Genomic DNA, 72,089 nt, shown 5'->3' on the forward strand with positions numbered 1-72,089 from the left:
GGTCTGGCTCTGTCACACTGTAGAGTATTTAAGTAAGAGTAATAGTAATGTGACCTTTTGTTTGAATTAACATGTCAATCATTAGCCGCCTCCCCCCCAATTCAGAATGAAAAATACTAATCAAGAGTAATTTCCCCCTCCCTTACTAAGTGCCAGCTTTGCAAAGCAATGAACTATTACCTTGCCATAGCTAATGAATATTTTAAAAAATGTGTTAAAAACAATTTGTCTAAAGCCAATATGCCCATGAAAGCTGAAATCCTATTTTTTATCCTCTTGGTGGAAAGCAGCCATGGTACTTAATGTTGTCTTCTAGTACGTTTGACTTCATATACCTTGGGAGGGATACATGTTTGTACAATCCATGTGGACAGCACTCTAACGACAGCATAAGAGAACTACAAAGAAGACTATTGAAAGAAGGTTCAGGAAGGCATCACTTTAAAGATTACATGCTGGTAAATAGTAATTTTCTCCAGTCTTTCCTTTTATTTGTAGTGAAGATACAGCGAAAACTTGATGGCCCTGAATGGGTAAAAATGGCTGCCCAATGCCTTTATAGCATTCTAAAAGTATAGTGTGCTACTTACTACATAATGAACAGATTCATGTTCCCAATTTTTGTCTGCTATATCTAGTTTCTGCCTTTTAAGCAAGAAGGAAGAGTGAGTTTGACGTGAGTGTATTACATGTCAGCAGCAATATGGACTGATGCTGAATTTATGAATGAAGAGTGCTGATTAAAATCCTGCCTGGCATTCAACAACAAAACCCAAAACCCAAAAAAACTGTACAGAATATTGCTTTCAATTAAGATTGCATTGGGGGCTTAGGAAATTCTATTAAAAACCCCACTACCATTTCCTAATTACTATGTTTGATAGTGATTTTGCTTTTTAGAAAAAAACAAAAAACAAAACATAAATCATATACTTGCAGAGGCTTTCCATTTTTTCCATTCCTCACCTTCAGCCATTATTCTGAGTCCTACATATGTTTGCTAGATGTACTTTATTTTTTGAAGAGCATCTTCACTTACATTATTGTGAAGTGGTTATTCCTCTTTCCCTCACCAAAGGCTCATAGGTAAATTAAGTTGTCATGGGATAAGAGGGAAGATCCTTTCATGGATTGAGAACTGGTTAAAAGACAGGGAACAAAGGGTAGGAATAAATGGTAAATTTTCAGAATGGAGAGGGGTAACTAATGGTGTTCCCCAAGGGTCAGTCCTAGGACCAGTCCTATTCAACTTATTCATAGATGATCTGGAGAAAGGGGTAAACAGTGAGGTGGCAAAGTTTGCAGATGATACTAAACTGCTCAAGATAGTTAAGACCAAAGCAGACTGTGAAGAACTTCAAAAAGATCTCACAAAACTAAGTGATTGGCAGGGCCGGCTCCAGGCACCAGCTGAGCAAGCTGGTGCTTGGGACGGCAGATTGTTGGAGGCGGCATTCTGCCTAATCCTAGGGCGGCACGGCCGCTTTTGTTGTTGTTGTTCTTGTTCCGCTCCGGCTGCCCTGTAGGGGGCGGCGGTGCGGAGAACCAGAGTGCCCTGCAGGGCACTCCTCTTCCTTCCCTCCCCGCCGACCGGAGCGGAGCCCTCGCGGCAGGCGGCAGGAGGTGGCGCAGCGGGAGGGGCCACGTGGCAGTGCCCCTGCTGTAGCCCTGGCCCCCCCCTTCTCTCTCTCTCCCACCTGTTCCCTTACCCTCCCCCCCCAAGCTGGTCCCCCTGCACCTGTGCTCCGGCCGTGCCACAGGTTTTTGTGGGGGGTTTTTTTTTTTTGCTTTGCGGTCCTGGCCCCCCCATTTTTTTTTTTGTTTTTTTTTTGCTTGGGGCGGCCAAAAAGCCAGAGCCGGCCCTGGTGATTGGGCAACAAAATGGCAAATGACATTTAATGTGGATAAATGTAAAGTAATGCACACTGGAAAAAATAACCCCAACTATACATACAATATGATGGGGGCTAATTTAGCTACAACTAATCAGGAAAGAGATCTTGGAGTCATCATGGATAGTTTGTCAGAGGGTGGAGATGTATGGCAGGAGAGAGATCACTTGATCATTACCTGTTAGGTTCACTCCCTCTGGGGCACCTGGCATTGGTCACTGTCAGTAGACAGGATACAGGGCTGGATGGACCTTTGGTCTGACCCAGTACGGCCATTCTTATGTTCTTATGTTCTTTGTGCACAAAAGAATTGTGAAGAGGTGTATGCTCAAAACAGCTCAGCTGTCAATTTGCTTTGTAGTCAAATGATCTTGCACAGATGCAAATCCATTTAAAGTCAACTTGGGTATGATTAAAGTCAATTCATGGGTACCATGAAACGAAGACCATGTCTACACTAGCAAGTTTACAGTGGCACAGCTATACTGATGCAACAGTGGCGCTGTAAGATCGCTCATGTAGCCACTTTATGCTGACGGGGAGAGCTCTCCCATCGACATAATTAAACCACTTCCAACGAGCGGCAGTAGCTATGTTGATGGGAGAGTGTCTCCCAATGATATAGCACTGTCCACACCAGCGCTTCTCTCAGTGTAACTTATGTTGCTCAGAGGGGTGTTTTTTCCACACCCCTGAGCAACATAAGTTATACCAACAAAAGTGCTAGTGTAGACATAGCCTAAAAGAAACATGTGGGTCCTGCCTTCCCTCTGTAGGTTTTTTTTGCCATGCACATTTTGGCCCTAACTCAGCAAGATACTTAAGTGTACGTCTAGTTTTAAGAACATGCATAGTCCTGTTGAAGTCCATAGGGACAGTCACTAGCTTTGGTATGTAATTAAGTTCCTTGCTGAACTGGAGCCTCTGAATAGTTAAACGCAAAACTAAAATCAGAAGCACTACTGATGAATCCAGATTCTACCATTGGTTATACATATGCAACTCAGATGTCAGTGGGAACTCAGTGTGTGAATACAGAGAACATAATATGATTCATAGTGCAGGTATAAAATAAGTTTTAACTTTGAAACACTTCATTTTCTGCATGACTTGTTGCATAAAATATGTATGGTGCTGATTCAGAAAAGTATTCCTATTAAGAACAGCATCTGAGCACATTCTGTTGTCCTACTGAAGTTATTTCCTGATCTAAGTCAGGGATAATACACAGTCATGCATCACATACTCATACATTTCTTTTGGCACACAATACAATTACAATATCTATGCAAGCTTGGGGTCTAGAGAAGCAGTGGGTTACAAATCCAGCTGTTACATTTAACATGAAAAAGTGTGAATCCTGCATTTGGTACTTGATATTACCTAATTAATTTTTGCATTTAGTGCTGGTACAGGATTCCACCATTTTGTAAATGGTAAGTGGTAGTGTTTATGTATTATTAAGTAACTGGCTGCAGTTTTCTTATCAGTCTCTGGATAGTATGCAGAAGCTAAAAAGAGAAGACCAAAAGGAAGGAATATAAAAAACATTTCCACTTTCCACCCCCTCCCCCAATCCCTGTCCTTCCCTCAGCCCCGCCAAACACATTTTTCTTAATTCAGCTAGAGAATGAAAAAGGTGAAAGCTGACAATGATCTCACTTGCCCCTCTGAATTTACCAGAACAAATTGCCAGTGATTAGTGTTAATATTAAATGTGCCTGCTGATGTGTATGTTTTCAATATTCCAGATCTCATTGGTGTGCATGGTATTTACTAATACTATTTTATATTTTACACATATTTTATATTGAGAAAGAAACCAGCGGTCCAGCATGGTTAGGGCCCCATTGAAAGCTGTACACACACACACAGGAGAACATACTCCCTGCTCAGAATTTGTAACTGAAGGTCCTGTCCCTGCTAATTGCAATTCACAGGAGGACTGCTGCCTCCACATGAAACACCATTGGTGCCAAATTACCAAATCATCTTGAGACTCGCACACTACATTGGGATCCTGGAAGATGATTTAAGTAAATCTCTTCAACATCCCACCTGCAATTCACACACATTTCCCCCCAACATTGTAAAGAGATAAAGCATATCATTCTGAACTGTTGACTTTCAATGCCCAGGCATATTGGGTGAAATTCACCACTTGATGCACATAGCCAGAGACTTCTGCACCCCTTTTGTCCTGAGAATTGTACAAAATTGGTTGCTACAAAATTGAATGTTTTAGTTTTTTTGAGGTATTACCAAAGTCTATCCTATGCTTCTGTGTGGTGTGGGACATAACTATGTATTTCTGATGTCTTACTCCTGAGGGCATTCTGCGCCAAAAAATTAAAAATTCTGTGCACAATATTTTAAAATTCTGCAAAATTCTGCAAATTTTGTTTGTCAAATAAATGTGGAGACTCCTGCATGGCATTGGGGATCACAGGTCACTGGCTGCACAAAGGTGGGAGATCACTGTTCAGCTCCCCCCCCCCACCTCCCAGGACACAGACTCAGTGGTGAGGCTGCACCCAACCCTGACACAACGCAAGGACCGGGCCAGCCCCAGAAACACCTCAGGGCCCTGCCCCTCTGTGCCAGGGACACCAGGTGTGGGTAGGCAGGCTCAGCAATGCACGATCCAAGTGTGGAGGGGCTTAGTGTCAGGGGATCCAGGTGTTGGTTGAGAGGGTTCTGTGTGGAGCAATGTGGGTGCGGGTGGCTCAGTGGGGGATCTGGGTGTGGGGGGGATTCAGATGCACAAGGTCTTGTTGAGGAGTTCTGGGTGCAATGGTAATGGGACTCTGCCGGGGGGTGGGAGGGGCAAGTGATAGAGCTCGGCAATGGGTCTGGGTGTGAGTGACTCAGTGGGAGGTTCCAGATGTTGGGGAGTGAGGCTCACTGGGATGGGGATACAGGTGCTTGTGGCTTGTCGAGATGATCCAGGTGCAGGGGGAGTGGGGCTCATCAGGGGGGTTCTGGGTGCAGGGTAGTAAGGCTCAGCGGGAGGGTCTGCGTATGAAAGGGTCTGGATGCATAGGGGTTGGGTGGATGGGGGAGCAGCTCCCTGAACAGTGATCTCTCCCCCTGAAGCTGAGGAATGATGGGTGCAGGAAGCACAGGGGGTGAGGAGAGTTTGCAGAGCTTCCTACAGCCGGGGGAGAAATCTGGGGGTGGGTCTGACACAGCCCCAGATGCTGTGCAGGGGAAGAGGAAGTCCCATCCTCCCCAACCCCTATGGGACTAGCAGCTGAGCTGAGAGTGATTTACCGCTCTGCTGGGTGTCCTGGGCATCCGAAACATATTGCTGGGGAGGGTCGTTTGACCGCTCTTGTGGCTTCCCTTTGCTTCCCCATCAGAAAGTCATTTTTCTATGGGGAAGCAACAAAATCTGTGGGGGACATAAATTCTGCATGTGGGCTGTGGTGCAGAATTCCCCAGGAGTGATGTCTGTGATTTAAAGCTCTAGATCGATTACACGTCCACCATGCATTACAGAAGACACGGACTGTGGGAGTATAAGCGCATTAAAGTAAGCAAAAATTAAAAGACCTAACATTCTGAATTTTCTACACCCTTCTTGAATAGGAAAAGAAAACTGATTATCTACCATAGGTGTTTTTAGTGCAACCTGTCTCGTGCATTTCTATTTAAAGAGCTATGGCGTGCCCAACATAAACCAAATCATATGATTTTTCCAGTTGCTTCCATTACTTTGATTGGAATTACTAATTTAGACTGCAAGCATCTTGGAGGGCTGAACCAACTCCCCCTGGTGTCAGTAGGGGTCTTTCCATTGTGTTCAGTGAGGGTTGGATTGGAGCCCAGGGTCAGGAGGCAGAGACCTTGGATGCAATCCTGGTCCCACCAAAGTCAATGTTCAAAAACCCCACTGACTTCAATGGGACCAGGATTTCTCCCTTGACTAAAATAATTTGTAAGTACCTCTATGGCATGTAGAAATAATTATGAACGGTAATTCATGCTGCAGATGTTGGGATTAAACAGTTTTTAAAGGAAACTCGCTGGAATACAGTGAAATATATAATTGTCACCTACTAATTTTGATCATCTTTCCTATTGGCTATTAATATCTTAACCCCAATAAAAGTACTGCTTTATTAATCACACTGTACTATTCATCCTCTTCTTCTGACAACCAGAAGAAGTACAGGCCCTTTGATTGCCATTGTTAACAGGTTTTATTGTGTAGATATAGATGTATATTACTCCTTCTTTGGAAAATCTGATCATCTGCTTAGAACTGAACTTGAACTTTTAGTTAAAGAACAAATAGCCAATAGATCTACTGAAGTGACCAGTGTTCCTGCTGTTTTATTATTAGTCAGGTAGCTCTTTATGGAAAATTCTTACTTGAAGTTTAGTTGTCCTGAGTATTTAGACATTCTAGGCTATAATATTTTGAATTCTGTTGCATTTTAGAAGCCATTTCTTCGTGTCCATTTTTGTTTTGTGACTGGCTGCCTCCAACCAGGTTTCAGCCAGCTTTGGTGGGAAACTTGTGAGGAATCCAGTAAGGGAAGGTTATATGAGCCTAACCTCAACTGGATCCCTTGTACTGCTACCAAATCCTGCTCTTGAAAAGATCCAGCTCATCATTAGCACCAGCTAGGTAGACAGTTGAAAAAGTGTTCAAAGTTGTTCCTACCCAAGTCCCACTAGGAATACAGATTCACAGATTTCATTGCTAAAATGCAGGTGCACACAAAGCAGAGTTTCATGTTTATAATTCACTTACTGTTTAGTGCTTATAAGAGAATTGGGACAAAAGGATTATTTGCACAGAGGTTGAACTGCTTTAAATCTCTTAGACAATATGAAAAATATATAGATATAAAACATAGGAGGCTGGATGTATTAGATTCCTCAGAAAGTAATAATACCTTTTTCAAACTGATTTTCATCTGTTCATGATGGCACACTTTTGTTGTGTGTTTGAGTTTGATAATGCAATTTCCCCATCTCCGATAGCTCATGAGTACTACACGAAGAGATGGGGAAAACAGAGACACAGAAGAGACTGAACAAAAACATTAATGAAGAGCTTGGACATTTTGTAAAATACCACTTGGAATGGGAAATATTTAGCTATAGGCACTATTCTGTGACTGTGACTCATTTCACAAAGTAGGACTGTACAGTGGATGTGCAACAATGGCCCATTACTATGATAATTATATATATATTGGTGTGCCATCGACTTGTAGGAACTAATGTCATATAATCCCACCATTGCTGTCTCCTGTTGTCTCTACAGATGGCAATGCTTCTAGCATATTGAAGTTGACTACGTAATTGTACAGTACATCAAGGAGCAAAACAGATGAACTTATAGCCTGAAAGGAATGAACATGGAGGAGGAAGAAAGACTGCACAGGGGTGGAAGAGACATAGAAAGAAGCGGGTTTGAGGAAACATAGAGAAGAAGTGTTTTAAACTCAGGCAAGGGTCACATACAATGGTCTCCTCTCCATACGAGAGACAGAGGACAGAGATAGAATATGATTTGTTTTGAAAGATCCACAATTAAAAAAAATCCAGAAGTCAAAGTAATGAATATAAATATCTCATTTACTGGGTTTCATACTGTTTTTTTTTTAGGATTCTATTTTAACCTGTTCATTTGTTTATATATATATATATACTGCACTCATCACTGGGAACTACGCATCTAACTCTAACTAGATAAAATGTATGACATGTGGGACCTCAATCTCTTAATCAAGCCTGCAGTTGTTTTTGCACTAAGGGCCACACTCTGCTTGCCTTGCTCAGTAGGGTAATCCTCTATAACTCAGTGAGGCTCCTGATTCTAGTCAGTATGGTGAACAAGCAGTTAGGCTAAATAAACTGTTTTGAAATAGTTATATCCCATCTGCACAATAAATAAATAGTGTCTGAGCCAGTAAAATGAGCAATGGCTCTATCTGCAACAAACCAGTACATAAAGATTTGTACTGCAACATTCTGATAATTTATCTGAGGCTGTCAGAAGTGTATGGAAACCTGAGTTCTAATTGTATTAATAAAGTATTGAATATTTGTAGTACACAATATTCATGAATATATCTATTTAAGTCATTCTTGAAAAGGTGAGCCTTAAGGCATTTTCTAGTTCCTTAAAGGGATTTCTATTTGCAAATACTGAAAAATAAACCAGTTTATTTGTTATTGAAATCATAAAAGAGCTAAGTACACCTCTACCCCGATATAACGCTACCCGATATAACACAAATTCGGATATAACGTGGTTAAGCAGCGCTCTGGGGGGGCGGGGCTGCGCACTCCAGCGGATCAAAGCAAGTTCGATATAACGCGGTTTCACCTATAACGCGGTACGATTTTTTGGCTCCCGAGGACAGCATTATATCGGGGTAGAGGTGTATTATATTCTTACATGTTTGACCAAGTACATGGCTAAAAAGTTCGCAGGTGAGACCCAAAGAGGAGGAAATTTTCAGTGAGTTCTGTTCTGTTCTGTTCTGTATGGAGATATGAAACATTATTTTCCCTATTTCTAACTAATAACTGAACCATTTATTTGCTTGTCAAAGGTGAAAAACAAACCATATTAATCATAATGTTGAGAAAGTGCTGAACACTCCCTTTGTGAGATCCCTTTAAGATGTCAACCAGGGCACCCCAAAGCAGAGATCACTCTTAAAAATCTTAGTCTGTTAAGAAGCCCCTGAGTCTACTGAAAAGTAGTGAAACAATGTTTTTTAATTAATAACAAGCATCCAAAAATAAATCCTTTTATTTTACATATTTTGAAAATTGACACTGTATTGGCTTCTTTTACCAGATAGAAAAAGATAATCTTCCCAGAATTAGTAAAAGGTGCCAGATCTTTAATTGTGCCCATTTCCACAATTTAATCACAAATTTCATGGTAGTGGGTGTTTTCCTTAAAATCCCGGCTTGTAAAGGTATGTGAATCTCAGTGTTCAGTTAATAAATAATGTTACCTGCATGCATAGTCAAGACTAAAAAAAAAAAAGGGGACCCCCCCCCCCAAAAAATTCCTTCAAATGTATTACTTTAAAATAATCTCATATTTTTAAGCCAGTCTTTTGGATCTTCTGGAGGCCTGGATCATGATTTTTGAATTCTTCAAGTTAGCAATACAGATTTCTGCTCCTGTTGCAGATACAGACAACTGTGGTTGACTTCAATGAGAGCTTTGTAAGAGCAAGTTGAGTAGAATTTGACTCTTTGCACATACCTTCTGATGACACTAAACAGAAAGTGATTTGAAGACTTTATTTCCAGAATCACATGATCTTTGGCTTGTTTGGGAGGTGATATTTATAGAAAAATATTTTCTTGTACATTCTCTCCTAAAAAATAACCTTTTGGATTATTTATTGCCATTTGGGTCTTTCAGAATACAAATGGAGTCCAGGTAACATTTATATTCAAGTTAGAAAAGAACTAAGTGTTCTGTGTTTTACAGACAGAATAGGTGTCTTGTACTTGTTGCTACCCATAAATATGGGTCTAGTTATTAGTTAAATATTTTAGGCATGGAACCCTCACCCTATGTCTGATATTTACTATGAGAGCGCACAGAGTGAAAGGAGAATTCACTGACTTTTACCATTTTGTTCACGCAAAGCAAATCAGAGAATCAGGGGCTATCTCTGTACACCTCCAGCCTAAAAAAGGGTTTCCAAATCAACCAAAATTTATACCTTAAATTCAGTTGATACTTATTTCTTCCTGGAATCATTAGAGAAGGGCCTGAATCAAAAACAAAAATGTAAACACTCTTGTATTTTTAACAAGTTCTGAATCCAACTACTGGTTCCTATGAAATATGCATCTACCTGGTCTTTTTTTTTTTTTTTTTTTATAATAGGAGTCAAAGCTTGTCCACATGCATAGCCAGACCATGTCTCACCCACAACCACAAAATCACAGGAATATCTGTCTGTCCTATCTTCAGTACCGAGAAACTTTATTTTTATGAATCACATCTCTCATCGTCACAACCATTTTCAAAGTGCAGGATCAGGTCCTGAATGCGGGTTATTTTTAATTTGCCCTCTAAAACTGCAGAGCCTAAATTCCTCTGGGGTTTTATGTCTGCAGAAGATGACAATGATGTCCAGGCCTAGTCATTACATGTATGGATAGATGGGAGTCCTTGAGGGCTTTTCTCCATTGCCTCTGGTAGTGAGCCTGCCAGCCCAGGTCCACCCACTTGTACTAGAAGGGCTCATGCTGGCACGCTAAAAATAGCCACATAGACATCGAAGCTCTGGTTCTGAAGCCTGTGGGGTGGGCTGGAGAGCCTGAGCTCCAGCCTGAATCACAATGTCAAAGCACCATCTTCACAGCTATTTGTAAAGCACACAGAGCTACTTGTAGGCTATCACAAGTCTGTGGGTCCAGGCTCAGACAGTCACTCCCAGATGTGGTGTAAACAAGCTCCAGATGACCTAGAGCTAAGTTGTTATGACTGTTCAACAGAAGAACATTTGGGGAAACAGACAGAAATGTAAATTCAATTAATTCAAGCGCTCACATTTTGTATGTTCTGTTACTTGAAACAATGAGCTAAATCCTATATTCATTTCTAAGATTTCACTCTGACCTCACTGAGTCAAAAGGTCATATCCTGAAAGATGCTGCACCCCAACTACTGCCATTGAAATTAATAGAAGCAACTAATCTTGGTCCCCATTGAAATCAATCGGAGTTTTGCCACTGATTTCAGTTGGGCACCCTTAGCCCATTGCCTAAGTGAGGAATGACTACAGACTTCAGGCTTTGTCCCAAAATTTTTAGTGATCCTATGATCTAAGACAAAAATTAACAGTGGCAAGAGTTTTTGTGGTAAAAGTTGTAGCCTCATTATGCACATTGTTGAACATAATTAACAATCCATTTGTTAATAAAACAATGATGCAATATAATTTATGATAAATCTTAATGTCACTTAGCAAGTATTTTCTTTTGCAGAAGCTGGCAAACAATAACCAAAAGAAAAGAAACATTAGCTGTCGTTATGAGGCTGCAAATGCCCTTTCCATTTCTGAGAAAAGAGATAATGTCTCTCCTGTGGACTTGCAATAGTTTTCTATTCAGTCATAAATTAAAAATGCTATTAAACCCATAACCTCAGAGAGTTAAGCTAATGAAATTTTAGACAATACTGTTTGGAGGGAGGGGGAGAACTCCTTATTTAAATATACACTCCTTTATTTGGTTACATTTTCCTTTCAGAACAGGTCACATCAGGTTCACAAGAATGGTTTCCAAAAGCAAAGGAAGAAAAGGCAAAGGAATACGTGCACTAATAAGAAAAAATGTGAAAATAAATGGTAGCATATGCAAATAGGAAGTGGATGTCAATAATTAAGCTATGCACTTTCACCTATTTATCTTCTGATTAATATTAAACTTATTGTCTACAATATAAGAGTCTACAAATCAAGCAACCGTTCCACTGGACATTAAAAAATATAACCAAATCAGCATGCAATGTATTCCAAAGAGGAATTGAAACCGTGTCTAACTAAAGATGAGCAGTCCTTGAATAGAGGTTTAGTGGGTTCAGGTAAAAAAGCCAGAGCCTCAAAGTAAATGGAAAATTCTGTAACTGTACATTAGTTTCAATGTAGGTTCAGACTAAAGTCTTTACTCATGTTTAAGGTAGAGACTTTTTTTCTAAGATAAAAACAAAGGAAAAAAGAGCTAAATTCAAACCCAGTAGCCCAGTGGTGGGGACACACATCTGGGGTATGGGAGACTCAGATTCAAATCCCTGCTTTGGAGCAGGGATTTGAAGCCAATTCTCCCTTCTCCCTCATGAACCACCATAACCACCAGGCTATAGAATCATTCTCTGTCTCCAGCTGTTCAACATCTCTAAAAATATATATACTTTTTGTTTCATCAGAAAGAATTGGCCAAAATCAACATGAATTCACAAAATGTTTCAGTCTACCCATATCTGTATATTTTGGAAGAAAGGTAGGGCAAAATTACCCAGCACTACCTGTGAATTTTTCAGTACGTCACTCCCTTTTCACAGTTTTGGTAGAGTTCTGTATGTAACATGAGTAAGGCTAAATTTTTGTCACGGATATTTTTAGTAAAAGTCACAGACAGGTCACGGGCAATAATGAAAAGGTTGAAAGACTTGGGCTAGTGGGACTCATGCTAGAGCTCCAAAAATAGCTGTGTAGACAGCACTTTGAAGTTATGGCTCAGGCTGGAGCTTGGGCTCTGAAGCCCAGGAAGAGTGGTGGGCTTGGACTCCCTGGGGATGGAGGGTCCAATCCTGACTAATGCTGGGACCCAGGCTTCAAGTCCTATTGGTTTGCAGTGTAGACACAGCCCCACTGGACTCATGCACTAAGGGCTGGTCCACACTAACCCCCCACTTCGAACTAAGATACGCAACTTCAGCTACGTGAATAACGTAGCTGAAGTCGAAGTACCTTAGTTCGAACTTACCGCAGGTCCAGACGCAGCAGGCAGGCTCCCCCGTCGACTGCACGTACTCCTCTCGCAGAGCAGGAGTACCGGCGTCGACAGTGAGCACTTCCGGGACCGATCCCAGAAGATCGATTGCTTACCGCCGGACCCGGAGGTAAATATAGACGTACCCGAGTCTGCCAAAAGTATTCCACAATTCCATGGGCTGGCTTTCTTTGTCCTCTGGACAATGATGTTTGGTGGACAGTAAAGTTTTCCCACACTGCACCATGAACAAAGGGCTAGAGCAGGGGTGGGCAAACGTTTTGGCCCGAGGGCCACATCGGGGTTGCAAAACGGTATGGAGGGCCGAGTAGGGAAGGCTGTGCCCCCCCAAACAGACTGATCCTGCCCCCTATCAGCCCCCTCCCACTTCCCGCCCCCTGACTGCACCCCTCAGAACCTCCGACCCATCCAACACCCCCTGCTCCTTGTCTCCTGACCGCCCTCTCCCAGGATACCCGCCCCTAACCGCCCCCTGGGACGCAACTTCCTATCCAACCCCCCCTCCCTGTCCCCTGACCGCCCTCTCCCGGGATACCCGCCCCTAACCGCCCCCCTGGAACCCTCCCCCATCCACCCCCCACAGCCCCTTTCGGAATGTGACCCTGCGAACATGGGTGGAGTACTCAGGAGGAGCAGGGGCAACCGCGCAGCTGGAGAGAAGTGGCGGTTTCCCCTTCAAAGCGCCGCTTCTCTCCAGCCAGCTGCACGGCCGCCCAGTGCTCCTCCTGAGTCCTCCGCCTGCTCCCGCCACCTGCAGTGCAGCCCCTTCCCCCTGCACGGGGTGCACTGGTGCTGAGCTGCCCGAGTGCCCCGCCCTGGGTCCCCCTGTTGTTGTGGGGCCCGTGCCAGGGCACCCTGTGTTCACTGTTAAATCTGCCCCTGAGTCGCACCGCCTAGCTGGAGCCAGCCATGCCACCTCGCTGCCGGCACAGTGAGCTGAGGCTGCGGTGGTGTGGGGACAGCAGGGGAGGGGCTGGGGCCAGCCGGGAGCTCAGCGGCTGGGCAGGACGGCCCCGCGGGACGGATGTGGCCCACGGGCCATAGTTTGCCCACCTCTGGGCTAGAGTAATCACATTTTGAGAGGGTACTAAGAAGTCTGGAATATAGGTGGTTGAACTTAGGCCCACATAATGCAGTGTAGGTGCTGGAGCCCCAGGTTAGAACACAGGATTTAACAATCCCTAAACTGATGTTACAAATCAGTGTAGATTCTCAAGACCTAGGTTTACAAACCCAGGGTCTGCTTACTTGTTGTACTAACCCTAGGCTTACATTACATAAGCTAAACATGTAGTGTAGACATGCCCTAAGGGGTTAACAAGGAGACTAGCCTCACTTGAGACCAATTGCTGGATTTGTAACAGCTGGGAGGATAAAAAGGCTGGAGTTTAGAGGACAGGTGTGGCTACCAGAAGGATTCTTTTGTCATCGGGAAGTCAAGATATTGCCCAGCTAGTTTGACTTCCAGAATGGGAGAATTAGAGTTTGAGTGTGGGGAAAAAAAGACTACAGGTTAGGTAGGAAAGCAGCAAAAGACTGGGAGAAGCCAGTTCAGCTGCTTCATACAGAGTCCCTGGGCTGAAACTGCCTGGGCTCCCCTACCATCCCCAACAGAGGGGATAATTTAGCACAAAGGTGTTGGGGCTCTGGAACTGTTGACCCTTCACTATGCTCACTGGACTTCTGGCTCACCAGACTCATTATTGCCCTGGAAGGGGAGAGAGACTTAACAACCTGACTGGAGTCATACCAGGAAATCACCAGAGACAAACGGAAATTATTACTAATGGGCTAGGGGAAAACTGAGCCAGACTTGATGCAACACCCCACATAGTTGTGAGAAGGTACCAGATGGTGAAGCATAAGGCAGCTGCACTGTGTCCCTCTGCTATGATTGCTTCTGGCTCCATAACCAGCTTTCAAGTTCCAAACCTATCCTGCCTTCTCTTTGCAATATGCTGCCTCTGGCCAGCTGCTTCTGCTCTCCCTGAAACCTGGTCCCTCATATAGTTTATCTTCCATCCAACTCCATAATCTTCACTTCCTTTTCCTATATTGTGGGGATTATGGTGTTATCTACTGGCTGGATGTTGAGCTGCGTAATACTGTACCTTCCAACTCAGCTGCAGTGGCGGGAAGGTTCCCACAAATGAGCCAGCCCATACGTTGGAATGCACTTGATTCAGATAGTTTCATTGTGTGTATTCCTCACATCTACCAAACACACCTATCCATTGACCCCTGCACATACTTCCAAACACCTTCAGAATTTGATTTGCATAGGAAGAATTGCACATGTACTTTTGGGGGAAATGAAATCAAGCTGTCTGAACTTGGTGACTAATTTGTGTCCCTTCCGTTGTTAGAAAACTTCTTTTTATATTGTGTGTGTGGGAAATCCTGAGCATTTGAGTAGAGCAGGGCAGGGCTGGGCAATATCCTGAGTGGATCAAAAACAAAGTCTACTGTTTCATTTTGTCAACATTTCTCTCTAGATTACTTGAGCTGTTGGGAGCACCTTATTCAACAACTTGTGCTTAGTAGCCATGTCTGTTATGGCTGGTGAAAGCTAGTGGTGAAGAATTGTGCCAGTTGTTGGAGATTCTCAAAACCCCATTCAGTTTGGGATGTTTTCCTAAAGATATGTACAGCCAAGAAGCCATATTTTAAAGCTGAAAATCTGACCAATTTTCACTCTTCATCTGAAATCCTGGCCTCATTGAAATCAATGCTAAAACTCCCACCAATTTCAATGGAGCTGTGATTTCACCCCTAATTTTTCATTGCTGGGTATGATCCCTGAAAAGGTGATGATGAGACAACTGTGAGTTGCCTCAGATCTCTCTGAACTGTATCAATCTGGGCATCTTTAAATATTATGTTTCCAATGACATCAATGATTTTTAGTAGCAGGGATATATCAGTGGCAATCAGGGATCTGATTAACTGATTTCTCTAACTGGTCGTGTTAAGGGGAACACTCAGTGCCAGAACTGCCTAGTCTTTGGGCAGGGGTGTGGCAGATTGTCTTCCTCCTGGGCATTCCCATTTCTTACTATTGCTTCATACTGCAGTGGTCTGTATTTTCAGTGAATCCGCCCAACAGCCAGATCACTTTCAAGTCCATCCCTTTCAGGGTATACTAAAAGAGTGCAATAACAGGGAAGTCTTCGGGATTATGCAAGGGACTCAGTGTCTTTCCCCAGCTAGGTTCTCCACCAAGGTATAGACTCCCATCATTGTCTATCTCAGGAGTTGACAGGGGAGCCTAGGTCTACCCTCTCCACTGGGCACTAGTCCAGAGCCCAATGTTAGGCAGCCAAGCCATGTACCCTAGAGTGCTATACAGCTGCCTTCCTGGATCAATACCCACCAGTTCCTCTCTTCCCAGCAGGTAAAGTAATGAATTAAACAACAAGATAAAGTCTGCAAAAAGAACAGGAGTACTTGTGGCACCTTAGAGACTAACATATTTATTTCAGCATAAGCTTTCGTGGGCTGCAGCTCACTTCTTCAGATGCATAGAGTGGAACACACAGACAGAAGATATTTATACATACAGAGAACATGAAAAGGTGGAAGTACGCATACCAATTGTAAGAGGCCAATCAATTGAGATGAGCTATCAGTAGCAGGAGAAGAAAAAACTTTGAAGTAATAATCGAGATGACCCATAGGTGTGAGGAGAACTTAACATGGGGGGAAAAAAATTCAATTAGTGTAATGACCCAACCATTCCCAGTCTCTGTTTAGGCCTAAGTTAATTGTGTCTAATTTGCATATTAATTCGAGTTCAGCAGTCTCTCTTTGGAGTCTGTTTTTGAAGTTTTTGTAGCCTTCAGAGAGTCCTTTCTTTCTAGGCTTGGTCTAGTCACTGTAGCAAGAGCTTCTGTAATGCTCCTTCCCACTGAGGTGCTCTACTCCTCTTTTTACACTCCGCCTCCAGCCTGTACAGGTTTTGCGTGTGTAGTGTGTTTGGGCCCAGAGTTGCTCTTTAACCCTTCCTTTTCAGTGTGGGGTTTGTACATACCCACCACATCATGCTAAATGACAATGCTGCAAACATGGTAGTTTCAATAGCTGGGCTGTATCAAGTGCAATTATGTGGCAACCAATTGAATAGGTTCAACAGCTGCGTCTGACTGACAGGAATGCTCCAATCCCAGCAATATCAAATCTCACTCAATAATTGTTAGGGTTCACTTTATCCTTATTATCTTTGATCACAAAAGCATGGACTCACTATGTACTAGATTAAATATAGAAGATAGTAACAATAGCCTGCTTAGTTTGTTTGTCTAGGAGGATAACCAGTAGATCACCTAATTAGATTTATTTAAAAATGAAGGGATTAGGAATAAAGTCAGAATTTCAGTTCCCTTAGAGAAGTTGGTGAGTGGCTATATTAGTATCTGATGCTACCAGGAGACAGACCCAATTACAGGTAGACAATTTCCCTTTCTCTAAAAGTAAATCCAGTCCTTACAAAATAAAATTAAAAAGGAACCCATATTAATTAAACTATTCAGTTTCAATATTCAACAGATAGTAATAGAAATTATGGTGAGAGTAAAGTACACTTCTGTCTCCTCTTCACTGATTTCAGCTTCTGGCATTTCTGGAGTTAGCTGTGTTCATAGCAACATTCTGACAAACCAACTCCAAGCCCAAAACATTCTGATAAAAAGGGTTATGGATTCAGAAGGCAGAAAGACCCCATAACTTAAAAAGGCAACATACACTTCTAATTCCAAACCCTGGAGCAAAGTGAAGAGACTCTGTACAAAAGAAAATGCTGGCCAACTTTATAAACCAGCTGGCTTTTAAGACACCATGTCCGTTGGCACAAAACCCTTCAGAATCTGATTTGCCAAATTATCTGATCTTTAAAGCTAGCAGGTATTCTCATCCAGTAGCACTATAGGGACATTAGTGGGTAAACTCGGGTTGGGCTGTACATCAGATCTCTAGATATAGACCAATATCCTCAAACTTGCATATCTAAATGTATACTGAGCCATTGAAATATAGTGAGCTGATTCTTAGAAATGCTGAAAATTCACAGCTTCCATTAATTTAAATTGGACTGCTTGCATAAATAAAGAGTACTCTATAGATCTGATTAACAACTTATCCTTTATCCTTTGCAGTATTCTTCATGCACTATAACATAATGCTTTTCAAGAAAGGCAAAATTCTTCTCTTGGTCACAATACTGAGAACCCAGTGCCACTCTGGATTTATGATGATGAAACCAAGAGTAGAATTCGGCCCACAATGCTTTAGAACCAATATAGCGATTCTCATGCAGGTAATTTTGTAGGCATTTTGGGGTACATGATTTGGGTGTTTTTATTGTCTGCTGGCTGAGGTAAATTGTCATCTAAATTTGATTATTTAAGGCTGCTCACTAACATACTTGGCATATTTGTATATCAGTATTAATGCTGCTGTAAGTGTAATTATTGTCAGGGATCTCAGAGCTTTTGGATTAGCATTTTTAATGTCAAATCTAAATATATGTAAGAAAAATGATGAGAAATGGAATAAAATGAAGAAGACGCATGTAAATAGTTTTGCAACCTAACAACAATAAAGGGATAATGGAAGAATACAATACTGGAAAGAAAAGAGCAAATTCTCAGCTTTATTGATTCATAATTTTAAGGCCAGAAGGGACTATTAAATCCTTTTATCATGACCTCCTGCATAATACAGACCATATAATTTCACCCATTAACTCCTGCATTGGCCCAATAACTGATGTTTTACTAAAACTTATCTTCCCTGAATAGCAACCAGTCTTCATTTGAAGAATGAAGAATCCACCATTTCTTTTGCTAGTTGTTTCAGTGATTACTATACCCTTACTATTAAATTAATTTCGTTGACTTCAGTAGAATTACACATGTGTAACTGAGGACATAATTTCACTCTTCCGACCCCAGACCAATGTTTCACACTATGAAGTGTAAAGAGGAGAAGTGAGTCCGTGTTTCAGAGGGATGGAACAAGAGGGATATAAAAACATGACAGTACTGCCCCAAAAAAATGGAAATAAAAACATGCACCTGATTCTTCTCTCACCTTCATCAATGTAAATCAGATGTAAATAACTATAATGTTAATGGAATTATGCTGGCATCACACCAATGTATTTGACAAGAAAATCATGACTGTCTCACATACATTACCACATAAATAATGGCTTATTATGGTGGGAGGGGAGCTAATGATGGGGGAGAGAGAATTCCCAGACTGTGGCTCCATGCCTCCTTATGAGGCATACCACTCAGGTGAGAATAGTTATTAACAATGTAACATAATTGTAAGTCTGGGTTTTTATCATTACAAGATCATTATAAAATAGTGTGTCAAAATAACAGAAGAAGAAAAGACAGATATTCAATTATAGCTCCTCTCAATCTAAACCATGTTGCTGCCTGTATTTAAAAAACAACTAAGTGGCTGCACTTAGGCCATCCTGTTAAAGTGAAAGTGAAATAATGACTTTGGGAGGGGTGGATTTTGAGACATTCAAAAATAAATTTAAAGGGCCTGATGCTGCCCTCAGCAACATCCATTTTATGCCTGTGTGAATCCATTCAATCCAGGTAGTATTACACTGGTTAAATACCGATTAAGGGAGTGGCGAATCAGACCCTTTAAAGTTCTCCAATTTTTATTAAGAATATACAGCAGGACTAGAAAGTGAGTCTTAACAATGGAGCTAGATATTCCTCAGGAATGTGTCAATTCTGTCTAAACTTCTGACAGAAACCGGCCAGGTGATCAGTATGTCTGCCTGGTTGGCTTCCTACCACCCCACCTGGCTCTCTGGGATCCCTGGGATCCCCAGCTGGCCTGACTCATGGAATTTTTCTGAAAATGTCTGGGCCAGCAAGGTGGCTCCCCAGCCAACTCCCTGGGCAAGCTGTTTGGGCAGCTGAGGAGCTAGGCCCAGATTTTTTTTGAAAAAATCTGTTTGTTCTTCTGAAATGGAAGTATTAAAAAAAATGTCTGTTCCACAGGAAAAAATGTACTTCTGACTTTTGTATCAACTTGGAACTCCCCACCCCCATTCCCGAAATACAACGTTTTCCATTTGGATGGAAATTCTGGTTCCCTCAAAGCTCTTTTTCAAATTTTACAAATCGGCTAAGGCACAGATACTAAGTTTCACCACAAAGTCCCTCATGTCACAAAGTAAGTTGCTTAATTTTCTGGTAACAGAAATTAGAGGGTTCCTTTGATTAAAGCTGAATTGAAGATAAAATCTTCAGTATATATTCATTTGAGGAGGAAACTTTATTTATCACATCACAGTCTTGGGGCAATGTGTGCAGTGAATCCAAAGTGGTTTTGCTGTTCTATGGTGGAGGGTACAAATGTCATTGTATGATAGAAATGTAGAGCTGGAAGGGACCGAGAAAAGTCATCTAGTGCATTCCACATGCTCAGGAGGAATAAGTAAATAAGTAAATAATAGGAATAAGTAAACCTAGACAATCCCTGATAGATAGGTCTAAGCTGTTCTTAAAAAACCTACAGTGACAGGGATTCCACAACCTCCCATGGTAACTTTTTATAGTTAGTGAGTTTTTCCTTATATCTAACCTAAATCTCCCTTCGTACAGTCTAAGCCAATTACTACTTGTCCTATCTTCAGTGGACATGAAGACCAACTGATCTCCATCCTCTCTGCAACAACCCTTAACATATTTAAAGACTGTCAGGTGTCCCCTTCAGTTGTCATTTTTCAAGACTCAACATACCCATTTTTTTTTAACCTTTCCTCATAGGTTAGGTTTTCTAAACCTGTTAACATTTTTGTTGCTTGTCCTCTGGACTCTCCAATTTTTCCACATCTTTCCTGAAGTGTGGTGCCCAGAAATGGACACTGTACTCCAGCTGAGGACTCACAAGTACCAAATAGAGTGGAACCTACTTGTCCATGAAAGTCATCTACCTACACAATTCCTATTAATTAATCGCAGAATGAAATAGCATTTTTGTAGCTGCATCTCACTGTTGCTTATATTCAATTTGTGATCCACTCTACGCCCAGATCCTTTTCTGCAGTACTACCACATAACCAGTTATTCCCCATTTTGCAGCTGTGCATTTGATTTTTTTCCTTTCCTTTACTGAATTTTTGATTTCAGACCAATTCACCAATTTATCAAGGTCATTTTGAATTCTTATTCTGTTCAGCAAAGTGCTTACAACCCTTCCCAGCTTGGTGTCCTCTGCAGATTTTATAAACATAGTCTCCACTCCATTATACAAGTCCTTAATGAAAATATTGAATAATACAAGATCCAGGACAGACCTCTGTTGGACCCCACTAGATATGACCTCTCAGTTTTACAGAGAACCATTGATAACTACTCTTTGAGAGTCATTTTTCAACCAGTTTTGCACCCACCTTATAGTAAATTTTGTTCTTTACAAACTCATGTTGGCTAGTATTTATCACCTTATTGATTAAGTTGTTCCAGGATATTTCCAAGAATTGAAGTTAGGTCTATAATTCCCTCAGTCCTCCTTGTTATAGATACTATGTTTGCCCTTCTTCATTCCTCTGGGACCTCACCCATCCTGCACGCATTCTCAAAAATCATCACTAATGTTTCTGAGATTGCTTCATTTCATTCCTTAAGCATCTGAGGGGGGAATTCCATCTAATTTACCTAAATATTCTTTAACATATTCTTTCCTTATTCTGGAATCTTTTTCCCTTTCCCCCTTGTCCTTCATATCAATTGTGTTAAACATCTAGTCACAATTAACCTTTCAGTGCAGACAAAAGCAAAATATGCATTAAATACCTTTACCTTCTTGATGTTGTCTGTTGTTAGCTCTCGTTGCCTGCTAAGTAGCGGGATTACATTTTCCTTTGTCTTTTCCTTCCTTTTAATGCATTTATAGAACTTCTTCTTATTGTCTTATGTCCTTGCTAAGTGAAACTCATTTTGTGCCTTAGCCTTTCTGATTTTCTCCCTGAACGCTTGTGCTATTTTTTGTATTCATATGTAGTAATTTGTCTGTCCCCTTTTTTGTATGACTTTTTTTAGGTCATTAAAGAACTCCTGATGGAGCCATGCTGGTTTCTTACTTTTCTTCCTATGTTTCCTGTCTGTTAGGATAGTTTGAATTTATGCCTTCAATATTATCTCTTTGGAAAAACTGCCAGTTCTCAACTCATTTTTCCCTTAGGTGGTTCTCTCCCTCATTTCCCTCCCTTGCTCCCCTGGGGACTCTACCAGTTTTCTGAATTTGTTAAAGCCTGATTTTTTTTTAAACTCTTTTGTCCTTATTCTGCTGCTCTCCTTCCTTTCCTTAGAATCATGAAATCTCTCTCTTCATTATTGCTTTCACACAAGTTGCTTTTCACCTTAAAATTTACAACCAATTCCTTGATAGCCATAGTTGCCCCCTGTGATTTCCTCTCCATTTTGAAACCAGAAGTTGTCTCCAACACATTCTACAAACTTACTGGACTTTTTATGTTTCTCTGTATTACTTTTCCAACAGATGTCTGAATAGTTAAAGTCCCCCATTATTACTATATCTTCTGTTTTGGATATTTGTTACTTTTTCTAAAAATACCTCATCCACTTCATCCTCCTGATTTGGTTGTCTTTAGTAGACCTCTACCATGATGTTACCATGTTTTGTTTTTTGTTTTTTTGTCTCCCCTACCACTTTTATCTTCACCCAGAGACTTTCAGCTGGTCTGCCTCACTCCCTTCAGGACCTCAGAACAAAAGTATATGTTATTTATGTACAATGCAACACCTTCATCTTTTCCCCTGCCTATGGTGACCAGATAGTAAGGGTGAAAAATCAGGACAGCGGGGTAATAGGTACCTATATAAGACAAAGCCCCAAATATTGGGACTGTCCCTTTAAAATTGGGAAATCTGGTCACCATACCCCTGCCTGTCCTTCTTGAGCAAGCTATACATCTATATTCCAGTCATGAAAATTATCTCACCAAGTCTCTGATACCAATTAAGTCATAATTTTGTTTGTGTACTAAGATGTCCAGTGTTTCCTCTTTATTCCCCATGTTCCTTGCATTTGCTTATAGACCTCTAACATGTTGACCAGATCCCCCCGCAATGTTTTCCCTCTTGATGCTTCTATGCCATATTGTAGCTTTCTATTTCTTCCCCCTCCCCCTTCAACTTCTAGCCCTCTGTCAGGTCACTTTTTTAATCTTTATCCATGGGGTTTTGTTACCTGTCCCCTTTTAAACCAGTTTAAGGTCCTCCTCACTAGTTTGGCAAGCCATTGAGGATGCTTTTGCCCTTCTTCATCAAGTGGACTCCATCTCTTCGCAGAAGAATGTCTTCATGGAACAGCATCCCATGGTCAAGGAAGTCAAAGCCTTTCTGTTGACAGAATCTGTCCACCCATAGATTCATCTCTAGGAGCATCTGTCCCAGCCTAGGTGCTTACCCTCAACTAGTAGGATGGATGAAAACACCACCTGTGCCCCCACCTCCTTCACTCTTGCTCCCAAATCCCTGTAGTCACTGCTAAGCTAGTCAGGGAGAATTATCCCACCAAGTCTCTGTGGGTATGTCTACAGTACGAGAGTAGTTCGATTTTACTTAAATCGAATATGTGGAATCGATATTACAAAGTCGAACGTGTGTGTCCACACTAAGGACAGTAATTCGACTTTGAAGTCCACACTAACGGAGCAAGCGTCGACATTGGAAGCGGTGCACTGTGGGCAGCTATCCCACAGTTCCCGCAGTCCCCGCTGCCCATTGGAATTCTGGGTTGAGCCGCCAATGCCTTCTGGGTAAAAAAATGTGTCGAGGGTGGTTTTGGGTAACTGTCGTCATCCAACTGTCACTACCACCCTCCCTCCCTGAAAGCACCGGCGGGAAATCAGTTCGCGCACTTTTCTGGTCAGTGACAGCGCGGACGCCACAGCACTGCGAGCATGGAGCCCGCTGTGACCATCGCTGCAGTTATGGCTGTTGTCAACACCTCGCACCTTATCATCCACCTTTCCCAGAGGCAGATGCTGAGAAATCGGGCGAGGAGGCTACGGCAGCGCGGTGAGGACCTGAAGTCAGAGAGTGGCACAGACCTGTCACAAAGCATGGGACCCCGCGCCGAGGCCATCATGGTGGCAATGGGTCATGTGGATGTTGTGGAACGGCGATTCTGAGCCCAGGAAACAAGCACGGACTGGTGGGACCGCATAGTGCTGCAGGTCTGGGATGAATCCCAGTGGCTGCGAAACTTTCGCATGCGGAAGGGGACTTTCATGGAACTTTGTGAGTTGCTGTCCCCTGCCCTGAAGCGCAATGACACCCCGATGCGAGCAGCCCTGAGTGTCCAGAAGCGAGTGGCCATAGCCCTCTGGAAGCTTGCAACGCTGGACAGCTACCGGTCAGTCGCGAACCAATTTGGCGTGGGCAAATCTACCGTGGGGGTTGTTGTCATGCAAGTAGCCAACGCAATCGTTGAGCTACTGCTCTCAAAGGTAGTGACCCTGGGAAACGCGCAGGTCATCATAGATGGCTTCGCCGCGATGGGATTCCCAAACTGCGGTGGGGCTATAGATGGAACTCACATCCCTATCCTGGGACCGGACTACCAGGCCAGCCAGTACATTAACCGAAAGGGCTACTTTTCAATGGTGCTGCAAGCACTGGTGGACCATAGGGGACGTTTTACCAACATCAACGTCGGATGGCCGGGCAAGGTTCATGACGCTCGTGTTTTCAGGAACTCTGGTCTGTTTAGACGGCTGCAGGAAGGTATTTACTTCCCGGACCACAAAATAACTCTTGGGGATGTGGAGATGCCTATAGTCATCCTCGGGGACCCAGCCTACCCGCTAATGCCCTGGCTCATGAAGCCCTATACTGGCGCCCTGGACACTGAAAAAGAACTCTTCAACTACCGGCTGAGCAAGTGCAGAATGGTGGTGGAGTGTGCTTTTGGACGTCTCAAGGGGAGATGGAGAACCTTACTGACTCGCTGTGATCTCAGCGAAACCAATATCCCCATTGTTATTGCAGCTTGCTGTGTGCTCCACAATCTCTGTGAGAGCAAGGGGGAGACCTTTATGGCGGGGTGGGAGGTTGAGGCAAATAGCCTGGCTGCTGATTACGCCCAGCCAGACAGCCGGGCGATTAGAAGAGCCCAGCGGGACGCGCTGTGCATCCAGGAGGCTTTGAAAGCTAGGTTCCTGAGTGAGCAGGGTAACCTGTGACTATTAAGTTTGTGTACAGAGAAGCTGAACCTGCCCCCGTTTCTTTACCAAGTAAATATTCACTATCCTCTCCAGTTACATACCCCGTTCCCCCCTTCCAACACACGTTTAAAAATAAAATCACTTGAATTTTGTTAATGAACACCGTTTTCTTTATTACTGTTTTCTCGGTAAAGTGTTGAACCTGGGACGCAGACTCTGGTGGCGAGCGGGTGTAGTGTAGTGATGCAAAGGATGCTTCTAAACTCCAGGAATGACAGGCTCCGCAGTGGTGGACTGGTTGTTTCAATGGAACCTGCCACCCCTCCTGTTCGGGACTCTGTGTGGGGGGGGCTATGTGACTTTGTGGCAGGGGGAGGACGGTTACAGATCCCCTGCTGCGTGGCTCTGTGATCCAGGATAAGGACCGCTGCATAAGATCTCTAACCGCCCTCCCCCGCCACAAAGTCACATACCCCCCCACACACACACACACACATAACATGAAAACCACCTCCAGACTGACCAGGGTAACTAGTGACCGCAATGTGTGTGTTCCCTGATGCTGAACCTGCCCCCGCCTCTGTACCCTGGTAAAGGTGACTGTCCTGTCCAATTACCAACCCCCTTACTCCCCTTCAGACAGACTCTCCTGTAAAAGAACATGATGGAAACAGTAATTAACAGAAACGTCTTTTTTATTAGCAACTACACATGAAACTGGGGGATGAAACTTGGACGGGGGCTTGGGTGAGGCGGGAAGGAAAGGACTTATCAAATTTTGGGGAATGACAGCCTTCTGGTACTTGAGCAGTCTGCAGGGGTGGAGTGACTGTTTTCACGGCCCCTGCCGCCCCTCCTTCTTGGGACTTTGGGTGAGGGGGGTATGGGACTTGGTGGCGGGGGAGGGCGGTTAGAGAGAGACTGTAGCAGGGCTCTGTCCTCCTGCCTCCGGTCCTGCAGAACATCCACAAGGCGCCGGAGCGTGTCCATTTGCTCCCTCATTAGTCCAGGCAGCGTTTGAGTTGCCTGCTGGTCTTCCTGTCGCCACCTCTCCTCCCGTTCCATGTGTGATTGGTGCATTTGGGACAAGTTCTCCCTCCACTGTGTCTGCTGGGCTGCCTGGGCTCGGGAGCAGCCCATAAGTTCCGAGAACATGTCCTCCCGTGTCCTCTTCTTCCTACGCCTCATCTGTGCTAGCCTCTGGGAGTGTGATGCCAGGCTAGGTCGGGAGACAGTCGCAGCTGTGGGATGGGAAAAAGGGAGTGAATTCCTCAGAAAGATAAATTTAGTTGTGAACAAAGAACATAGTCTTTCTCTGTGAACAAGACCATGCACAGCACCTATCACATGCGCACTCAGGACAAGGTCGAATTTTTGGCCTTCGCATTCAGTGCCTGGGGTCTTGCAGTGCAGATCAGAGAAGCGGGGCAGGACACCGGAATTTGTGTAGCAGGCCGACATGGTAAGTCGTAGACTTGTGGCTGCTTAAAACTTTAATAATAGCACTGGCCTCCTTTCACGTTGAAAGCAATGCCAGTCCCTGCTGCCAGCAATCCGGCAAGCATGAACTCTGCCCCTGTCCCACCCCCTCGTGGCTGTCCCAGGGAAAGATCCCTGTATGCTACCCCTCTCCCGCCTCCACCGCGTGGCTGTAAACCGCCGGTTACAGTTCTGTAAAGGAACAGGCAAGCAGTCCCAATACTAACATTCCCCTACCTAATTCAAAGCAGGTCACCATGAGCGACATCACTCTGATGAAGATTTCAGAGACGGAGAAAGAAAGGATGCTTCGGGAAAGCCTGCAAAGACCAGGGCCGTATGCCGCCATGCTCTGCAAGGCAATGATCCCGGAGTACTTGCTTGTCTCCTGGCGCGGAAACGTCTCCTACTACGGAGGACCCAATAAGGCCGCTCTCCCCAGGAACCTGATGCAAAGGCTTTCCAATTACCTCCAGGAGAGCTTCGTGGAAATGTCCCTGGAGGATTTCAGCTCTATCCCCAGACATATGGACCGGATTTTACTGTAGCTGCACTGGCAGGGACTAAACAGTAGAGCGGCTAGGGCAGAACAATCATGCTAAACCGGACATTGTTAGATTTTTTTTCAGTAGTTGCACTGCCAAGGACTGAAACGTTAAGCACCTAGGGCAAAGTAATCATGCACAACCCATTGTTAATACTCTTAATATTCCTGTTCTGTTAAAAATAAATGTTTACATGTTTAAAACACTTACTGGCTGATCCTTCCCCTGATTCTGTGTCCGGGTTAACGGCTGGGGACGGTTGGTAGGGGATCTCTGTAAGGGTGATGAAGAGATCCTGGCTGTCGGGGAAATCAGCGTTGTAAGCACTGTCCACTGCCTCGTCCTCCTCATCTCCTTCCTCATCTTCCCCGTCCGCTAACATGTCCGAGGAAGCGGCCGTCGACAATATCCCATCCTCAGAGTCCACGGTCAGTGGTGGGGTAGTGGTGGCGGCCGCACCTAGGATGGAATGCAGTGCCTCGTAGAAACGGGATGTCTGGGGCTGGGATCCGGAGTGTCCGTTTGCCTCTTTATTCTTCTGGTAGCCTTGTCTCAGCTCCTTGATTTTCACGCGGCACTGCGTTGCATCCCGGCTGTATCCTCTCTCTGCCATGGCTTTAGAGATCTTCTCGTAGATCTTTGCATTCCGTCTTTTTGATCGCAGCTCGGAAAGCACGGACTCATCGCCCCACACAGCGATCAGATCCAAGACTTCCCGATCAGTCCATGCTGGGGCCCTCTTTCTATTCTGAGATTGCATGGCCATCTCTGCTGGAGAGCTCTGCATCGTTGCCAGTGCTGCTGAGCTCGCCACGATGTCCAAACAGGAAATGAGATTCAAACTGCCCAGACAGGAAAAGGAATTCAAATTTTCCCGGGGCTTTTCCTGTGTGGCTGGTCAAAGCATACGAGCTCGGACTGCTGTCCAGAGCATCAACAGAGTGGTGCACTGTGGGATAGCTCCCGGAGCTATTACCGTCGATTTCCATCCACACCTAGCCTAATTCGACATGGCCATGTCGAATTTAGCGCTACTCCCCTCGTTGGGGAGGAGTACAGAAGTCGAATTAAAGAGACCTCTATGTCGAACTAAATAGCTTCGTGATGTGGACGGGTGCAGAGTTAATTCGATGTAACGGTGCTAAATTCGACATAAACTCCTAGTGTAGACCAGGCCTGTGAGTATCATTAGGGCCCACATGGATGAGCACTGTGGGGTCAGAGGGACAGATGAGCCTCAGCAACTTTCCTGCAACATCTCAGTCATCAGGCAGGCAGCACACTTCCCAAGTTGTCAGGTCAGTAGATGGATGCCTCTATCCTCATCCGAAGAAAGTCCATGTCTTCTCTACAGTTCGGTGGCCATGAGCCTCCCAATCTTGGAGAAAGGTGATTCCTCTTCCCCAACAGGTGACTCTTCTTTATCAGCAACTAAAGACTGCTCCTCTTCTCCTGTTGCCAGTACTGCATGCCTGTTCTTGGCATCAGTGGATGAGGGATCTGGATGAAGCGCTGTCTATTGCCCAAGGGTGGCAAGCAACCAGTCTCCTTCCTACAGAGAAGCTGATTGTCTTTCAGCTTTTTGTGCCTCTGTAGTCTTCTCTAGTTGGCAAGTATCCTCCATCCAGCACATCTCTACATCCTGTAAATGACGTCCTCTTGCTCTTGGATCCTCTGCAGATGAGCCACCTTCTCCTGCAGCAATCTTCATTCCTGAGGGACTCTACCAACAAACACCTCCCATACAAGGCTTAGCTTGCTTTGCTTTCTTTGGCAGAGACATGCAGTCTTCATTCCCAGCAACTGAAGACCCGATCATGGGTAGAAGCCTCCAGAGTCAGGATGCCTGACTGGCAATTCTCCTCACACGCACACAGGTCAGTCCAGGGTCCAGGCGGTCTGGGCCAGTCATCTGCACTCTGCAGGCCTGCTGTCCTCTCCCAGTGCGAGAGCTCAGGGGAAGCGTCTGTCCTCTCCAGTGGCTGGCTGCCAACTGACCTTCCGGGTCCCGCCTTTATACTCCTAGCCCCACCCCTTGGTTTCTGGGGGTGGAGCTAGGGGGCAGGGCTCCGCCCATGGGGGGGGGGGAACCACTGTCTTCCTCTGTGTCTGGGGAGGGCCAATCTGTCTCACTACACTACCTCGTAGCAGGGGAGGGCTCCTCCCAAGCCAGTTATTTACACAAAACTAACAAAGTATCCATGCTTTGTCCAGTAAGGAAAATACAGTGGTGGACTATTAGAGTTAGTGGGGAAAACATTGAAACAACTTGAAACTTAAAAGAGAACCTCAGTCTTGCAAAACTAAGAGGAAGGAATTTTCCCTTCAGTAATTCGTCAGAGTCTGAGAAAGTGTGTGTGTGTGTGGGGGGGGAGGATCCTTGTATGACGGGTTGGATCACAGAAACCGCCTTGGGAACTGCCAACTGATGTGCCAAGACTACTTCTGCCCCTGCTTTCCTGCCCTGGCAGCTTGGGACTTCAGTGCCCTGCCTGGTTTGAGCCAGACCCACTAGTCTGCTGCAAACCCAGACCCAGGTCTGAACTGGGTCCCCTAACAGCTGTAGGCTTAATTGAAAGCAGCTTAAGAAGTGTTCTTGTCTTTAACACTCAGATGCCTAACTCCCAATGGGGTCCAAACCCCAAATAAATAGGTTTTACTCATAAATTGTTCACCCTCTATAACATTGATAGAGAGAGATGCACAGCTGTTTGCCCCCCACCCCCACCCCAGAGGTATTAATACATAGTCTGGGTTAAATAATAAGTCAAAAGTTATTTTATTAAATAAAGAAAGTAGGATTTAACTGGTTCCAAGTAGTAACAGACAGAACAAAGTGAATTACCAAGTAAAATAAAATAAAACACGCAAGTCTAAACCTAGTACAGTAAGATAACTGAATACAGATAAAATCTCACCCTCAGATATTTCAATAAGCTTCTATCACAGACTGGACGTCTTCCTAGTCTGGGCACAATCCTTTCTCCTGGTACTGCTCTTGTTCCAGCTCAGATGGTAGCTAGGGGATTTCTCATGATTGCAGCCTCCTTTGTTCTGTTCCACCCCTTTATATGGCTTTGGCACAAGGCGGGAATCTTTTGTCTTTCTGGGTCTCCACCCTCCCCTTCTAAATGGAAAAGCATCAGGTTTAAGATGGATTTCAGTACCAGATGACATGGTTACATTTCCTGTGAGACTCCAAGCCTTCATTCCTCCCAGCCTGACTCACAGGAAGGCCTGCCTGCAAACCGAGCCATCCATAGTCAATTGTCCTGGCTGATGGGAGTCATTAAGATTCCAAACCACCATTAATGGCCCATAATTACAATAGGCCCTCAGAGTTATATTTCATATTTCTAGTTTCAGATACAAGAGTGATACATTTATACAAATAGGATAACCACACTCAGTAGATTATAAGCTTTGTAATGATAGCTGACAAGAGACCTTTTGCATGAAGCATATTCCAGTTACAGTATATTCACACTCATTAGCATAGTTTTCTAAAATCATATAGAGTGCAATGTCACACCCTGCAAACCCTTAAAAGAATGGGTTTGAAGGGAAGGACATCCAAAATCGGTGGGCCGACATCTATGTGAGGTGCTGTCTGTGAAATGCTGGATCTTCTCTATTAGAGAGAGAAGGTGGGTGATGTCATATCTTTTATTGGACCAGCTTCTTTTGGTAAGAGAGAGAAGCTTTTGAGTCACACAAAACAGAGGGCACACTGGGAAACTGTTCAGAGAGAAAAGGTAACGTGTATTAGAAAAGAGAATTTAGCTAATATAGAGATGTGAAGCCTGAAGTTGCATTTTTATATTTATCTGCGTAACTTATATGTGTTTGCTTTTCTTCACTGTTTCATCTTTGAATCTATGTTTTTTCTATTAAATAAACTTTTGCTTATTTTTACCCCAAGCAGGTCTCTGTGCAAACTGTGTGGAGTATGTCTCAAAGTGAACTGGGGCAAGTGTCATTCCGTCAGGGGTGGTGAACCAGATGGGAAAATCTGAGTGTCTGGTAGTTAAGAACTCAGAGAAGACAGATGTGGTGAGACTTGGGACTGGAAGGGTTGTTGAGGTCAACCTGCAAGGAATAACCTGCAAGGTGGTGGAAGCCTGGTGAGACCTTTATGCTTGTAATGTGGCAACATGTGTCAGGGCTCTACGTCATAGCATTGTAGCATTAAGGCACCAAGGTTGTAGGGAAGACGGAGACAGAACCCCTTACTGATCTGAAGGATCCCCAAAATGTCACACCTATTAAAAAAAACAAACTACACTCCTCTCACTTCAAAGAGCCCAGGTGGAATTCATGTGTTAAGCCTGGAAAAATATTCAGGAATTCTTCTCTCTCTTGTGCCCATACATAAGTTGAGTTCTGTATGGTCTTCCATGGCTTACACTATTTAGGACTGCCTTACACTAGAAAATTAGGCTTATCTACGCCACTCGTGGTTTGGATTTTTCACACACTCTGAGTGACGTAGTTATGCTGACCTAAAGTCCCTGTGTAGACAGTTCTAGGTTGATGGAAGAATTCTTCCAAACCAAGAATTCTTCTATCAACCTAGCTACCACCTCTTGGGGAGGTGATTACCTACACCGATGGTAAAACCTCTCCCATTGGCCTACGTACTGTCTACACTGAAGTGCTACAGCAGCGCAGCAGTGCCACTGTAGTGTTTTAAGAGTAGACAAGCCCTTAGTCACTTACACCTGTGCAAAATGAGTTCAAGTTTGTTGTAAAATACGATCACCAGCATGAATGTAGAATTCTGATATAGTAGCAATTTGCACCTGCTTTCCACAAGTATAATGAGAGTCCTGCAGACAGGATGTTCCACTGGCTAGGAATGGCTAGATTCACAAAGGGACGTAGGCCTTGCAATGCTCAGTGTTGCAGCGTCTAACTTTTAGTTGCCTCATCACCCAGTGGATTCAACAAGCCCTGAGTTTTGCACCTATGAGCATAGGGTGAGAGAAGTGTCTAAGAATGGGGTCTACAAAGCCACTATGCTGAGTGATGGGCTGTGTAAGCTAGTCAATGTAAATGTCTATGAAAGGCATGGGTCCACTGAGCCCTACTCTTCGATAGCTAGTTGCCTAAATCTGAGCTGGAAGGAGGTGCCTATTTCCACTTGGTATTCACTGCCAAGAACCTTCTCCTGGAGATAGGCACCTAAGATATTTCTTACAAAAAGGGTGGTGCAGCAAAGGAGATAGTCTCTCCCTTATAATCTTTAGCACAGTAGTGTGGGCACACACTGGGGTTATGGAGACCCCAGTTCAGCTCCCCCTCTGCCTGATGGGGAAGTGACTGGAACATGGATCTCCCACCTCTTCAGAAAGTGCCCTAATCACTGGGATCTGAGGTGTCCTGATGTAAGTATTTTTCAGTCTCTCTTGTTGAACCTGTTCCACTGTGTATAAATACTTAAAAAATTAAATATACAATGGAACCGAGAGAGAGTGACTCTAAAGTCCAGTGGTTGAGATGGATGGTATCTGAGATGTTGGAAACCTATGTTCAAATCCCTTCTCTACCTCAGGCATAGGGGGGAAATGAACCAGGCTTTCCCACATCCTCACTGAATGCCCTAACCACTGGGTTAAAGGTAATAAGGGAGATTGCCACTGCTACCGCCTCCTTCTTCTCAATCATTTTGTGTGGAGTTAGACATATCTCTGAAAACTCCTACTACTCTGGTCCCCACAGGCAAGATAGGTGGGGCAGTGCCTAGTTTGTGAACCCCACTGGGGCTTAGGCATGAGATAGGTGCTGAGTGAGGTCAGGCTTGAGGCATCTGTCTGCATGCTCAGCTACTGAAATGTAGACAATGTGTAGAACTGCCAATCCAACTTTCTCTGTGAATCTAGCCTTTATAGCACTGAGGACTTAATTGAAACAGCAAATTATTTCTGTTCTTCTGCTGTGAACTTCAAGAAAAAATGGGGATGTCATGTTAAAGGTAGTTACCTATAGCAGATGTTGAACAGGTCTATGCTAGGTCCAAGATTTGAATACCTCGTATTTTGTGAGTATGTACTATATGTTATCCGCATTTGTATGAAAGATTATTCACTCACCATTATGGCACATGATTTCTATTCTTCTTAATCCTCATTATTCCTATTAATTGCTTTACTTAGATTGTAAATTCTTTGGGGCAGGAACCAACTTTTTGTTCCATGTTTACTTAGCACAATAGGGTCCTGGTCCATAAATGTGGCTCCAAGGCCCTGCCACAGTACCAATAATAATAATAATAATAATCAGTGAGGTATTGTTTGAGACCACATTAATTTATTGTAGTCTGCATATCCATATTGAAAATAACACGCTAGTTCAGAAACAGAATTAACCCAGTGAAGCTATACATAGGAACCTTTTGCAATACAAAGACCTTCAGTGAAGCACAGATACATTGCTCATGTAGTATAATACTCTGCAATCAGTGACACTGATTTATGAGCTGTACGCATAACTGGTTCTTCTTTGCCGTCTTCATTTATATGCCATTGCTGCCAAAGACAATTCAGAAATCATTGATGGAACAGTATAAATGTATGGCTAGATTAAAAAGGAATCTGATAATTAATAATACACTATTTGTGGCCTGGAGCCTTTTGCTATTACTTAGTCATGATTTGCTTAGAAATATAAGCAAGACTTAGTTAAAGATTCTAGGCAGACAGAGATTACAAAATTAAATGCATCACTTTTCCAGTGAGTACATTAACATAGCCCACTATGAAGCCTAGAGTCATTTTTGGAAGTCTATAGCTTGCCAACTGTAATAATCTGGAGATGAGTTTTGCATGACCTTCCAGGCAGGTGTGCATTGGAGGAGGACAGGAAGCCTTCCTTCCCATTTTTGGAAGCATTAGGTGCTGCCCCTGTACTCAGAAGAGCTCAAGTACTGCTCTGTCTGTTCTTATAAGGTGCACAAGGTGCCTCAAAAGGGGTGGAGAGAATCAGGAGGGATCATGGCCTTTCTGCATCATTCCAAGAACTAGAACTAATAAACAGGGAGAACTGTAGCAGTGGGCACTAGAGCTGTGAATATTTGAGTTTTCAAATCAGGGAAAACATTCAGTTCTGAAAGGCTCACAATTTGTAAGCAAATTGGAAGAGTCCACTTCTGGATGGAGGGGTGTGGGTGTGTCCCATTAGCCCAGTGATTGGGGCCACTTAGCTGCAATTTAAGAGACTGAGGTGTGAATCCCCACTCTGAAACATGGACTTTATGTCAGGTCTCCTAACTCCTATGTCAGTGCCCTGACTGCCAAGCTGTAAGCTATGTTGAGGTGGGTTGCTCTCAATTTCTCTTGTAGAGACTTTCCCTTTGTATAGATACTTCAATATTCATTACGCTAGCCCACTAGAGAATGACTCTATAGCCTGGTTATTGAGGCATTCACATGGGAGGTAGGAGATGTGAAGTCACATCCCCTCTCTGAATAAGGTAGAAGATTTACCTAAACATCCTTGCCTTGCTCTAATGGGCACCTTCTCCTTGCAGAGCCTTCTGGGGGAAGTTTGTCTCTGTAGCACCCCTTCCTGTGGGTGGTGGCTAGCAGACATGATGTAATCTTGGACCATAGAGTATGAAGTTCAAATCTTTTCTGCCACCCCATTTCCATTCTGGTTTTCTTATTAAAAGGACAGCATGATATAAAAGCTTAGAAAGTGTCTGTCTCTGAAAGAGATACTCTACATAATGAATGAATATTAAACCTAACCAGCCCCAATGGCCAGAAAAACAAGACATTCCAACCAAGATTGGGCCAAAGAAGAGAAATAGTCTAAAAAAGGAATAGCTTGTGAAAAATATGAGCCCAAATAGTGAAAGATATAGAGAACCAACTTTCACTCATTGACAGAGGGGCTCAGGGGAACATCTTTGGCAGTGTGGATAAGATGCCAGCTCCCAGTTCAATAGGCAGGTTTTTTGAATTAACAAGGCCCACCTGTGGAATACAGTACCTAAGACAAATAAAAAGCAGGAACAAGAGAATGTGGGATGACATGTTCAGTGAGATCCTGCTAGCCAGTGCTGCATCAGACAGTGAGCAGAGGGCCTGGAGGGTGAACATTGCAGATAGCCTAGAGAAGAAAGAGCAATCAGGAGAAAGTCTCAGCAGCCAAAGGAAATGGTGCTGCATCAGGACATAATGTGGCTTCTCTGATGGCAAACATATATGCTGCAGACTCTTGTGGACCTACAGGTTCAACAATCACAGACTCACCAAGAACGCCACTAGTAACCTTTGAGCTGGTTCTCACTGTGCCACAGCAATCTGTCCTCCAAGAAATCATCATGTTCCCCACCAATTTGCTTGTTCTTATGGCTCTGCATATGCTGGAGGATTGTGTATCCTGTGCTTTCAATGCTTAATACAATAGTGAAGAGCTGTGTAGGCTCCCTGCTTCTGACAGAAAGGAGTGCCTCGTGGGTTTGTGGGATTTTTTAAAAAAGCACAAAAATTATGGGATGCAGCTGACATTATGGAATGGAGAGAGCTGCACACTGGGAAGCTGACCCCATGCTCCCAGTCACCCTGCATGACTTGTTTTGGCCCCATTGTGCATTGCCAAAACTTCCAAAAGACTGTGCTGGAGAATTGGGGTAACTACCCATGGTGCACTGTATTGTACATTGACACAAGTACTCCCGGTGAGTACATACAGCGGCAACTCAGGAAGTCAAATGCACATACATACAAGCAATATACTAACTTCAGCGGCTTTATACTGATGTAACTTGTGTCAATCAAGGTTTGCAGGTTAGACATGGCCTTAGAGCAGGGGTCTCAAACACGCGGCCCGCGGGGTGATTTTCTGCAGCCCGCGGGCCCCTCACAGCCCCCCCCCCCCAGTGTTTACCAGAGCAGCTCTGGCCGGACATGCACCGGGAGCAGGGCAGGCTCCCTGCCTGCCTGCCCTGCCCTGCGCAGCTCTGGGAAGAGGCTGGAACGTGGGGAAGGGGGGGCGGAGGGGCTGTGTGTGGCTGTTACTTTAGGCAGCGCCCCCAGCAGCTCCCATTGGCCGGGAACGGGGATCCGCAGCCAATGGGAGCTGCTGGAGGCAGTGCCTCAAGCAACAGAAACGCACAGCCCCTCCGCCCCCCCTTCCCCACGTTCCAGCTTCTTGCGGGGGCAGGGCAGGCAGGCAGGCAAGCAGGCAGGCAGGCAGGCAGGCAGGGAGCCTGCCCTGCCCCCGGTACACGCCAGGCCAGATCCTGCCCCCTGAACCCCTCCTGCAGCCAAACCCCCTGCCCTGAGCTCCCTGCCGCATCCTGCACCCCGACCCCCTGCCGTACCCTGCACCCTAACCCCTGCCCTGAGCCCCCTGCTGCACCCTGCACCCCGACCCCCTGCCCTGAACCCCCTGCCTCACCCCGCATGCCTCCTGCACCCTGACCCCCTGCCCTGAGCCCCCTGCTGCACCCTGCACTCCTCTTGCACCCCAGCCCACTGCCCTGAGCCCCCACCACACCCCATACCCCTCCTGCACCCCCTGGGGGCAGGGAGGGGGCAGAGTTGGGGTGGGGATTTCGGGGAAGGGGTTGGAATGGGGGCAGGAAAGGGGTGGGAAGAGGTGGGGCAGGGGTGGGGCCTCATGGAAGGGGTGGAGTGGGGGCGGGGCCGGGGGGGGAGGTGTCAGTAATGCGGCCCTCGGGCCAATGTACTAGTCCTCATGTGGCCCTCATGGTCATTTGAGTTTGAGACCCCTGCCTTAGAGTGGCATTAGTAACAGTGTAATAATATGGAAACTGTTTTCACTTGTTCCTGATTTCTGTACAGGTTGGAATTGGATTATTTCAGTACTCATTCCTGCCCTTCACATGAGTATGCCTATGTACTACACTATAGCAGGAAACATACACAAATGTAGCAGCCATAAACACGCTAACAACACAAAATGGTGTATACTAGTGAACAGGCAATCATATACCACAGCTGTAAAGTCCCATTGGTAGGTGGTGTTTTGGGGCTCTTGTTTCTATGAGCTGTGATGTAGCGAGACATGTTGCTATTTGTACATGTTCCCCAAAGTTTGTGCACAGAGCTGCCCCCTGGCTGGAGGCACAACCAACTCTGTCACCCCAGACAGCTGTTACTCCCACCTCCTCTGATCAACTGTCACATTCCAGCTGTGGAACCTTTTGGCCTCCAACATTCCATCTGGCCCTTATAGGGCCCAGTGGCGATTGAACCTGCTGACATTCAAAATATAAATAGCTCTCATCCATGCTTGTAGCTTCTTCCATTGCTTCACACTAACTCAGACATTATAGGTTTCAGAGTGACAATCCTGGAAGATCATTAAGACTTTGATTTGAATCTGTTTGCTCACTAGCAAATAGTGTAGTTCTTGGAGAGGACTGTACCTATTAATAAAGTGTTTAGATTACCACATTTAGCAGCTACTGATGGAGCTGTTTTAAGGGAAGCCCAGTTAGGATTAAAATACAATATTCTAACCTTAAAGTAAGAAAGGCCTCAATAACTAGAGAGTTAAGAATTGACTTCAAGGAAATAATAGCCCCTCCAGCAAATTTTTGCAATGTCGGTTTCTATATGAAGAGAATAATGCAGACTTATCATTAAGCTCTTATGCACCTGTTTCATGAGACATTACCTGGGTTGGGGATATCAGCCACTCTCCTTAACTCACAAGCATTTCCTTAGTCTCATCTGGATTGAGCCAAACATACTTCATCTAAAGAAAAATGTCTGCTAACCAGTCAGACATGTAGAAAGAGCTCCACTATGGACAGACATCAAAGATGGCATAGAGCAGAATTTACAAATGATAATTCAGTCTATATACCCTTTTAATACATTTTGGTGGCCTCGTGTGCATTTTAGAACCTTGCAGTGATCCTCAGAAAAGCGACTTATGTGATGATGAGCACGTTCCCATCACGACCTTTTGAGACCTCCCTTACAGGAATGAACATGTGCACAAGGGAAAAGCAGTTTGAGATTCTCAGTAATATTTGGTAGATTCAGAAAAGAACCATGTGGCATAATTTGTTCACAAAGTAAATAGAACAGACAATACAATAAGCTTGTATTAATTGCTTAAGTCTTAAAATTAATGCAAGGCTATTATACAAGCTTTAGTCTTGCTGATGGAAACCCTTTATGTACTAAAGCAAGTGAAACTTACATAAAAATAATTATCCCTATGAGAGATTTGGGTTGTGAACCTTGCTCAAGTTTTAGATCATGCTGTAAATAGTAAGCAAGTTGTTAGAGAAATGGGGGCGGGAGGGGAGAGGGGAAGAAACTATGACTGGTGGAATGCATTTTTAAATAGATATGCCAGCCTTTTAAACAACAGATCTTTAAAGAGCTAGTGAATAGAAGAAAAGCCAAACATAGGATAACAATGTGAAGGTAAATAAGGTAACTGGGTATTACTCTTGTCTGGGCCACTAAAGTGAGACCTAAAATACAAGATTTTCGGTCTACAAATTTTCATGTCTTATATAAAGGCATAGACATCACTGAAGGGAAAATGATGTAGTAGTATAGGTCACTGTTAGAATAATGGAGAGTTGGAATATAATTCAAGATGTCAGCTAAAGCACACAGAAGTAGAATTACCATGAAACTATAGATTGATTGTATGTTTCATATTGTAATTTAAAAGCATAACTATGTACCTACTGTGCTTAGACAGCTGTATCACTTTAAAAATATTTTTTTCCAGTTTAAATGACACACTGTTATTATACTAAGGCTAAATATCATTGAAAATTTCCAAGAAAAAAAATTGTTATAAAAATGTTAAGACTAATTTGACTCAATTTAGAAAGTATGTCAATTGAGCATGGGAGGTGGGTGAACACCCACTTTGGAGAGGCTAGCCTGCCGGCCCCTTCCCTTCCACTCAAAGCCCCACCGCCTGCATGCTAGATCCCCCAACACTCCCCTATAAAAGGAAAAGTCCCTGAGCCCTCCTGAGGAGCCCTGGACTGCTGACCCCAGCCACAGTGGGCGAAGCTGTGCGCCCCCCACCCCAGCACCAGACTGAACTGCCGTCCCCCCCCAAGCACCAGGCCAGCCCCAGTGTGGGGCCGAGCCGATGGCCTCCCTGCCCCTGATCCCCCCCACACGAGTCGGGCCGGGCCAAGCCAAGCCACCCGCAGCCTCCCTGAGCGCCAGCTCCTACTACCCTGAAGGCCCCGCCAAGCCACCGGCCCCAGCAGCTTCCAGCCAAGCTGCCTCAGTAGCGCCTGGCCGAGCCTCAGTCCACCTGCCACTGGCTCTCCACATTGCTCCTCACTCCCCCGAGGGTGGGGGATGGAGTTGAAGAGGTGGTGGGGGTCTCAGGGAAGGGAGGGCCACCCTGCCCCAGTTGTCCAGCAGCAGGTCGGCCGCAGCCCATGCAATCGAGCCTGCTGCAGGCATATAATGGTTATCATAAATGCAAAGCAATGCATTCATAAGAAAAAATATTAGGTCATTTGCACAGGAATATCATAATCTTTAAGATTGTAAACAGTAGAATGTGTTTCAAATAAATTTCTCCGTAATTCGTTAAGCCTTATTCGTGTTCTAGCATGTGAATGGATTCCTTTCTACTTCTCAGTTACATATATGAAGAGTTCATAAATCTAGAACAAAGCATAGGCAACAAAAATGGATTCACATATAGAAGCATAAAAACTAAAAGCACATAAAATAATGTAAAAACCACCACAAAAAGAGAAACTGAAATATAAGGAGGTTGTAAATGTAGGGGCTGTTGTACTTGCTATGATTATTACAAAAGGCACTAGAAAATCTTAATGATGATAAAGTTTCCTTGATTTTTTATTATTCTGTACAAAATATTTCATTTTGTAAGTACTAAATCTCAAGACTAACAATGTAACAATACATATAAAACATAACATTTTAAAATATGGAGTTTTGAGCTACACAGTGCTGCCAAAGCATTTGAAACTCACATCTTTTCACCAGAAAGTGAAGGGACAGGTTCTCAGCTGGTAGAAATGGATGCAGCTCCACTGAAATCCATACACTGATTTACACCAGCTGAGAACTGACCTTTTAAAGCCAGCATTTCTTTAGTTGAGTACATACTGTAGAACCGCTAGATTATATTTAGTAATTTATTTCAATATGAGTCAAAATGGGCCCTGAAAAATGAAATTCTTAATGAGCAAAACCAATTGACCTTTATCCATACACCAGTCAAGACCCCCAGTGTCAGATTTAAAAAACAACAACAAAAGAACCTATTTTATTGCTTACTTGGAAAAATGTGCAGCAATGATACACATATATTAAAAATGTTACAACATATCACAGTATTACAGTAGCTCTGCCTCTGAAATAGTAAATAAACTAACCCTGAAATACTGAAAATCTCCAAAACAACCCTCAATAATTTAATCGTAATTTATTTTACAAAAGGTTATTTTATGGGGCAAATTGGGCTTTAGGAGCTTTAGGAGCTAGGGACATTGACTAAAAAAGCTAAAAGGCTATATCCAAAAAAAGATTTAGATCCTCAAATCAAAGGTTCAGCTACTGTTTAATGCTGTAGGTGCTTAAATTCCTTAGCCATCTAGATTTCTTCTGATAAATCCCCCTAGGTGCCTAAATTTCTGGCAGCGGGCATGTGCAAAGCTGCCTCAGTCCTGATGCCTGGCATTTAGCTCATGCCCAGGCTCTGGCAGGATACTTAAACTAGGCTAATCTTGGTTGCAGTGCCTGATCTGGTAGGCATTCTCAGAGCATGGAGAACTAGTTCGGGCTCTAAACAAACACAGAACTGGGAGGAGGTACCAATGTATTAGGCATTCTACTTAATAATTTAGAAGGATTCAATTTTTATTGGTAAATGTCAATTTCACTGTACACACAAACCAACGAAAAAATATTTCCACTCAAAATTTACAGATAGGAAAAGTAAGAAAAATGCTGCTTGAGAACTTTTGAGTTTGATTTAAGGATATTTACTTTGTATATTTTGACATGCAATGTTGACCATTTGTGTTTTAATGGGAACAAAATATTAACTTTTTTAATCTGAATGTCTACTGTCATTTTATAATATTGTCTGACATCCCCATTGTCTTATCCCCCGCAATTTCCCACATGTATGACAATTTAAATCAATACAAATAAATAAAAAGTAAACATCAACATCATCCATCAAAATTATACATAATTTAAAAAATTCTGCAAACCTACCAACAGCCCAACAATTACAGCACTTACCCAAGATGTGGGAGACCTGGGTTTAGAGCTCCATATTACCTTATATTGAGTAGGGACTTGATCCCAGGTTTCGCATCTCCCAGTTGAGTCACCTAACCACTGGAATATTGAATATTCTCGGGTGGATCAATCTCTCTTGTTTAAGCTGATTCACTTTGTATGATGTAATCATTGGAGGAGGGACTGGAACCTAGGTGTCCAGATTGACTCTATAACCTAGTGCACCATTCTCACTCTCTCTGGCCCAACTGATATTTTGTTTTGTCTTAAGAAAGGGCTTCCCTGGCTTAGGTATTGAACTCCAGGAAAGGGTTCAGGGTTGTGCATCCCAAGCGGAGGGAGGTACCTCCTATTAGGTGCCTAACTCCCTTTGCAGGGGCAAGGCTTAGGCCACATCCCTTTCCTCAGCATTTCCTATTGGCTAGCTTAGTCAGCTCTCTGCTCAGCATGCTGGTTTTTATTAATCCCATTCTTAGATACCTAACTCTCCCCATGAATTGTACAAGGAGCCTGGGCACCTAAATTGGCGATTCCACTCAGTGGCAAGATGCCAAAAATTAGGTATTACAATGCTAGGTTTAAGAACACATCTACACTACAGATGCTACAGAAGCTGCAGTGGTGCAGCTATGCTATTGTAGCATTCTAGTGCAGACACTTCTTGTGTTGAAGAAAGGTTTTTTTCCACCAGTATAGGTAATCTTCTCCCATCCCCCAAGCAATGGTAGCTATGTCAACAAAAGTATTTCTCCATTGACCTAGCCACATCTACACCTGGGGTTAGGTTGGATTAACTATGATGCTCAGGGTGTGCAATTTTCACACCCCGAGTGACGACGCTAGGTCGATCTAAATTTTAAGTATAGACCAAACCTAAGTTTTCTTTGTGGATCTCATCCAAATTATTTTCAAAAGACATAAAAGCTTTTTAAGAGTCTTTAAAATAGGTTTTTAATTCACATAGTTATGCGATCAAACATAGTAATTAATTGAGAGTGTAACATCTGTGGCTATAGAAATCTTAGTTCTGTACTCCCCTTAATATGTTTTCCAGAGGTCCTTTGGGCTAATTCTCGGAGCTATACAACAATAGTGTGTTGGAGATAAATAGGAATAATGGGCCAAATTCTTTGGATTATGCTCTCTGTAGGATGTGAGTCATGGAGCAACAAGTGTGACTTAGACATCTTTGCCCTTTCTAATGATCTAAGGGGCAGTCAGGGAGACAGTTTTGCCCCCTGGGTACCTTAGAGAAGTCTCAGAGTTGCTCTAAACTTATGCCAGCTGGTAATGATGTCTGAAGGGCTGCTACACAGCTGGGGACCACCAGCATGTGTGGTTCTCCAACCACATCCCACATTTTTCTAATAAGCCTGCTAGGGGGTTGGAGATGGTGTAGACCCAGCTGTGTTGTTGGCCAGCTTCTTAATGCTGGCCTAATATCTAAAGCATTTCCAACAGCTCTGATGGGCTGGAGGGGATTTTAATAACTTCCAGGAGCTATTCTGTGCCAGACTACTGACAAAATTCAGCCATAAAAGCCACATATTTGGGCCACAGGATGATCACCCCAACATAGGGAAATCCTTTGGTTGTATAGAGCTGCTGGCATAGCTTCTCTGCCACTTCCCATTCCTGAAGATTTCCCCCTCCCCCTACACACCCTAAACTCTGCAATTTACTCCCCAGCTGGATGCCCGGATACAGCATAATCTCTTTGGAAGGTTCCTGGAAGCTTGTCGCATCCAGTATAACAATATCTTGCATTGTGTGAAAATGAAAAGGGTAGTCTTGGATATATCCAAGAATGGGGCCACCTAAGTAGGATGATAACTGTATTTGTAGAGCTCAGTGGGATTGTGACATGTTCACAGTGCTCTCCTCCACTCTTTGGTATGAGGATAGGACCACCATTAAACAATGCTAAAAACTCTTAGACATGGAAAAATGCAATCTGATAGCTGCAAGTCTTCGATGCTGCTTCCACCTGTAGAAAATAAAGCAGTACTATGCATTGACACACACACACACAGAAATTATTTTTGAATAGGTACATTTTTGTTTGTTCCACCTTTGTTCTTATTGGTAGTCTGTGTATGTATGTAAACTTTCTGGGTGAAATCAGGCCCAACTGAAGTCAATAGAACTTTTGCCATTGACTTCAGTGGGGCCAGAATTTCATCCTTTGTAGTTAGATAAATTGATAAAATCACACCTTCCCCTCCTAGCTCTCTCTCCACACACATCTAATCCTTCTGCTTTATCTAAATAGCCCCACTTCACTCAGATCCCAAGTCAGAAGAGGAAAGATGAGAAGGGTCCCACAACCTTGTAATGAACCAATCAGTTGTCTCCTCTGAGGACTTGTTCTGATCAACATATCTTTGAGATTTTGTAGTTATGTCTTATTATCTTTATTTCCAAATTGCTGCGTAATCTATAATACTAGTTTAAGGTGTGGAAGAGAACTATCTTCCTTTATAAGTTTCTAACTTTATCATTTTGAATTCTTCCTTTAAGATGTTCAAAAAATATATAGTTTTATTTAATTCTTAGTTTCTTTTTTCTGCACATCCAGCTCAAAATTCACAAGGCAAGGATATAAGAAATATAAAAACAGAAGAGGATCATGAACTTTTAGACATAAGTCGTATCGGTCACACCTGGTATCATTGATTAGGACAGCTAAGCACATAATTGTGAAAAATTAATGTGTCTTTAATTTTCTCAGATACATAGAATTACATAGTTTTAAAATAAAATATTCTCTTTGAGATCACATACACTTATACACCAATGCAAAACAAGGGGGCATAGAAACAAACTGGAGTGAAATAGAAGTAAGTCTTCCTTAGGTCTTTTATTTTGAATCTTTCTGATCATTTCTTTCACAGTTTAGGAGATTCTCTTCATCATATTGTATCATCAAAATCAATAACTGGTTGAATTAAAGCTTGTATGTAATATTAATAACTGTCTTAATGCTCAGCATTGTTTTCAACATTGAAGGGAATCCAGGGGAGTTCATGGCTCATTTGTGTTCCCTTTGCTGGAAACATAATGAGAGATTTCCAATGGAAAGAATAAAGAAAAAATACATAATGAAATCCAATCATTTTATCTCTCTCACTTTTATTTTAAATTAAGGAAATGTCTGTTTGAATTTGCAACAATTGTCCCCAAGATACAGTAAATTAATAATGTTAATTTTGTATTAATACCTTTTAAGGAGAAAAAATGTTTGGAACAGAGTTTAATAGCTAAATACATAAAATAGGCATGTGTTCAATGGACCTAATATAATAGCACGAGCTAGAATGTATAATATATAAAAGGATTTAATGGGACACTTTTCATTAACAAGTTATTAAATTAAATGCCCCTTCTCTACAAATGTTGAAACACCGGCCCCATTTCTATTTCAGGTCACTATAATCTTCTTATAATGTAGGAGTCATTACATCAGGCTTTCAGTGCACACAGAATGTTACCTAGCACAATGAGAAATATGACCAGCTGATCCAAACCTAGTAATCAATTTATGTATTCTGCGCCACCTTTCTCCTCAACATTTCAGAGCTTTCATTCATGTCTCCTGGAGTCCTCACATGCTCTGCTGGACAAATAACATTGGCCCTAATCATCTCTTCCGATGGAAAAAACAGTGCACATAAGATGCATGGAAAAGAAAATACAGCCCATTGGATGGAGGGCAGAGGAGAGATGTGAATCTCCACTAGCTGTAACACCAACCGATTAACTCTTCTATTCCCTTATCTAGTGTGGAACTTGGAGTGTGAAGAGAGGCCACTGCAGGATGAAGAAGGGGCTGAGTTCCCCTTTGATGCAGAGTAAAGGAGATTAATTGATGGATCTAGAGGGCACAGACTGTTGCCCAATCTTTAGATTGTGTATTAATTATATTGATTACTTAAGAATCTTCAGATATCACTTTGAGGGTTGCCAGGTTCTTTCCCCAAAATCAGGCCTGGTATTATTCAAATTATTATATAGTTGGGAACCCTGATGTGCACAGTTGCAACACTCACACTATAGGAACTCTTTTATATTTACAAATATAGTTTATTAATACATTTAGCACAGTCACAAACACTCCAACTCAGTAAGGTAGATAGAGATACTACAAAATGTACATCTGCACATCCATATACTCACATTATCCCTTGTAGAACAACCTGAAATGTTAGCCATCATCTTCTTCATCATCATCACCTTCCCCATCATCACCAGTAGCCTTATTCTGACACCTCCCAAGGACTACCTCTCTCTCTCTCCTACCACCCCTAGGCTGGGATGCCACTTTTATAATATGTTACGCTGATGCCGCTATGTTTGATGCATATTCAGTAGGGATTTCCCCCCTTTTTCTTTTCTGTATTTCCTCACCTTACTAACGTTGGAGTATCTTTTTTCTATAGGTTAGTAGATCAGTGATCTCAACTTATCATCATATATGTCCACTCATTGCCATGACCCTTTTGTGGTTAGGTATCACATTTGTTATTTCTGTCCTATCCAGTTCTTTCAAACTTGTTAAGTTTAAAAGGCTATATGAACTTAGGAAAGCCCCTATGCCAACCTGTTTTAACGCATCCTCTATGTTAAAAGTCACAGTCACAGCCATATATGGACCTTATGCTTTAGCTCATCACCATCTATCTAGATGAAAGGTCCCAAATATATGTATTCTAACTTTGCCTTAGCTCAACATACAGGAGGTGACCTGCAGTTCCCTTGCATTACAGCCAATATATACTCTAATATAAACCTATAAACCTATTATAGTAAAGCAAATAATCAAACCCATAAGAAAATAAGAAACATAAGAAAAGATATATAGGCAAGCAAGCCGGCTAGCCTTAGATGTATCTCAGGTACATGTTATGTATGTCAATTTGTTGCCAGAACACTTCTGTGGTTGAATTATGTACCTGTGGTCAGAACTTCTCCTTAAACTTCATTTTCAGCTCCCCAAATACTTGGGATTATCCGTTGGGCTGTTTATCTGTGCAAAGTTCCTAGGACTCAAGCCTTATGCTAACTTGCTGAAGTTAATGTCTTACAGGATTGTAGGTTTCTTGCATTATTGCTGAATATAATGTAAAGCAGAATATAATGCAGTAAATATAATAAAGGCAAGCTAGCCCACAGGCTGCAGTAGCAGTGAATATAACAAAGGCAAACTAGCCCATCATCATTTTTAATGGCCTCCCACTTGATTTTTGTTTAGTGAGGTATAGACAGGAGATATTTGACACTCATATCTCATAGAATTCTATACTATCTACCTTTACGGCTGATCTGGTGGTAGTTGTGTTGTCACCTATTGTATTGCTGGAACTAAAAAATAAAGTAATCATAATGTACGTTTATTGATATAACAAGAACAAAGCATTAGAGAAAAAGAGAATTTTAAAACACCAGACAGTCTACATACCTATCTGTCCTGCCTAAAGCCCAACCATCCTTTGACAGCAGCCTTCAGCTGGCCTATCTTCTTCAAACACTCCCAGCAGCTTCTGTGCCTCAGTTTGAGCCCTTCCCCCCAAAATGTTTCTGAGGACTCTGTCTCAGTCTCCTACTGAGCCTACAGGACTAGTTTGATGAGAATGGTGAGATCCTGAGAGAAAGTACCTCTCTATACCCTGCCACAGTTCTTTGTTCTTCTGTGTTTGCAGGATCTGACCATTCTCATCAAACTACTCCTGTAGGCTCAGTAGGAGACTGAGACAGAGTCCTCAGAAACAATCCTTAATGACATTTAAATGGTTATCTGAGGCATCTCCTCCTTCCTGCCAGTATTCTAGACCAATCCCTACTGAGGAAACAACTTAGTCATACATAAAACATCTCAATAACAAGGCCAACATGTACTATCAATAATTTATTATATGGCAGCTCCGAATCTGTCACAAATACATATATAGATTCACTCCACAATGCAGACTGAGTCAAATGCTCCCTTCTATTGTGCAATACAAAGTGTGTGCAAAAACAGAAGTAGGAGAGGCCCAAAAACATCAGAAGGAGGGAAGAGCAGAAGTTATCTCTCTCCCCCAAACCTTGCAGAAGTCTCTGCATGTGTGTAATATGAAATTGGGGCTCCTTGGTTTTAGGGTGAGTCATGTCAAGCTGGCTGAAAGGAATGACCCTTTGGAACCATTTCTCTCTATATAGTAATCTCCAAAAGTAGAAATCTGAGTGGAAACATAGAAAAGTTAATGCTGTTCCTAGTAGCAACATTAGCTCCCCTGCCAGTGCACATTCACAGTGGGAGCACAGATCTTGAATAAGGATGCAGCAATGGACTCCTGTGCATGGCTGCATACTCTCCACCTCCCCTGGTGGGATAATCTGTCCAGTTCTTGAATGCTTTTTCCCTTCCTGTGGCTTTTCTACAGCAGGAGAGCATTTGGCCCTAAGAAGTATGACAGCCAAGTAAAAGAGAGTACAGCGGCTTGAAGCAATTTCCCATTAAATCTAATGGCATTATAGTAAAAGTGCCAAGGGCTGTTATGCACAGGCTTTCTAGTCAAGGAAAGTACTCATCTGCAGAAACCATGCAACAAAGCAGAGATAGAGCAATAGCCATGAAAGGATTCAGGGCTTCAGGACAAGAAAAACAAGTGCTCAGCTGTAGTGCTTAAAAATGAAACTGGAGTCATGAACTGAATTGTCTGGACTTTCAAGGTTACAGTATATTAAAGCAGTGAGCAACAGAGCCTTGGGCAGAGAGATCCCTCTCTCTCTTCTTGAGGATAATGCTGGCTCCCTATGGAGAAAATCAGATTTCCAAAGTGTGCAAGTGCAGAATCCTTATAACGGATAGGTACTTAATTGCACATGGCAGTTCTATAGTAGATTCTCCTATAAGGTAGTTGTCAAGTCTGAATCCCCACTCTGTCACTCCAAGGGCAGGAAGTGGGGGCCTGAAAGGATTTTTAAAAATTAATACTTGCCACTCCAGGCTTGTATTAAACTCCCAAGGTTACAGCTTCTCTCTAACCTTGGCTTGGTAAATGCTGCCACCACCCAAATGCAAACAAAAAAACCCCTTTGAACCGAGGAAGGAGCACTTGGGAATTCCTCCCTGTGGGGTACCCTCAAGCCCTTTCAACCCCTTCCCTCCCCCCCCCCCGGGAAAATCTGAGAAAGAAAACAAAGGAGATTAGCTGTGGCTATCAGCTAATTAAACAACATGCACAAACCTCACAATCCTGTTTAATTTTATTAAAACAAAAAGAAAGAAAATACATCTGGAACTTAAGCATTTGCTAGATTTTAAAAGAGCAATTCCAAAGATTAAGCACCCAAACTAACTTTCTTGGGGGTTCAGCTCAAAGGTTACAAGCAAACAAAAGCATCAGGAGTTAGCACAGAGGAGATCCACAAGCCAAAATAAGAAATAAACCTGATAGCATCTAACTAAACATTCCCTATCCAAAATATTCCTTCTAGATATGGAAAATACTTTTTCATACCTGGTTCAAACCTTACACAGCATTCCTGCTTATAGCATTGCTGCTCCGTGTTCCTGCAGCCCAGAGAACAACAGACAAAGGGAAAGTTTCTTTCCCCATTTTAAAAAGTTTTAGCCTTTCCATTGGCTCTTTTGGTCAATGCCCACTTTTTTTTTTCTTTACGTGGGGGACTTTTTAACTTTACAGATAAAGGAAGTAAAGAACAGCTACCAAGAGGGATTTTACATTAACTTGCTGGCTGGGTGTCCATCGAAGGGAGCTATCCCCCCCACTTTATTTATCACAATAGTAAACTGGAAAAGAGAGTGAAAGGAAAATGTACTCAAAGCCAGATGTTGTATCTCCAGAGCAGTGCTGGGTAGAAGTAGCCATTTAAAAACAAATATCTCTTTAAAAAATATAACTTCTGTATACGTCTGTTCTAGATCTTGTCCGTGTATTGTATTTGTAGTGCTTGCATGCAATCTAGGATTTCAGTGGGTAAACCTGAGTGTTACTAACACATCTCAGTTGGACATTTCCTGTTTCTGGCTGTGCTTTTCCTACTGTATTCAAGCCCAAACTATTATATGGTTGATATATGATGTGAAAGTGGCACATAAACCCAGATACAGGGCTGCAGAAGTTAGAGAGATGGGAATTTAGAATAAAAATGAAGAAAGAAAATAAAAGAAAACAACTTTTATTTTTTAAAGTCCCTTTATAGATGAAAATATTGAGGTGATAAAGTGTCTGAGGCCTAATACTTAATCCCTAAAAGTGGGAGATTGAAATCAAGGGGACTGCTCATGTGCTAAAAGCACAGGCATAAATATGTGCTGCATCAGAGAATAAGGCTATGTCTACACCAGTGTTTCTCAAACTAGGGCCGCCGCTTATTCAGGGAAAGCCCCTGGTGGGCCGGGCTGGTTTGTTTACCTGCCGCGTCCGCAGTTTCAGCCAATCGCAGCTCCCACTGGCTGCGGTTCGCCGCTCCAGGCCAATGGGGGCTGCATAACCAGGTCGTCCCTCAGCCCGCGCCGCTTCCTGCAGCCCCCATTGGCCTGGAGCGGCGAACCACAGCCAGTGAGAGCCGCGATCGGCCAAACCTGCGGATGCAGCAGGTAAACAAACCAGCCTGGCCCACCAGGGGCTTTCCCTGAAGAAGCAGCGGCCCTAGTTTGAGAAACACAGGTCTACACTACACTGCTGTTTGGACTATGGGGATGTGAATTGCAGTGTGCACCAAGATGTTATACTCTAACTGCATTGGGGGACACTGCTGGTCCAAACTATAAGGTATCTGGTTCATTCTAATATAGTCCTGTTTGAAGAGGACTATGTTAACACAAATGAGATATCTTTTAGTTTAAGCCAACAACATCTTCCTGGTGCACTTAGCAAATTCACATGCCTGCAATGCAATTCAATGCAGTGTAGACAAACCCTAAATTCTGTTCATTGCTCAGATGAATTTGTATCTTATTCCTGATTCATAAATTTGTAGAAAAGTTTAGATATTATATTTCCTGCCTGCATGATTTTCCTGACCATTTCCTTTCTTTGTTTATTTCAGTTTTATAAAGTGCATTACCATTACTAGCAGTAAGAGCTTTTAAAACTGATAAAGGTCTGGTCTACAATGGGAACTTATGTCGGCATAAGAGACAGCTATGTCACCCCTGAGAGACATAGCTATGCCAGCCTAACCCCTAGTGTAGATAATGCTAGGTCGACGGAAGAAGTCTTCTGTCGACCCTGCTACCATCTCTTGGGGAGGTGGATTACCTGTGCGGTTGGAAGAGCAGCTCCCATTAGCATAGGTAGTGTCTATGCTGAAGTGCTGCAACAGCGCAGCTGCAGCAGAGATGTAGTTGTTTAAGTGTAGGCACACCCAGAGAATCACAGAAGACTTAAACAACTTTTCAAGGTTTGCCACTCCACAATATGGTTCTTGCTAGAGTCTAGATTTAATTAATCAATCTTCCTTTTAGTTTTCCAAATTCCTTGGAGAATCCATTGCATTTCTACTTGCAGCACATGTTCTGAGGTACTAGAATTAGAAAAACTCCTGCCTTCGGGTAATTGAATGGTTGGGGTAATAATGAGCACAGATATAGCTGTAAGCTGCTGCATTGTACATGAGGGAGTCCTAGATTAATAATTATTTCATATCTTACTTTGCTTTTGAGATACACTCAATCGAAATTAGCATGCCCAATTTCTGTCCCTCCCCTTCCCTGTCTATTATCATTTAAGTCTAAACAGTCCAGTTGGCCCTTCTCCTAGGGTCTTTATGACTCTATTGATCTCTCTTTTAACAATACACACAAAATCAAATACTTTGATTCCTTCAAAACAAACCAGGATGCTAGCAGAGATTACTGGAAATCATAATAAACTCTTGAGGTTTACCCACCCCTAAATACCAACTAAGGAGAGTTCTGGGTTAGTTTCTGAGATACGCAGAGTTTTGCTGTTGCTTTTCTGGATCCCTTACCATTCTAGATTCCCCATAACTTCAAACTCCAACCCCCCTCCCTTTAAACCTGTAATGGTAGTTAATATTTGTGAAATAAAGCAGTCTTTTGGTAGGGCAAACTGGCAGGCAGAAATAGCAAACCACCAGTAAGTCTTTGGCTGTCAGAAGACTAGGAGAGCATTTTCACCACATTGTGTGTTCGTAATATCTCTTTTGGATAAAAGCATGCATGAGGATGAATGAGATTGGTTGATGCCAATCTTTCCACTGGCAGCATCTCACTGTTCATAAATCCCATATATTTGGGCCTAAGTATATAAAGTGTATTTATATGTATGTCTTTCCACAATATTAGAATGCCTTTGGCAGTTTAGCCGCTCTAAGTATCATTCCCTTTATAACACACTTCAGCTCTCTTTTTCTTTATTGAACTTGGATTAATAGACTGAAATTATTTCCTCCGTTTAAGAAGACAGATGGGTTACAAAGTTTCTGGCCAATACTGATTTGCTGTATTTTCTTTTTTTACTGTTGTGGATTGACGTGTATTTGCCATTCTTTCATAAGGGCTCATTTGGCGGCATCAAAGGTTTCCATCAAATATCTTTTTGAAGACCTTTTAAAATCATTTTATTGTGGAATGTTGCTACTATATATTGCTGGATGGTACAGTAGCTGACCAGCAGGGACCCATTAGTGAGATTTTTCTTGATTTTTCACTTAGAGCAAATTGATGTTGACAGTTGTTACTTAATGATGGCTAGGTTCTTAGGCCCACTATTTTGCTTTCTTCACCTTTTGGTTTTCAATGTTTTAGGGTTTTTGAGAATTGCTGAAAGGATTAACTTCATGCTTAACAATTTCATCTCTATCATTGCAAAAAGACAGCATACATATTTGTTTTAATGTTTTGTTAGAAGCATCTGAGAGAAAATCTGAGGCAAATAGTTTTCGTCTAAATGCTCCAAGTGGGTGCATTGCCTTGTCAAGTCCATTGAGAACTATATTTTGAGTCCATTTGTGCATCAAATTGAAAGATTTCTGTTTACAAGAGATCTTGTAAATAAAGAAATACAAGGTAAATAGTGGAATCCAGACTAGTTTCATAGCAACAGCAGGTCCTTAAAAATATTCTGGTGATAATACAAGTATATTTACGGTTAAGTAATACAAAGGTATTTTAACACTTTAAACTGGTGTAGCTAGCTTGGAAATCAATGGAGCTAGACTGAAGATCTGGCCCTGTATCTTTTAATTATTATTTCAGTTAATTTGTTTCTACTGAAGAAAGGCTGATTGGTTCATAACTTCCCAGGATCACACCTACCACCTTTCTAATAATAAATGCAGCATTTACTGCCCTCTCAGCCTCTGGCATAGTAGCTGATTGTAATGAGACATTGCATATTTTTGTAGGTGCTCAGACTATTCATTCTTAAGCTCCTTCAGAACTCTTGGATGAATCCCATCAAGTCCTGGTGATTTGGTATGATTTGAGAACAATATTCTTTCTTGGAAAGAAAGACTTAGTATAGGATTCAGCTCCTATTGCGGTGAAAAAACCCAGAGACAGGTTTCTATATACTGAAACCATAATGGTCTTCCAAGAAAAGACAATTTGATATACAAACCAGTGGAGGGATAAAGCACAGCATTCACCTTCTGATTTAAAGTGTTAATTTCCTCATACTGAAAGTGTAATAAAAATAAATAAGAATATCTAAAGAGATAGGACCCTTCACCCACAAAAGAAACCCGGAACCTATCTCATGCCCTGTGTTGTACAGGTGCATTGTGGGGTTAAGAAATCTTAGGACTCCTCTTTCCACTCCAGAATCAGCAAAACAGGATATTTTCCTAGTATTTAAGAGAGCACTTGGAGGACAACTAGCATGCCACCTTGTACATCACAGTGCCACAAGCATGCAGTCTGCAAGCAGGGATCATATCCTGTTAGTACATGTTATTTTCAGATGCACACACTAACCAGGGTGCATGATGTTGCCACTTAAAGGGGAAGCTCAATGTAGCCAGCATGATGTTGTGGCAAGCTTCCCTTTGTGATCCTATCCTACAAGTACAGGATGGATGCTGTTCTGGATGTATGCCTGCACTGCTCTATTCCTCCACTACTTTGTATGGGTCATGGAGATAAGGGCAGGATTTTACTTTCCATCGCTGTGCTTGTAGACACATAAGAAGAATCATTTGACTTGTCTAATGAATCTGAATTTGTCCATTCTAATGGACTATTGTCATTTGCCATGTGGAAAGTTATGTCCTGAGATGACAATAATAAAAGCAACTATAATCTTTTGTACAAGCTATTCAGTATTTTGGAACATGAGTTGGGTTTAAATCAGATCTCCCCCAGGGTTGGGGAAGCTGGATTCTTAGATTTTGGTTTACCCCGTTACAAGGCAAGAGGCTGTTTGCTAATTCAGATTTGGATCCAGATTGGATTTTGAGTGTCCCTATAGTTCTGACTGATTTCAGGGTTAGGGTTCTGGCCCATCTTTCCTTTTTGGTGAGGAGTGGCCCAGATGGTGCAGCATGACTGGTAGCCTTCATCGGCGATCGGGATGCTGGTAGCTGTGGGGCTGGCAGCCGTAGGGCTGCATTGCACCAGCCCCTTGCCTTTTGGCAGTAGATGGTTTATTACGACTGGTAACCGTCCTCGTCGGACAAATTTACTTATGGAGTAAATTACCTTTTGTCAGGGAGAAACTGGCAAATGGTTGTGAATATAGAAAATATACATTATTTTCATTATTTATGTTTTGTTTGGTAAGTGCCAACAATGTGCTTAGTGCTGCACAATACACAGCATAAAGATGGCCTTTGCCCTGAGAAGCTGAAAGATGAGAAATAGACCAGTCTCACTATAAATAAAATACTGATGAAACTTCAAGCTAATGATAATCTCGCCTGGGATATTTTAGAATCTGTCTCCAGCCTCTGAGTTAAAATTTTGTTTATTCTTCCTATCTAAATCATTCATTGTAAAATAAGTTTGGAGGTCAGTTCCCAAAATTTGCTTTTATAAATATGGCATTCTGGAAAGCTTCAGTTGCTCATTATTTCATAAGAAAACATAAATATTTCATTCTAAACAAATAGAATGCACCAGCCCATGCTGAGGCATGCAAACCACCACCAATCTGCTCTTAAATTAAATAAATAAATGGAGATATCCCATTTCCTAGAACTGGAAGGGACCTTGAAAGGTCATCAAGTCCAGCCCCCTGCCTTCACTAGCAGGACTAAGTACAGATTTTGCCCCAGATCCCTAAGTGAGCCCCCTCAAGGATTGAATTCCCAACGCTGGGTTTAGCAGGCTAATGCTCAAACCACTGAGCTATCCCTCCCCCTTATAGTAGAGCATACGAATAATGTTTTATAGTGCAGTATGCACCAGATACGGCATTTACATTAGATTTTCTATATTTCACACTGGTGATACAAGTTTCCTTCTCAGTTCCGACACAGCCTGCTTCATCAAATAAGTTGGGGAACTTTGATGGTTGTTGTAGTATAACAAAAGGATAAAGATGGTGTGTTATAAAGTTTGCAATGACATAACTTTTAGTCAAAGGGAAGGAGATCTTTTCTCTTCAGTGTCATGCTAAGTATATACAATGTTGTACTTTAATCAGATTGATTCAGAATAGTTTGTCAGTCCTCTTTCATCAGTAGGAACAATACAATAATCAATAGGGATGCTAAGTGAACCTTCATTTCCTGCAAAGATTGGCTTAATCAATAAAAAGAAAATATTTACGGAGCTGAACACAGTGGCTTTCCTGGTTTGGGAGAGAACTCAGATCTCCTGCTCACCCAAATTGGGCTATTAAAATGCCTGGATTTAGGCAACATGTAACTGGTACTTGCTACTCAATCACCAACATCAGAATAACATTAGATACAGTCTCACTGATAATTTGATTTACAACAAAAACACCCCTCCCCCCCAAAAATGTCAAAACAAAACTGTGTTTGTGTGTATATGTGTGTGCTTATGAAGAACTTACTGAGAAAAAACTAAATGAAAGAATGTTGAGACAATGCCAGGTAGATTTGATATAAAGAAGGTGGAGAGCTGAGTTTTATGGACATACTACTGACTTTTCAGCCTCTGTTGTCTCACCAGCTACTGCAATAGCTCTATCAAGATATTGATATGAAGGAGAAAGAGACCTGAAGACTTGTAGGAATCCTCAGGTTGAGAGTTATGAAGGAAGAGTCCCCTTACAAAAAACACAGGATTCCATCTAAATAGAAGGATTTCATGCCATTTTTTGATGTAGCAGTTCACAGTTGTAGCCTCATGGAAGGAGGACAGAAATATTTGGTGAGCAGAGCCACAGAGAAGTCTAAGATGAGTTTGGATGTATGTCCCTTGTAAGTGAACAGGAAGAAGCCATCCAACAGAGTCAGAAACACTATCTATTTATCATGTTCTGCTGTGAACAGCGAGAGAACCAGGATACTGGTAGTTGATGGGTGACTATGGGGACTGTATTTCGCTCAGCTAATTTCCTTAGAAGAGGAAAGTTAAACAATGGTTTGTAAGGGCAGTAGTAGCACTGACTGAAAGTTCTTTAGCACGGGTCAGACTATTGCATGACTTAGAATGAATGATCCAGAGCTAGTCAAAAAAAGGTCAATTGAATGCTTTTCTGTTGAAAAACATTGTTTCTTTGAAACAAACTTTTTGTGGGAATGTAGAGAGTTCCATAAAATTTTAGGTGGAAAAAAGTCTAAACAATTCATTTTGGCTTTCTCTTTTCATTTTGGGAATGTAAAAATTTTAGATAAGGTGAAACTGTTTAATTTTTTACTTTCTAACTTAATTTCAAGTGCATTTATTTTATTTATATTTTATGCTATATTTATATATTATATTAAGTGTTATGTTTAATATTTAATGTTTTGATAATAGCAAAACCATGATTTGATGTTCCCAAAACAAAATGTCTTGGAATTTCCATTCCATAAGAAATTTCAACTTTTCATTTAAATTTGGAATGGAAACAAATTTCAAAATTTCAGAATTTTTTGCAGGGCAGTAATTCTGTTTTCATGCATGCCCTGCTACACTTTTTGTAGGCAGGAAAGGTAACAAGTCACAGGTGGTAGCACTCATTTCCTTCAGTGCTTCCATGACTTCTACCAGTGTGGATGATCCAAGTTCTTGGAGGGGAGAGGGTTGTATTTCTAGTAATGTGCTTTGTTCTTGGAGTTACGTGAGGCCATCCCAGTTCTGGGTGAGTTTCTCTATGAAATATGATAATTTGTTGCACCAATGATGCTGGGTTCTGTGGATGAGTGAAGGAACTCTTGGTTTATAAAACAATTTAGATTCCATAAATTTTCTGCAGTGTGTAACTTTCACTACCCCTATGGTAGAAGAGAATAAGGCTGTCTTTCCCCTCACAGGAGTGACATATTTTGGTAGAAGTTTCTTGTGTCATATCCTATTTCTTGACTTCAGTTTCTCAAATAACAGTTTTAATCATAATGATTTTTCACATGTGGCTCTTTTCTTATGAAAAGTCATAAAATAGTTTTAAAAAACACTAACATTCTTAATATATTTTGGAAGGTGGAAAATCAAAGAGCAATTTGTCTACACAACAAAAATAAGTGAAACAGCTCTTTGAGTTGCCAGGAGGAAAATATATTTTCGCATTAGAGTAGTTTACTTCATGAAATTATATTTTGCTTTATCTGAGCCAATTAAAATCATCTAATATAATTCTGATCTAAGGCAGGCAGGAAAAAAATGTGAAACCTGAATCTCAGCAATATCTTTTACAGGGAGTATTTCAATTGGTTTAGTCCTGGTTACACTTGGTCATAAACCAGTTGGCTGTGCAGCTCCTGCTCTCACCATATTTAGGTCAGAGTCTGAACATAGGCATCCAGCCAATTGGCAGATTGTTCATAAAAAGTATCCACTGAACCTGCTGGTAATGTTGAGAATGCTGGTCTATTATTCTATCCATTGGTCAAGGACAGTAGAATACTGCTAAAACACAAAAGCCTGCTGTAATTGCAAAGACTCCTGAAAAGTGTATTTTGGCAGCGCTAGAGTAAGGTTAATTTCTTCTACAGTTATATTTAGTCCTTTTATTATTCAGTGAACAGTATCGTTCTTTAACTCTTTTTCTGATGCACATTAATACTATAAATTGGGAAAGAGAAATCCATCTGAATGGATTAAAATGAATGGGCAAAAATATTAACACACAGCTTTTGATTTCTTTGTATGGATGGAACTCAAGCAATATTGCCATTTAGAAAACAAAATATGAAAAATAATAACTTTCATATGCCTCAATTGTAAAGATAAAAGAAAAAGCTAAGGTTAGTATCGTATTTAAATTTGTCATAAGAGGTGATCATTTGAGCTAAAGGTTTCTACTATTCTGGCCCAGCCTGCAATCCTTAAGATGTTAGTCTGTTATATTTGAGGAGTGGTAACCATGACAACTCTGCTAATTTTTCTTTGTATTTATTAAGCAAATAGGAGCATTTCTACAAATATTCATAAAATGTGCTCATATAATGTTAACATTCATGGGGGCTTAAAATAAATCTGTGTCCCATATTTTATGGATTCTGATTCTTCACAGTTTTCAGAACTTTTAAATTTTATTCTTGTCATTTTGATATTTTGCCAGAATTTGATATTTTGCTAGGATTGTTTTGATTTGCTTTGAGATGATTTTGATGGTTTGTTTGGTTAATTCTTTGATTTATTTTTTTAATCCCTCATGCCCCTATGTTTTCTTGAAATGTTAATAGTTTCCATTTAAAACCAGCTCTGAAAGCTTATTGATTTATTGAATTTGGTTGTGTGAGTTGTCTTGCTAGGGAATGTTGGAACAGAAGCTTCCTGATGAGCTATCATCCAGATCAATTTAGCCCAAAGCTCTTGGCATCATATCCATTTCTTCACAGCAGCAGTACACGGAATAGGGCTAGAAACGTAACATTTCCAAAATGCAGGAGTTTGAAAGTCTTCAGACTGTAAAGAAAATTAACCAGAAGAGTGTGTGTAGTGAGATCCCATCTATATGTCATGCATTTACCTTGTCACTGACTGATTTTTCACCATTGTTTCACTGAAGGCCAAATCCTGCTCATTTTACACATGTGACCACTCCTACTGGAGTCATTAGGCGTATTCATGAGTAAGGCAAGCAGGATTTGACTCTAGAGGCTGGCATTTGCTGAATTTGCTGCAGTGCCTGGCATACAATATTTTCAATTTATATTGACATTGAAGGAACCACTGAGTTTCTTCCTATCCCAGAACAGCATTTGAAAATGTGGCTTCTATCCCCAATCATTCTAAAATAAGTGAGTTACAGGTCTGGAATTTAGAAAGTTCTTTTTACAGAAGTCACAAGTGGTCCCCATAATATGGTGGGCCTTTCTAAGTTTATATATGGGTATATATCATTTTGACCCCAGGCTGGAATTCCCCCGTGAAGGACACTCTTCTGGATCTCTTTTTCTGGCTACCCTCTGCTCACTGTTTTTGATTTCTCTTTTGAGTGTCTCAATGTTTTTCTCTCCCATTTTTATAGGCCACTTTCTCCACGCTCCCCACTTTCTCTTTAAACATGCCTCTTTCTCTTCCCAATGATCTCTCCCCACCATCTTCACCATGATTTCCTTTTATAATTCTGCAAGCATAACAGAATATAAATGACTAATTCAGTTCCCTACAAATACTATGTACCCACAAAGTTCAAACTATATCAAATATATCTGAAATATGTTATTTGGGACATAATTTGTATCACTGAGAAATAATTGATAGCTTTTGATGGGGTGTATAAACCTCTCACTGGACAAGAGGGGATTAAGAAACAACTCTGGGCTAGGGAGGTCCGGCCCTTCTGCCTGAAGTGAGCATGTTCAGGTTGGAGTTGGGGTTTAAAAGGCAGTCAAACTGTTCAGTCAGGATCTGGTAGGCCAGGGAGAAGGATGTGCTCTGAGGGCTCCAGGCATGGATGTGAGCTGTGCTCGCATCAAACCAAGGAACCAGGGGAGCTGCAGCCCAGAGTAATTGGGACCAGGGCTGGAAGTCAGCGATCCCCAGAGACATACAGTGTCAGGCTGGGATGCAGATTGTGGTAGGAAGTGACCCAGGGAGGCTGATTTGAGGATGACAGAAGATGCTACCAAATGAGCAGCTGAACCCACCTACAAGGGCCCTGGGTTGGAACCCGGTAGAATGGTCCAGGTTCCCCAAGCCTGCCCCAAAATGGAATCCATTAGGCGGAGGTGCCACCCCAAAATGGAACCCATTGGTGGTGACTGCTGCCTTGGATGCTAACCACTAGGCAGGAGACCCTGCCTCCCAATGACAATGTAAATATTCAAGATGCTCAACACAAATTTCCTGATATCCATTTAATTTGGGGATGATCAATAAATATAAGCTATTTTGTAGGGCAGGTGCTGAAGGTTAAGATGAAAAAATATTTTATAAAAAACAGAAGTGGCTCCAATAATTTCTTTTCGCTCTAATCAGGCAAACATGCAGCAGATCAAAAACTTACCCCTTCCAGAGATTTTGTTTTATTCACAAAAGAATCAAAATGAAACACGATCTAACCCATGACTATTCCCTGGGATTGTCTGCTTTTAGGATTCCTCTGGGAATAGTGTTCAGCCCTCTCCCTGGGTCTTTTTTCTCTTAGATACTCCACCTGCAAGTCTAGGTAAAACTAGGTAACAAGTCACCTGCAGCAACAAGTCAGCAAATCACACTTGACATCAATTAATATTTCCCAGCAGGATCAACACCTGCTAACAGGGTGGGATTTTCAGGCAAAGATTGGTAGCTTGTTTTCATGTTTATGCAATTCTTTGTGTCAGGACAGATTATTACATAGCACAAGCCATCTCTAAATTATATTTCCTGAAATGTTTCCTTAAGCATGTATTTGGAATACGGTAATTACAAAATAACGTATTTTGACCACAGGAGAGCAAGTCAACTATTTACCCACAAGACATGTTCTACATGGTATTCCTCAGCCTTTACATAAACTCATGTCAGCATGTAGCAAGCAGGGACAGTTCAACTCATTAATATTGCATAGGAAAAATACTTAAACTTCAGCATTTGGGGGCAGGGACCATTTATTTTGTTCAGTGTTTATGTAGCACCTAGCACAAAAGAGTCTTGGTCAATGACAAGGCTCCCATGTACTACTGCAATATGGATCAGCGTTCATGTCACACTCCCTATCAGTACCCAGCCCGGGCTGGGGAAGCTAATGATCTAACCAGCCGATTAAGTGCTGGTAAGTTAAGTCATCAAATTCTGTGATGAATCCTGGTTATGTGCCACCTCAGGCACATTGCACATATGCTAAGAAGAAGGCTGCAATACAAATAATACCCCAGAAATATTATGTACTATTTGTATTACCATGGTGCCTAGAAGCTCTAGTCACCCCAGCCAGTGCAACTTTTGCCTTTGCTGAATGTCCATGACTGGTCCCCTGTCACTTACCATTTGCCAAGGAATAGAAGTCTATAAGAAGTGTCATTAATTGCCAAAAAGTGCCACTCTTTCTTCTCTAATACTAAAGTTTTAAACAATGAAAATGATATGTCCATTATGGAATAATTTCTGCTGCAAGTCACATCGTTGGGCTTTAAAGGATTTCAAAAAGAAGTGAAGAAAGGTAGTTCATTTCTTAATCTTGCATTTATGAACATAGGTAAGATAGAAAGAAAGGAAGCTCAAATTTATACAAATAATTTCCCAACAATTGTTTTAAGGTTAATATCATATTTGAATCTATCATAAGAGGTGATCATTTGAGCTAAAGGTTTCTATTATTCTGGCCCAGCCTGCAATCCTTATTTTTTTTTAAATAAGCTTTCCCACTCCAACAATTGGTATTTTATTCTAACATTAGTTCTGCCATCTTTCTCAATCTCAGCTCTTTCTCAACTTCGTCTTCTCTTTGGGCCCATAAAATTCATGTCCAATTGCACAGCTAGGAACTTCAGATGAGGAATTTAGAGTTTCTCTGGAAAATGCATATTGTATCATTTTTACTGTCTGTAAAGTATACATTTTGAACATAAACTGTGTCTGTCTATGACTCGCAGAACCAAGAACTTGCAGAAATGATCACCTGTGTGCACACACACAGACTTGTGACTGGGGAGCAACAGTAAGTTAAGAAGGAGTATATGGCATATTTGAATGGCTGTATCTCTCAACATTCCACTTTACAAACTTTCATACTTTCAGTTTCTTATAGGTAAAATACTTACTCTTTGCAAATTATAGTACACTTTCTTGGTGTTAGGTAGACTCATTTGATGTACTCTTTCATCTTTAATTTTCAAACAGTTTTTGTGTGTGTGTGTTTATTAATATACACATCAATCTAGTGGTTGCACTTTAAAAAGGATCTTTGAACGTTTTTGTTGCTTTTACCAGTATTCTCCATTGTCTGCATAGGAAATGTTCATTAAACCTAGTCAAACTGGTAAAAACATCATGGGCCAGATCCTTGCCCCCACCAAGTTCTCTTTCCATGTCTTCGGCAAATACAGAAGTTGGGGAGTACTGTCAAAAGCATGATTATAGGTGAATAGATGAGCTTAAGCAAACAACCAAAGATTCTCCCACCATGGGATGGAAATCACCAGACCTATTCCTATTTAGAATGTTTTAAAAAGCACATTTGAAGAAGCAGCACAAATAATACATCATGATACAATAACACTTCATTTTGTATTGCATTTCCTTAACATCTCAAATACTTTACAAGGTAAATAATAGCAGAAGGAGAAAATTTAAGAGGTATAGGCAAGAGTTTATATGATATTTGAAAAGAGATGGAGCGGGAGGAATCAGTGAAATGGAGCCATACAAGAAGACTGTTCTTGATAGTAGGAGTGAGTGGGGAAGCTCTCATACAAAAGGTAGCAAAAGGGAAGAAAGATCTATAAGGGTATGTCTACACTGCAATTAAACACCCACAGCTGGCCTGTGTCAACTGACTCAGGTTTGTGGGGTTGTATAACTGCAGGCTAGTCTAGATGTTTGGGCTCAAACTGGAGCCTGAGCTCTGGGACTCAGTGAGGGAGAGGGTCCCACAACTCAGGCTCCAGCCTGAACATCTACACAGCAATTTTACAGCCCCATAGCTTGAGCCCTGTGAGACAGAGTCAGCTGACATGGGTCAGCCACGGGTGTTTAATTGCAATATACACATACCCTAAGAGAGCAAGGAACAAAGAGGGACAGTAACGAGCAAAGGTCTGTGTTGAAGGCTGAACCAATTCCATGTAGAGTTTTAAAAACAACCAGGATTATTTGGATTGGATCCTGAAAGGGATGTGAAGCTAAGGTAGTCTGTGATATGGCCATGATTTTTTGTTAGTTTGACAAAGTTCAAAAAATTATAGACACAATGCATTAGTGATTAATGATTCTCTTGCAGAACTGAGAACATCCAATTCAAGCAAATCAACTAGAGTTGAAAGTAAGAAAATGGAGGATTTTTTTTCCATAGGAGTTGGTGTAAGTACTATGGTCTGCAACATCAAGCTCTGTATTGCTCAGTGGACTGAAAATGAAAGAGATCCTTTCATTTCTGGCTTGCCAATTCAAAACTCAGGGTTGGATCCAAAGGCCACTGAAATTATGGAAAAGGTCTTTAAATCATTGAAAGGATTTTGTAAAGTGAATTGGTGGTATCAATGTTCTAATCCAACTCTCTCATGGGCACATGTGTCTTTAGAGCAGTGGTTCTCAAACTAAGGCCGCCGCTTGTTCAGGGAAAGCCCCTGGCGGGCCGGGCGGGTTTGTTTACCTGCTGCATCCACAGGTTCGGCCGATCATGGCTCCGACTGGCCACGGTTCGCCGCTCCAGGCCAATGGGGGCTGCAGGAAGCGGCGTGGGCCTAGTTTGAGAACCACTGCTTTAGAGAACCTAAGAATGGAATCTGGCATCTTTCATAGCCATGTTTCCTCTGCAAAATGGCTGAGGAAGATTGACTTGGCAGGGTGAAGAAATGTGTGATATTTTATAGGTAAATAGATTACTTCAGTAGCTAGGATTATCTGGTATCTTCCAGGAGCACTTTTCCTTCACTTAAATTTAAAAATAAACTAAATAAAAATAAAATATTCCTCGAAAGCCCTGTCCCCCAACAAAACTTTAGTCTGATGTATCACACTTTTATGCCTCACTTCTGCAAACATACACAATTGAAAGAAATGTGACTACTCACGGTAGTAAGATTAAGCACATGAAGAAATGGTTGCAGGAACAGGGCCTTAGAGAATGCATGAAAGTCACAGCTAACAGCATATGAAATCTTTGAACATAATATGACAGAGAGAAAGATCAACAGTGAAATGAGTTTATGTACTATTGATCCATATCAGTTTCCAGTACACAAAGAGTATCTTTGCTGCTCTCTTTTATGTTGTTATTGATAGACCTGTAGTTATAGAAGGTATCCCTTGAAACCTTTGGGAAATAGCAGCACTTGCTTGAATGCTCACATCATGCAATTTTCTCTATTACAAATTTTTGTATACTTACATATCAGCCCTTCCACCTATCTTCTTGGTATTAATGATTATTCCATGTTCTCAACTGTCATTGTCCCCTTACTGATTGTAATTACTGTATTACCAATCAAACCATATGTATATTTCACATCAATAGCTTTAAAAAAATGGCACATATTTATCTTCACTGTGCTCTTGAAAAAGTATCATTTCATCTCCTAAGAATGTTGTCCTTAAGTTATTTTACAAAAATATTTATAGTCAGGGTATTTGTTATTAACCAAGGCTCAGATATGCTGAGTGGCCCTTCTCTTTTTTGTGGTACATTCAGTTCTGTGGTTAATTTTCCTGGTTTTTTTTCTAGGTTCCCTGATTTACTAACCCCAAACACTTTTGATGACTGCTTTTTTGATTAATGATTTTAATCCATAAGATACTAAAAAGGAAGAATTCATGGGTGATTGAGCAAAGTAGACTGGTTACTGGAGGACATGGAAGGTTTTGAAAATCTTGCCCTAAGGGAATTAGGAGCACAACTCCCACTGGCAGAGTCGACCTTGTGTTCCCAAATCCCTTAGAAAAGTGAAAATATCATAAAATCTTCTGAGAACTGCTTTAAAAGACGGCACTGCTTCTTTATACAAAAATATTTCCTAACAGAGAACTTCTTGAGCCATTTACTCATACTGGCAAGTGTCTATAGATGTGCTATATAGACCTTTCTATAATGTACTTACTATCACTTAGGTAGGCAGAGGTCTAAGGCCCATACCCACAAAGGGACTATGATCCATAAACCTCCCACTCAGCTACTGCCTAACCCAGTAGGCATCTAAATGCACTCAGCACCTATGCCCAAAAATGGGTGGGGAAGTAATTGGACAAGCACCTATCTCACCTGTGGGGCCCAATCCGGTAGGCTGCCTCTGAGCATGCCTCCTGGATCAGGTCCCATTCAAAATTAAGCTGCTGGAGAAAGTGGTAGAAGTGGTGCCCACCTTATAACCTTTAGCCCAGTAGTAAGAGCACTCAGCCAGGATGTGGGCAACCCAGGTTCAATTCTTCCTTCTGTCTGAGGGAGATAAAGATTTTGAAAGGGGTCTCCACCTTTCAGGAGTGGGCTCTAACCAGTGAACTATGGGATACTCTGATGTGGGGCTCCCTCAATCTCTCCTGTTGAAGCAGTTACATTGTGTATGAATAATTAAATAGTCATTGAACCAGAGAGAAAATGATTCTACAGTCTGGTGTTTGGAACACCCAGGATCCAGTTCCCTTTTCCAATGGCTATTAATTTATCCACAGTGGATAAGCTTCCACAGAAGAGATTGAGAAATCCCTACATCAGGGATAAGCAACCTTTGGCACGCAGCCTGCCAGGGTAAGCGCCCTGGTGGGCCGGGCTGGTTTGTTTACCTGCCACGTCTGCAGGTTCGGCCAATCATGGCTCCCACTGGCTGTGGTTCGCCGATCCAGGCCAATGGGGGCTGCGGGAAGCCGCGGACAGCACATCCCTTGACCTGCGTCGCTTCCCGCTGCCCCCAATGACCCGGAGCAGCGAACCGCGGCCAGTGGGAGCCGTGATCGGCCAAACCTGCAGACGCGGCAGGTAAATAAACCGGCCCGGCCCACCAGGGGGCTTACCCTGATGGGCCGCAGGTTGACAATCCCTGCCCTACATCATAATATCCCACTCTCCTGTGAGGTAGGAGACCTCACATCCTTTTTTTTTCCTTCAGTGAGAGAGGGGAATTGAACCTGGGAATCTCACATATTGAGTGCTCTAACCACTAGGATGAAAGTTATAAGGTGACCACCACAACTGGCTATTTTGTGCCAAGTGAAGCAGATGCTTAAGATATGGTCACAGGAAATGACTTAGGTGCCTAAGCCTCTGGACTCCAGGAGAGGGGTTTCCAGTTGTTGATTGCAAGCAGAAATAGGTGCCTCCCTGCAATCCTGACTTAGGTGCCTAACTCTGTGAGAGGGATGGTGCTTAGAGTGTACCCTTCACATCAGCATCTCCCATTGCTAGATTAGGTTAGTCCCCACCTAGTGTACTGGCTTTTATGGATCCCAACCTTAGACACCTACCACCACCCCCTACTCATTGTATAGGGAGCCTAGGCATCCAAGTCAGGCTTTGTGAATTGCATTTTTGTTCCAGCGATTTTCTAGCTGCCTGAAAATTAGGTGTTCCAACACTGAGTATTGCAATGCTGAAGTCCCTTGGTGGATCTCGGCTTCAATGGTTTCATTTGCAATTGCAAAAATTGAATATCCTTGGTTTTTAAAACAGCAAACTGAAACAAAACATAAAAACTCCATCATGTGGAACTATTTTGACTCCCCTGGAGTATCAGGAGGGTAGGAACATTTAGGTCTACCACACAAACCTGCATCCCCAGGGTGGAGCATGCCCAGTACAAGCTTTTCAAAGGCATATGATTTGGCCAAACTTAGATATTGTTTCACAGGGGAAGGAAAAGCCACATTCCTGGCATAGAGGTGACTCTTCTGCCAAATGTCAAGTCCCTGCTCTAAAGCATGGAGATGCTAGACCTTCCCACCTAAGCAGTTATAAGAATTATTTTTAACGTGGACAAAACAACATATTTTCCCCTAGTTGCGTACTCAGAAGTGGCTGAACCATTTTTGCTCAAACTTAAAAAAAAGATCAGGTTGAGGCAGATACCCAGCATGGAAAATTGTCCTTAATGGTTAAATTTTGGTAAAGTTATCAACAACTGAAAACAGGATCTTACATTGAGAAGTGTCAGGCAACCTTAGATAAAAGGAGTGTCATCAACTCCACCTTTAAAGTCCATAGTTATCTGTGTTATTGAAGAGGGAAAAATTAAATAGATAAACAATAAAAGGAAAGAGAAGAGGAGTACAGAGCTTTTTTTAAAAAAAAAAAATCCTCTTCTGTGTCACAAAAATTAAATTGTAGAAGTTTGAAAGGAATTTAAAACATCAAATCAAATCCTGTGGTATGTTTAAGGAAATATTACACCATGTGAGTATTATTTCATACCTTCCCTCACAATAAAGATTTCACAGACACATAGCTTTTAGTAAAAAAGCCCTACATTTGCTACTATAGTTTAACAGGATTAAGCACTGAGAAGAGATATGGCTTTTTTTAATGGATACTAGGAGTTACCACTAGATTTTGCTACCTCTTTTTAGTTTAGCTTCTGATGCATGAGCACTCAAGTTAATTAAGAGGATGTGTCATTTACATCTTTAGTGTTAATCAAGATGGGGACCAACTGTATTTTCATATAATCCTATAATGGAAGTATACTATGTAAAATGGTCACTTTATTTTTGAGCATATATTTAAAGAGATTAACTAAAAGCAACAACTGCATATTGCATTGAATTAGCCAGTGATCATTAACCTCTGATATCAGACCCACCATCCAGTTCTAGACAGAATAACTCTATGGCATGCAAATCTTAGGACTTATTTAAAATGAGTCTGATTAATTAACTAAGGTTAACTGAAGTTTACAATCTAGCTACACAATCTGTTTTCATTAATGTTTAAAAAGAAACATAAAAACACCCTCATAGCAAGAAAAGAGGTCTAAAATGTTAAAGAATGTCTAAAATTATACTTCTGGTACTACATTAAGGGATCTGAGGTCTGTATCACCGTTTGCTGGTCTAATGAGGAATAGCCAATGTGGTCATAAGAAAAAGAATGTGTTAATGTGACGTCAATTACTGTTTTAGTAGCCTGGTGATTTAATTTCAATTTTCATCCATTTCTCATTGAGTGATAGATGTTGGTTTTACTATCAGATTTCCATAATACTATGCAACTAGGCTATAGCTATGATATTTTCCCTTGCAAGTAGAAGCTGATGAATCTGCTTACAATATTTATATGCTATATATTCGTTTCTCAAATCTGTTATTTGTATTCTTGGTATTTCATCAATGAAAATTCATAATTAATGTTTGGACATGGCAAGGTGTTTGTCAGGAGACATTTGGCTATGAAGATATTTCATCACCACAAATAGTTCATGCTAGTAATAACTTCCATTTGTATATTACATTTTCATAAAAAAAATGTTTATCTAATCTTCCACAAAAATAGCCATCTAAGGGACAGAACGTAGCACAAGATTCAGGATAGGAAGCAAAGGACACCATATGCAATTAAAACTTAGGGACAATCTAAATAGACAGAAGAGAATTATTCAAGTTTGAATTTGGACAGAAATTCACGAGTAATACTTTTTTGCATTTCATTGATCACAAATTATCAAAGCCTTGATATTTGCATCTTTGGAAAGATGGCACCTCCAGTAGTACAGAAAACCTCCAAAACCACTGAGGGCATTGGTAGGTTACTGATTTATGCTGAACAGAACTAGCTACTGAATACAACACCACTTCCTGAATCACCTTGCTTTTCCTTCAAGGTCCCCCATCCACATATTAGCTTAATTTATCAACTCCACAAGAGTGTAGCCCAAGGGCTACCAAGCCTTATTAAACAATTCAATTTTAAAAATAAATTAAGAGTTAACCTTTCTCAAAAAAATGGACATCTAAATTGTATGTGCAAGATAAGTAATTGCACATGCAAATATACAAATTTCACAAATTACAAATCAATCATGTCAATACTAATTAGACTTTGGCCAAATAATAATGTAGCATTAAACATCTTATATAACTTTGTATTTTCAAACTACTTTACAAATATTAACTAGTTTCCTTACCTTCACAAAACAGCTGGGAGATCAGTATCATCCCCATTTAACAAACTGGGAGAGAGAGGTGCCAACATTTCAAATGTAGCTAGCATCTGATTTCAAGGGCATCCATTTTGGGATATGGAATCTGAAACATCTTGTTTCTGATTTTCAGAACTGCTATAGACCACATCAGTGGGAACTTTGAGAGCCTGACCACCTATGAAATCAAGTACAAGCTGTCTCCCATTGCAAACCCCAAAACTGATTCACTCAAAATTACATGCCACTTTTGTAATTGTCAACCTAAGTAACTTGCCCAAGAGAATTATTGTTGCATCTGAGCTTAGAACATAAGAGTTTTGTTGATCCAATGCTCATATGACTAGAAGTCACTTATTTGTTTCCTCACAGACTTCATATAAAATTTAACTCATTTGTCAGGCATGCATATGCGCTTCATATACTTAGAAAATATATTCCGCCAATAACAACTCAAGTGAGAAATGGCCAGACCAGAAAAAAAAATGCTTTGTGTTTATTTTTAAATGTCCTGGGCAATGGACAAACGTAATCTTTTCAGCACTGAAAATTAGTTATGAAAATCGAAGGCCTTGTGATACTGGAAAATTGTGGGACTGAGAATACAACAGATTCAGAAACTATAGCACTTTTCTATAGAAATCAGGAAAAAAAAGGCAAAATTATGGACATATTTACAAACAGTTTAGCAAAATGGCTATAAAATGCAGTAGGGAACGATGGCTAATCTGTGAAATGTGTTTGCATGTGACAAAACATTACTCTCATATGAGTGTTATGGAGGAACATAACAACAGCCATACCAATGGTACATCTAGCCCAGTATCCTTTCCTCCAATAGTGGCCAGTACCAGATAAAAGAGAATTTGAAAGATAAGTAGAATCTCATATGTATAGCAGTTCATTAAAGAGCCACACTGAATAGCTTCACTCCTTCACAGGTTTTAAAATATTATTTCGATGACTGATTTTTATCAATTTTAGTCAAAATTGCCATAATAATGTGCAAGAATTTATTGGAAATATGAAGCAACTATTAGCAGTACTAGTGCAAATAATAAATATTAAATGAATTTAAGCCTTGATCCAAAGCCCTCACTAGAAAGACCAATGCACCATGGATCAGGCCTTTAGTGATCATGAAGTGTGCTGGACTGACAGCCCCAGAGAATGACTCCTTCTCTACTGTACCTCCACAGAAGAGACAGTTAAAATTTCCCCACACTGTCCTACCACAAATAACCTCTGTTCACCTCAAAGGTTAATGAGGTGGTTAAACTTCTATATCCATGTCATTATTGTATCTCTTTTTAACTGTCAAAAAAGTACCAGATATTTCCATCCTGTTGACCTTCTCACACACAGGAATGAGACACAGGACAATGTGTGGTTAAACTAAGGCCATAATTTTATTAACTCAATAAACCAAATATAATTAAAATAGTTAAATCACCCTCCCAGATAACCCTCAGAAGTAATCTAGTACTAGACCTTCATCATGTAGGAGGCCTCAATCAATCACAAGCTGGTGAGTCTGTACTGTACAGACAGCAAGTAACAAAACAATAAGGAAATAGCCACAGCAGACTAATTCCCCTGCCTACCCCTTCCTCATATGAGCGTTATAGAAAAAGATGAAAGGGATCTTCCTTCAACACCTTCTACTTTAGAGTCTCAAGACTCTGCACTTCAATTCTCAGCAAGATATCAAAGAGTGATTGGTGGAAGCCACAAAACCATGGACACTTGGGGGGGGGAGGGGGGAGAGTGCCAAGCTCTGGTGTTAGCGGTGGTCAAAGCAGAGGAATGAAGAAATACCTCCTAATAGGGATTCTCAACATCCCCAATTGCCAGTCACAGGCTTGTGGAGGTGGATCCCCAAGGACACCTTGCCTATGGCCCTGCTCAGGTACCAGAACCCTACCCAATAGGGAACCTCTGACCCTCTCCCCCATCTCACACACCAGAGCTGCACCCACAGAAATAATTTGAGTGGCTGGCCAGGAGGAAAAGCAACATCTCCTCCTAGCCAACTCAGCCCCGCTACCTAGGCAAGTGGAGCTGTCATTTCACATTCAGAAAGCTCCCAAACATATTTAATATCTGTCTTTCTCAGTGGGGTCTGGATATGAGCCAGTCACGTGGAAAAGAAAGACTAGACATGCAGTAGCCATCTCCCGAATTAATATTTCTGTGCCATGTTATGTTCCTCTTAGGAAACTATTTATAAGATAAATTCTTATCTAAAATGAAAGGTAATAAACTGAAAGGTTTTCACCTGGAATTTACATGATCTGGGTATTAAAATGTTATAATAATCTTGCTCCTTTCATCTTTATGTTTGTGCTAAAATACAAAAATGTTGCTTATCAATGAAATTAGAAATAGCATTGTAACAAGAGATGGAGGAGAAGCTTGCTATTCTTGAGACTGTAGCTTACTGAGTCTTATGTAGCTTACTGAGTAGTTATGACTGTCAACAAGTCTTGATTGGGAATGTCATTTGCTTATTATTCAATCAACTATGGTGCACTATGAAAGTATCCCAGGCATGAGAAATGTAGAAAAAAAGTATGTGTGTTTATCTAAAGGTTCATTTTTAAAGTGTAGATTTTATGCCAGCTTTCAAAATGGAAATGAATAGTTCGATTCAGAGATTAGGACTCCTAAAAAAAAAATAAAAAAAAAAATGGTAGTTTTGTTTAAAGCTTTTTAAGACATGAAGGTTTTAGTTTTTCTTAACCTTTCAAAAATTGTTTTGCCTCTGCCTGTGCTGAGTTTTTCACTTTTTTTATGCTTCATGCATGCAACAGCATTGAAATAAGTGCAGCAATTTACACCACTGATTAAGTACAGCTTAGATCACTCATGACCGTGTATAAAATGTTATCTTTTATATTGAAATACTATGTTAGAAAATTAAATACTGTTTTAGAGCAAAGAAAGGGGCAAAAAGTTTCTTGTGAGACAAGTTGAACAATGATCTGGTGGCATTTGGAAAAATGCTGAGCATTGCAACACTCTAAGTAGAGACTAGGTAAAAATAAGAAATTCAATGCAAAAATGATTGATAGAATTACATATTTCTTTGAAAGAGTTTTGTGTTTCAATGTAGAAATGACACCAAACATTACTGACAAGAATAAAGGGGCATGACTGTTGCCAGTACTGGGTACTGCCAGTCAAGCCATCAAACAATTACAGCTGTGGGTAGTTATAATAGCCCATTTATATACACAGTCAACAGGAAAGGAACACACGGGGGGGGGGGGTTAGGAGGGAGGAAGCAAGCAAGCCATGGGGAGATTATCGTATGAGCAAAGACAGTGAACTTTTTTGGGAGGGGGGTATTTGTAGAACACACCCCTTCATACTGTACATTGGAAGTAAAAAAGTAGCGTGTTTACATTCAAGAAAATGGGATCTCCACCAATCTTGATTGAAGATGCTGAGGAGGATTTTGGGTGAGATAAAACTCCCTCTCCCCTTACCTCACTGAAATTAACCCATTATTTAAGTTTAATGACTTTCACCACAGTCGGAAGGGCCATATACTAACATTTTGGGCTTAAACTAGTAGCATTTTGTTTGGACAGAACTATCAGAAGCCACTCAGAATTGGAATTCAGACTTCAATAGGTTACAGCTTTTCAGTAGGTTGACTTGTCAGGTATATTGAACCTGGGGACAATTTATTTGAAATTTCACTCAGAATCTGTTTTGTACTTTGAAGATTTTAAGGACAATATGGATGTAACACTGTAAAAAAAATCATTTACAAACTTTCTAAGCCAAAATGAAGTTACAAAGGATATCTGTTAAGTATTCAGTGTTGGTTGTTTTGGAAAGATTTTCTAGTATAGTTTATAACAATTCA

This window comes from Terrapene carolina, unplaced genomic scaffold (genome assembly GCF_002925995.2).
Source record: "Terrapene carolina triunguis isolate 2854851 unplaced genomic scaffold, T_m_triunguis-2.0 Scaffold23, whole genome shotgun sequence".
In the NCBI taxonomy this organism is placed as follows: Eukaryota; Metazoa; Chordata; order Testudines; family Emydidae; genus Terrapene; species Terrapene triunguis.